The sequence below is a fragment of the Diceros bicornis genome, chromosome 35 (genome assembly GCF_020826845.1).
Source record: "Diceros bicornis minor isolate mBicDic1 chromosome 35, mDicBic1.mat.cur, whole genome shotgun sequence".
Taxonomy (NCBI): Eukaryota; Metazoa; Chordata; class Mammalia; order Perissodactyla; family Rhinocerotidae; genus Diceros; species Diceros bicornis.
In genome coordinates, this window is record NC_080774.1 from 18,370,435 (window position 1) to 18,441,387 (window position 70,953).

Here is a 70,953-nt window from a genome sequence, read left to right on the forward strand (position 1 = left end):
GGAAGCCTTGCTCACGCCCCTTTCAGGAACCTGTCCCAGGGCTTACCGAGGCATGAAGAAGAGGTAGGGGCAGGAAGAGGCAAGGGCTGCAGAGGCAGCCCTTCCTGCCCACAATGGTTGCCATGGTGACCAAGCTGTCCCCAGTCCAAGAGTCTGAAGACACCCTGGGGAACAGAGGGAGCTGACGAAGGGCACTGGCACAAAGTGAAACTTCAACAATCTTTTATTAGCAAACTCACACAGGGTTAACTATTAAACCCAGCTAATAGCAAAACAGCAACTCTAACAGCATCTAGGATGGAGGTGACGACCTAATAAAGATTGTCTGTTAAACAAAGGATTAAAAAAATATATGTACAAATTTGCCAAGTATTTTTACCAAAGCAAAATTCGCCAGTGTTGCAGAAAGAGATATCCCAAAGTGATTTCAGTCTATAAAAAACAGCTTTTGGCAGTCAGTGCTGCCTTAAAAACCCCAACTCAGGACACATCTAGGAGAAAAGCACTTCCTTTCCCTAAAAAAAAAAGCCCCCTTTCTCTTCCTTCCTGTTCAACGTCCACTGCTTACTCCTAGAAACACCCACGGGATAACAGGATAAACAAGACCCAGCTCACTTCTTTCGGCCTCTGCCTGTCTGTGAAGGCTCACACCAAGGATTACTCCTTAGGAATTTTCTCCTCTGCTACAACCAGGAAATTCATCCCTCATTTCTGCGAGGCCGGCTTTCTGGGAACTTGCAAAACGTCCTCGCGCTTCCTTCAAGGAGGGGCCTGAGGGCTCCGTGAGGATCAAGGGGCGGTGGACCTGGCCGAGGCTGGAAGGCCAGGCTGGGCAGAGGGGGGCCCTTCTAAATAAACACACCCAACACCTGATAACTTACAGTCTAACCTACCAGGTATAAACAAGTAGCAGCTGGCTGTACCAAACAGGTGCTTATCTCCCCCCTTAGCCCAAGGAAACAGAGGGGAAGAGTCTAGAGTGTGACCTCATCTCTCTTCCAAGAACTTGGGCTGATGGCGCGTGTTAGGCCAAAGCCATGCTGCAGAGGAGACGTGGTCACAGGGCACGTCCAGGCTGGATAAAGCGGCCTCTCCTGGGCAGCCTGGTTCATGGCTGCTTTCCCGAAACCTTCCCTTATGCAGAGTGCTTAAGAACCAGGGAAATGCTTTTTCAATCGGACTTTGCAACTTCAATAGCAGCTTCTAGAAAACCGCCTGGAGATGCCCCCAGTTCAGGGTCACAGCTCCTTCCAGTTGATGGGCTCCTTGCCGGACTTCTGCAGCAGCTCGTTGGTCTTAGAGAAATGTCTACACCCAAAGAACCCTCTGTACACGGACAACGGGGAGGGATGAGCAGTCTGCAGCACGTGGTGCCGCTTCTGAAAGATAACAAGAGAATGAATAAAAGCTAGGACATTAAAAAAGTGACCGTGGCTGTTGCACTTGACGACAGCTGTGCAATTCCCCTCTGCCCTCCCCAAATGCTCCCACGTTCCAAAGCGTGTGTATTTACCATCAGCATCCGTACTGGAACATCAGGCATTCACTCACCCATTTTGGAAGCAGCTGCCTTTGCTAGGCTCTGAGGCTGCAAAGCGGCCAGTTGCAGCCTTCAGCTGGGCACCTACGCAACTGTTAAGTGCCCGTATCTTATGATCCAGCAATTCCACTGCTAAGCCCGTATTTGCTACAGGACTCCACGATGCACACACCTCCACAAAGATGCAGTATGAGGAGGATCATGCAGCACTGCTGACATCTGTAAACCTAATATAAATCCAGTGTTGTGCAACAGACTAAAAATGTTTTCCTCAAGTTCCTACAGTGGAACACCACATGGCCGCTAGAATGAGGCAGAGCTCCATATGCTGATATGGGAAGACCTCCAAAACATCTCAAGTGAAAAAAGCAAGGAGAGTGATAATTAATTGCATTAAAAAATTTGGGGGGTCAATACCCAAGACTCTATTTATAGTAGTTCCTTTAGGGGAAAGAAACAGTGGAAGGTATTTACTTTCCATTTTGTACCTTTCTCTACTGTCTGAATTGTCTCACCACAAAAAGGGAACACTTTGATCTTTTAAATGTCAGCTGTAGTTAACTGAGCAGGAACATTATGGATCACTTCTGTTTCCTTCTTTATTCTTTTCCGTATTAAGTAAAAGCCACTTGACAAATCATTGTTTTCCAAACATCCCTGCCTTCAAGGAGCTTGGTCCAGGAGACAATGAACACCAGGCAGCCCAGCAGGGTTGAGAACTAGGAGTCCGGAACCCGAGGGCCTGGGTCCAGGCCTGGCTCTGCCGCTCAGCAGTGTGTGGCCACGGGGAAGTCACTGGACCTCCCTAAGCTGCACTTCATTCCTCACTGTAAGTTGAGAATAACAACAGCGTCCAGCCTATGAAGTTACTGAGCAAGAAAAATGAACCATCCTGTGGACAGAGTGTTATGAGAAGTAATGCAGGTCAAGTGTTAGCACGCCGACTAGCACGCACTCCAGGCGCCTGGAAACGTGAGCTGTGCTGAGCTTGGAAGGACGAGTTAGCCAGCTCTGGGGAAGGAAAAGACCTCCACCCTGTGGAGAGAGGAAGCAGGATGTTCAGAGGCAGGCAGGGACCTGGGGCCCAGGGAAGAAGTCCAGGTGCTTCTGTCAGCCTGGAGCGCAGAGTGGAAAGAGGGGCACTGTGGCTGACAGGCAGCCCAGGGCCATCCCAGTCCCCCAGGTTGTCAGCCCAACCAAGGGCTTCCAGGGCGCAAGCATCTGAACACTCCAGGCAAGATCAGACGAGGGCCTGAACCGAGGCAAAGGTGGTCGGGCGGGGGCGGGGCGGTTTGAGAGAGACAGTAAAGAGAGAAGAGAGGCTCCGAATGACTGATGGGAGGAGGGGAGGGCAAAGAGGAGACAAGGTGGGTGGGGGAGAGGGCGAGGGGGAGAGACAGAGAGGGAGGGAGGTGTCAAGGCTGGCACCTGATTTCTGGTTGGACAGCTGGGTGGATGGTGCTCCTTTTTAGCCGTGGGTAGTACAGTGAGGGATGCACGAGGAAAGCAGAATTTCTCTTGAACATGTTGAATTGCATGTGCTTATGGGTCACTAGTAAGGAGGCAGCTGAATATACAGATCCAGCGCCCAGAGACACACCTGGTTTTCATGATTAAGCTATCTTAACAACTGTTTACTTTCTAACCGAACCATGTTTAATAATAATAAAGATGACAAATACACCGAGTAGGAGCGAGACTAACCATAAACCTCCCTAAGGCAGAGATTGGAAATCACTCTATGTACACTTCTGACGACCTAGATAATCAGATCTTAGCATCAGTTCATTCACACCAAATTTTATTCCTACTATTCCCTTCCTTAAAAGAAAAACATCCGAGAACATCTTGTTCGTTCATCCAGAAGCTTTACAGAGAAAGAGGCTTTTTAATCTGATTTACACATTCTACTGCTAGTTGCTGGCATATGCATAAAAAGACACTGGAAGGAGCCATCAGAAACTAAAAACCAGTGCTTACCCAAGTCGGGAAGAAACTCAACAGAGGGGGACCATGATGGGAGACTTCTCGCCACATACCCTAATAGCCTTTATTTTTTAATCATGTGAATCAACTACCTTAAGAAAACTCTAAAGTACAAAATAAAGATGAAATCCCATTTAAGAGGAAATGGAGATGACAACTGACATGTGAGTCAAGTCTGTAGACTTGCACTCAATCACTGGCTTAGAATCCTAACACACTCACCTGGGGACCACATGGGGCACATGCCCACAGGCCCACCCAGGCGAGCAGGCTCTCAGAAAGAGGCAGAAGCTCCAGAGCAGGCACGAAGCTTGGCTACGTCATCCACTGAACTTTGGGCAAGTGACCTCATCTCCCTGAGCCCCAGGACAAAATGGGGTCAGTGTATTCCTCTCCGCATTGCCTTTGTGAGAGCACAAAGTGAGATTCTGCGAGAAAAGTGCTAGACTGGTGCCTGACACAGGAGAGGGCTTCAATATCTTTGCACATTTCTGATACACCAGAAACTACTGTCGGGTCACCTCAGTTAGCCCCTGACCTCACTTATTGAAGTGTTTACTCTATAATTTCTCCCCCACCCCCACTTCCCAATTCAATGTCTCTCCCAACCACCCAAGCTAAACATTCATTCTGACTCCTCTCTCCCCTCCACACCCCATCTCTCCTCCTCCACTCTGCTGTTCTCCGTCAAACCACCATCATCTACAGTCTGTCAGTTATCCTGGAGAGACATGACGGTGGCTCCCCCCAGAGTGGCAGCAGTGTCACTGTGAGATGCAGTAGGATTGGGATGTTTTTACGGGGCAGAGTTGACAGGACTCTGATGGACTGGATTTAAGGCAATGAGGGAAAAGGGAGGATTTGAGGATGATTCTGGTTTTTGATCTCAGCAACCAGGCATGAGGTGCTTCAGTAAGTAAATGGAGAAGATCAGAAGGAACGAGTTGGGGGAGGCTGCAGAGAGGGCAGCGATACAAGCACTGGTCAGGTGGTGTTGGGTATTGGCGATGAGAGCTCAGGTTTAATGATTATCACAGAAAGCATTTTCACGGGGGAAGTTACATTTGTGTTTAAGTGGGATTCTTTGTGTTTCCTATATACTCTCAAATTTCTCAGAAGAAACTCACCTTATTCAGTATTTATCACATTGTTAAATAAATAGTACCTGGGACCTGTGTATCTTTCTATGTATACAGCAAGTCTATGCCAATATTACTAACTGTATTAACTCAGAAGTTGGCCAGAGGCTTTCTTCATACACAGCTAGGCATCCCTATCATTTATCTGAGTTCTGCTCAATTTCCAACAGGAAACCTAACCCTAATTGCAATAGTCTTAAGGGAAAAGAAGCTTCTTTTTATGTCATGGATTTTCCAGGACCACATAGCAGGGATTCCTAGAATTCTGCTTACAAAACCACACACTCACCCACACCCACACCCACCCACCCACACACACACACCCACCCCACACACACACACACAGACAGACATACCCTGTCGATCGCACTGCCCTTCCTCTGAGCATAAGAGCCCCAGAGCAAGAAGACGAGGCCATTGGAGTTCTGATTTAGCCAGGACACGACCGCGTCGGTAAACTGCTCCCAACCTCTCTCCTTGTGAGAATTGGCCTGATGCGCGCGGACCGTGAGGACGGCGTTGAGTAGGAGAACACCTACGAACACACACCAAAGAAATACGTAAAAGGCGGGCTAAGACGATCAGCCCCAACACCCAACAACAGGGGCTCAACACGTGAGGAAACCATTTCCAGATCGAATCTTTTATAATGAACCACCAAAACTCAAAAAACCGGCGGAAATGAGGGCATACAGAAACCTCTGGGCGGGATCAGAGGGCATTTTATTTTCACCTCTGCACTTTCAACATGTTCTGAGTTTGCAACAGTGAACATGCATTGTATCTGTTACCAGAAAGAATTGTTTTAAAAATATACCCTAAGTGACATTAAATAACCTCAGAAAACAACAAAAGGAGGCCAAGATGTTTCATTGAAACAAAAATCTAACTGCAAGAAACCAGCGAGTAAATAGTCTCTCCTTACCCTGGTTACAGTTTATTTCTTAAAAAAGGAAAGAAAAAAAAAGTAGTTCCGTAGATAGGTATTAAACACACATAACTCAACCTGTGTGTCAAAATGAGAAGCAAGGCCGCCTTCTGAATGGTCAAAGTGCGGCTAAGTGATAAAATCAAAATACCAACAAGGAGGAACAAACTGTTCTCTTTCAAATCCTGATTAAAACACAAAAGAAAACACTGGCTGTGGGTAAAACTGAGATCCATTTTCTGACTTATAGGAATTGAGCCGTTTTACTGGAGCACTCTAGCTCCTTATGGCTAATCTTTCACAAACATAAGCAAGTCAGACAGAAAGGGGAAGACTGTTGAAATCCGTCCAGGACACATCCACAGTGGTTGCTTTACCTTGTTTGGCCCACCCAGACAAATCTCCGTGACCAGGATGAACAAAGCCATCTATGTCTGTGGACAGTTCCTTATAAATGTTTTCCAAGCTGAAAGCAAGCCGAAAGAAATAAAAAAAAACAGAATCTTAAGCACAGTTCTGAAAGTTGTCACCTCCAATATCATGTGAATCACAGCCTGTAACGCCAGCCCCTGGAGAGGGCAAGGGACCCACTGCACTAATGCAGGAGGTGAACACCGCCCTGCCTTCTGACAGCTAAATCTGCCTGACCTTTACCTTGGTCTGCGCTTGGATTAGGGAGCAGCACTTTGGAAGACCTGAGTAAATCAGCCCAGAAGTTACCACCCACCCTCCCAACTGATGCTTGGTTACTATATTATATCTTTATGTATTTATTATATTTATACATATGATGTGTAAAATCCTCCAAAGCAGTGGTTCTTTAGCAGGTGTGATTTTGAACCCCTAGGGGACTTCTGGCACTGTCTGAAGACATTTTTCATCCTCACCACCAGGCCGGCAGTGCTACTGGCATCTGGTGAGTAGAGGCCAGGGGTGCTGCTCAACAACCTGCAGTGGGCAGGACAAACATTCCCCCAGGACCCAGCGCCAAATGTCAATAGTGCTAAGCTTGAGAAATTTTGCTAGAAAGGCTAGTGCAAGCCCCTCAAATAGGCGTACCTGTAATTTGCAAAGTACACATCTGAAATTAACCACGATCTGTAAAGCAGTCGTACCTGGGTGGAGGTGGAACAGGTCTTTGAACACTGAAGCAGAGCCCGTGAGCTTGATTGGGTCCATGATACGGATCCTGTCCCAGGATGACAACCTTCACCTGTCAATACCAGGAGGCAAGAAATTAAATACCGTAACGTAGGCAGTTTAAACGAACACCTGGCTGATAACCTATACATACAAAGGGACATGAGGATGAGAAGGGCAGCCCCGTTCCTGACCCAATTAAGAACATCCAGAAGCGAGTAGGTGACCTAGCACCATCACTTTCCATTACCAAATCATCCTTCACTCAATCACCCTGCCGCACTGCCCCACTCCTTTCTCTGACACACGTGTTTGAGACAAGCTGGGGTCAACTTTGGTTTCATCCCTCTCATTTTTCAAATTACAAAAGCAAATACGGTGGCTGACCCGGTGGCATAGTGGTTAAGTTTGCGCACTCTCTTTCAGTAGCCTGGGGATCAGGGGTTCAGGTCTCAGGTGTGGACCTATGCACCACTCATCAAGCCATGCTGTGGCAGCATCCCACATACAAAACAGAGGAAGACTGGAACAAATGTTAGCTCAGGGCCAACCTTCCTCACCCAAAAAAAAAGTAAATACACTCTTGTCACAAGTACAACCATCCAGAAACATACAAAGTGGTTCATCACCTCCCCTCATCCCTATCCCACCCCGATTCAACCTATTTTAATTTCCTATAGAATTTGGGTTACTGCACTCACTTCCCTACAGTTTTGCGTTTCTCACATCGTACTTCTTGGGGCTCCTTCAAGTGAAGCGAGACCTCAATCACTGATGGGCTATCAGCTTGTTTCTCTACTTTTTCCTTTACAAAAAATAGTGCAGTAAACATCCTAGTACATATACCCTTACATACTGTTGCTCTTATTTTTTGGTTTGTTTTTTGTGAGGAAGATCGGCCCTGAGCTAACATCCGTGCCCATCTTCCTCTATTTTGTATGTGGGACGCCACCACAGCATGGCTTGATGAGCAGTGCGTAGGTCTGCACCCAGGATCTGAACCTGTGAACCCCGGGCCACCTAAGTAGAGCATGAGAACTTAGCCTCTATGACTCCAGGCCGGCCCCCGTTGCTCTTATTTCTACGGAACAGATTCATAATAGTGGCGCTGCTAGTCAAAGGAGAAGTGCATTTAAAATTTTCATAGACATACACCAAATGGCTTTTCAGTAAGCTGAAGCAATTCGAATTCCACATCAACAGCATATGAAGGTGCCTGTACCCTTACATCCTCTAAGGCATGAAACCAGAAAAGAATGAGGTCAGGTCAGAAGGCAATGGGAGTAGGTGGCAAGATGCACTGAACATTAGGTCACCGTCACGGGGGTATTAAAACACAGCTAATCCTTTCCATCTGGTGCCTGCCCGCCTCTTCTTCATTCTCATGCTTCTGCTCGTGGGGTTCCTTCTTACAGTCTTCTTCCACAGCCAACATACACTATATCCTTTAAAACCCAGCTTCAGGAATTCCCATGATCAGGAAGCTTTTGTGGACCCCTCAGCTCCTACTGTTGGTGCTCACACTATCCCCAGCATATTTTCCATTGTGAAGCAACCTGTGCAGGCAGGGAAGCTTTAGGGCTCAGGGTTCTGGTCCTGGATAAGGGACGACCTTGGCCGAACCATGTAACCTCCCTGACTCTCCATATGCTCGTCTGCAAAGAAGCCTCGCTGGGCCATTTGATCCTCTAAAGTTTCATGCTCTTTTCTTATTCTTCCCTATTTATAGTGATCACTGGTATTCAAGATAGGACATACTATTCAAACAAGAAGCAAACTAGTACTCAGTTTAATAGGACTCAGTTCATTTAACTTCAAAAACAAGGAGCTATATTCAAGGTTCTTGCTCTAAAATGAAAATTGTGAAGTTTGCTAAGTATTAGGTATGGCAGCCTTATCAAGATGGCTTATTCACCGCTTTCACTTCTATTTAACAGATATTTATTAAATCACAGGATTCCTGCTCTGAGCTTACAAAACAGGGGAGGAAAAGGAAAGAACAAAATGTAAAAACCTCCAGTGTAGGCAGATACCGAACATATGGAGAAGTTTAGAGGAAAACCAGGTCACAAAGGTAGTGGGTTACGGGCTTCAAGGAGGTGCCATTGATGGACCTAGCTGGTTTTCAAAAGACAGAAGTGAGGAGAGAGTTGCCACACTGCCCAACTCTGAAGTAGGAAAACGGGAGGTGGGGGTGAGGCTGGGAAGTGGGACATGGTCATATTCACGTTCAGCTTTCATAGTCCATACAGTGCAAAGCCACAAAACAAGCTTCTGAACAGGAGACTGACATGACCAGAGCTGCCAGCCAGCAGCCATGTGTACAACGAACCAAAGCAAAGGGACTTGTGAACAGGACAGCAAAACTGTTCAGGCCAGGAGTCAAGAGCTTGAGAGCATCAACTATAAGACAGACAAATACTGAGCTCCAAGACAAAGTAAGGTCGACCACAACCAGCTGAAAAAGACCTAGCTGCTTCATGCCTCAGTTTCCTCATCACCACAATGATACCCAACACTGGCACGGGGTTGGTTTCAGGATTAAATAAAACACAAGAAATGAGAACATATAGACACATGGTCCCTGTACATTTTTCTTTTTTGCTGCATAAACAGAACATAGTAAAAGTTAAAAAGAGGGCCGGCCCGGTAGCATAGCAGTTAAGTGCGTGCACTCCGCTGCAGCAGCCCGGGGGTTCACAGGTTCGGATCCCGGGCGCGCACAGACGCACCGCTTGTCAAGTCATACTGTGGTGGCGTCCCACATAAAGCAGAGGAAGATGGGCATGGATGTTAGCCCAGGGCCAGTCTTCCTCAGCAAAAAGAGGAGGATGTTAGCACAGGGCTAACCTTCATTACCCAAAAAAAAAAGTTAAAAGAGTAAATACAGGCCAAAATATACCCCGCCAAATCTCACAATTTCAGTATTTTATTTATTACTGAATTATGGACAATGACTTAACTCCAATGTCCCTAATTAAGAAATACTATTGGATTCTCTTCTTTTATCAAAACTCCTGCACAACTTGTACTTACATCTCTTATGTCACACATTTGGGTCCAGGTGAAGACTTGGTGTGGGGGTGGATAAACAGTGTGATGTCTTCTTTCTTCTGCAACAAACCCCATTAGCTGATTTAAAGATAAAATAAATTTAAAGTCAGATCTCACTGGAAAGGATAAAGATCCAATAAGAAAGCTTCTAATGCAAGCTATCTGAAGAAATATCTAGCTCTTTGCCATGTCTGATACCCAAATTCTTTGGAAAAACAACAAACAAAAACAGTACTGGCTCCCCACCGATGTGAATGTTGCTCAGTCATTCAATTCCCTGCCCCTTTCTTTGGGCTGGGTCAAAGATGATTGGCCTGGCTGCTCTGATTTCCTTTTGGTGCGAACCCCTCCCTCTGAGCCAGGTTTCATTCAGTTGGGTTTGTGGTTTCACTATGCCACTCTTACCTGGAGAGCAGAGTAACTAAATGAATTAAAATAAGCCATGACATCATCTTACAGTCTTTTGAAATTATTAACTAATGTAAACGCCTGGATTCAAAACACCACGGCTTTTAGTTTACGCACTTAGTGTGAAAAGCACATTGACGGAGGGAAAATAGGAGACCACGAAAGCAGTATCCTACAGACGCGGCCTTGGCCTGCTATATCAAGAAGACAAAGGGCCCACAGCGTCCACGTTTACCTTTATGAAATACGGTTTTCCGAACTCTCCGCTAAGATGCTTCTTCCAGCTCTCACCGAAACCCACCGGCACGTTGCGCGCCGCGAGTCTGAGCAGGGCGGCGGCCTTGTTCCTCTGGATGCGGTCCAGCTGCTCGGGGCTCAGCGGCGAGGAGGGCGGCGTGCTGGGGTCCTCCTGCCCGGCTCGGGCCTTCTTGGGGGGGCTGGCCTGCAAGTGGTCCCCGCAGAGGCGGGTCAGGAGCTGCAGCGGGCCTCTCCCAGGCGCCTGCAGCTTCCGCCCCCACCTCAACGGCCCTTGCCAGAGGACGCCCATTTGTAAGGTTTCAGGCCCACCGGGCAGGTCGGAGCAAAACCCGAGTCCAGGAACCCAGGGCTGAGCCCAGTTGGGACTAGCAGTCCGCTGCCCCAAACTTCGAGTTGGGTACTAAAATGCGGCGGAGAAGGGCTGCGAGCTTAGGCGTTCGCGGGAAGGGAGGCCCTGCACCACGGCGCCCCGCCCGCGGAGCCCGCCACTCGCGTCCCCATGTGGCCTTTTCGCGGCAAAAACCCTCCCCCGGGAGTCCCGCCCTCTCCCTCCTCTGATTGGTTGGAAGGCCGCGCGGGGCGGCCCCCTCGCCTCCGATTGGCGCCGCAGGCCCCGAGGCCCGCTCCCATTGGCTGGCCCCTCAGCATGGCGCCGACAGGCGCCGCGGCGGCTGTTTTGAACACGACAGAGTGTTCTGAACGCGGGGCCCCAGAGTCCCAGGTCCACGGCGCGTTCCTGCAACCCCTCGGTCGCGCGGGGCCCGCCGCCCTCTTCTCCCTCCCTTCCCCCGGCCCCACGCGAGGTCCCGCCCCGCCTCACCGCCGCATCCCCGCTCTCCTCAGCCACCGCCGCCACGCCGGTCCCCGGGTCGGCCGGCTCGGGGCCGCCGGCATGTCGCTTCCTGGGGGCGCTCGGGGTAAAGAAGGAGTAGAGGGTCTTCTGGCCGATCATCCTGGAGCCGAGGAGGGAGGGAACGCGCGCCGCCAGGGGACCCACGAGACTCGCGCCACTGAGAAGGTCTGCAGTTGGCGCCAAGCGGCCCGCGCATGCTCCGACCGGGGGTCTGGGCTGGGGGCGGTGGAGGGCCTAGTGCGCATGTGCGGGAGGGGCCGCCCGGCGAGGCCCTGGGGAGGAGGTGGAGCGTGGACGAGTCTTTGGGGACGGCCGGGTTCCTTTGTTCGGTTCCCTCATTTATTGACTTTTTCATTCATTACCGTATACTCATTCGTCACATTTCTGCCTTGGGGCAAATCCCTGCATCTCTCCGCTGTAAAAAGTACCTGCCAGGTAGAGTTTCTGTGGGAGTGACATTGGCATTGGAACGGTATTTGTTGAGCTCTTAGATACATCATCTCATCCAATTTCCACTACCTGTTTCACTGACCAGTAACGAAGGCCAAGAGCGGTCCAACATTTTGCCTAACCTGTAAGGTTTGGGGGAGACTTTAACTGAGGTCGTGGAGGTTAAACTCCAAACTAGTCATCCCCCAAAAGGCACCACTGCTCCCCCAATACACCTGGGATTCTTCTTTCCCTCCCTCCCAACCCACATCCAAACCATCAACAGGTCCTCTTGTTTCTATCTCCAAAATAATTCAGCTGCTGCTCTCCATCACCTGGTACAATCCCAGCTGGTCTCCTCTTTCCTAACAGTGATCTTTTTGAAATGTAAATTACATCTTGAGAATCCCCAGGTTAAAATGCTCCTATTGTTTCCAAATGTGCTTAGAATAAAACCCCAGCTTCTTACCCTGCTGGCGAGGCTGCTTTCCTTCCTGAGGGAGGCCCCTCCTCCTGTGAGGTGGTCAGGGAATCTGGCTCTCAGCACGTTCACTGGTCCTTGGCGTGGGCCTTACGCCCTTGCAACCGCTGTCCCCCTGCCTGGAAAGCTTCAGGTCTCAGCTTGGGACCCTTGCTCTGAAAGGCCTTCTCCTGCCCGCTTTCTAGCTGGTGACTCTATTTATCGCTCTGTATGGGACGTATTTACTGCTAGGTATTTACCCAAGTGAAATTAAAATCTATGTTCAGGGGCTGGCTGGTGGCATAGTGATTAAGTTCGCATGCTCTGCTTCGGTGGCCTGGGGTTCATGGGTTCCGATCCCGGGTGCGAGCCTACACCACTCATCAGCCATGCTGTGGCAGTGTCCTATAAACAAAAGAGAGGAAGACAGGCACAGATGTTGGCTCAGGGCCAATCTTCCTCACCCCTGCACCCCCCAAAAAAATCTATATTCACACGAAAGCTTGTACATCAATGGATATAGTGACTTTACTTGTAATTGTACCAAACTGAAAACAACCCAAATGCCCCTGAATGGGCGAGTGGGTAAACTGTGGGGTGTTTGTGTGTACAATGGAATACTACTCAGCAATAAACAGAACAAACAACTGATACAAACAACATGGATCCATCCTAAAAGCATTACGCTAAGTGAAAGAGGCCAGACACAAAAGGCTGTATATTGTATCATTTCATTTATAAGAAATCCTGGGAAAGACAAAACTATCAGGACAGAAAACACATCATTGGTTGCCAGGGGCTGGGTGAGGTGGGCGAGTTGATAACTAAGAGGCTTGGGGGAATTTTGTGGGGTGAGGGAGCTGTTCTGGATCTTGATTGTGGTGGTGGTCACACAACTGTGTACATTTGTCAAGATTTGCAGAACTGTACGCTAAGAAGATTCAAAACGAAGCCCCCAACCTGACGGAGGTTTCGTTCCATTGGGGGAGACAGTAAACACAAGTTAGGAGTAATAATAGAATCTAACATTTATTTGGAGCATGGAAGCACTTCTCACACGTCCTCTCCCTTAATCCTCATGGGGCTCTCATGGCATGGGTTTTATAGTCCCCACTGTACAGATGAGGCAGTTCAAGCCCAGAGAGGTTAAGTAGGAGCCACACAGCTCTAGTGGAGGAGACAGAAAGGGAAGCCGGGGTCGGACTGCCGCACTCGTGCTCCTACCCGCGACAATATGCTGGTGGCCCAACTCCCTGTCAGGACGCCAAATTAATCCTCAGGGACAGGTGACACCGAACAACAGCTCCCAAAGCACAGTTCTCCCTCAACAGTTGCAGAAGGAATAGTTCCATTGAAAACAGGTAGTGCTTGCAATGCGCCCGGAAGGCCAACAGGTGGCGCCAGGAGGCTGCCCACCACCTTGTTTTGCAAATTTGCCCGCCTCTCCTTGTTCGCATCCGAAATGTTCCCGGAAGCAGTGCTGCGGTGCCGTGTTTTCTCTTTCCCGCGAGACCTTCCTACGGTGGTTGCAGGATTCGGAGCTGCGAGGCGGTGGCTGGAATTTTGAAGGAACGCTTGCCACCCCCACTCCCCGCTCGTGATACAGTTCTTATATTGTATCAGAATTCGGCGTGCGTGCGTTTGACCACGATTAACTGTTTTACATTTAGATTCAGAGTCATATCCATTTGAAGATCACTGTACTTACCTATTTTAATGCTGGCGTGGGAGGGCCGATCAGTTATTGGTGAGAAGGAAATAGAGACACTGCTTTTCTGGGTGACTTTGGGCAAACCCCTTCCTCTCTCCAGGTGTCAGTTTCCCCATCTGTAAAGTGAGGGTTTGGACTTGGAGTCTGCAAATTTGCCTGTGGCATGCGAATTCCCAGAGGGGATTTCTTTAAAAATTGAGATGCTTGGGGTCATGGAGTGCAGGTATTTGGGTTTTTGCAAGCTAGCCAGCTGACTGGGATGCATAGCCAGGTGTGGGAGACCCGGGACCATTCTGAGGGACCCTTCCAGCATTAATGTCCTCTACTTCCTCTATAGGACAGGGTGTTAAACTTTAAAATGGAAACTTAGGAACAGGAGGAGCACTGCTGTGGGACCATTTTGCCACGGAGCAGATTTTTGCCTCTGGCTCAGAGTCTGGGCAGTCTCTTTCTTTGCCCGCCACCGGCTCTCTTTGCTTTGTGGAGAGAGGATGGACAGATTCCTGGTGAAAAGGGCTCCAGGAGGCCTTTTGGGAAAGAGACAGCAAGAGCAGATGGGAGAAGGCCCGGAAGAGTTGGGAGGAGACGAGGAAAGCAGCAGGAAAAGGCCCAGGAGAGAAACCTCAGGGAATGGAGTGGACTTGGCAGGCCTCAGCTGGCAGCACATTCGAGCCGAGGGCCTGGACTGCGATTACACAGTGCTGTTTGGCAAAGCCGAAGCGGACGGGATTTTCCAAGAGTTGGAGAAAGAAGTGGAATATTTTACAGGTAAGCAGAGGACTGCGGGGTGCGTGCTGAAGGCTTGTTTGATAGAACTAGTGGTCTATGGAGAAATCTGAACTCAGGAGCCATTAATTACTGATGGGTTGAACTGATTCAACACATTCTCTGGGCGCCTCTGGGCCGAGCACTTTGCTATGTGCTTGGGATATAAACTTGAAAAAACAGGATTGCCTGCCCACCAGGAGCTGACATGACCAGAGAGAGTCTCCACCTGGCTACTGATTAGAATCATCTGAGGAAGTTGGAAAAAGAAAAAGATGCTGGGTTTTACCCAAGACCAACTGAATCAGAATAGCTGGGGGTACAGCCCGGGCATCAGTGTTCTTAGAAAGCTTCCCGGTGATTCTAATGTGCAGCCAAGCTTGCGAACCAATGTCTAGTAGGAGAGATGACAAATAACCAGGTAATTCCTCTGCATGGGGTTCTCAGCATCACTTGGAGGACTCTGTTGCTTGTGGGAACTCAGATTGCTGGGCCCCACCCCCGCATCCTAGCATCTGAGTTTCCAAATGATGCTGATGCTGCAGGCCTGGGGACCACACTGAGAACCGCTGCAAGGTGGCAGGGCACTTGGAGGCGTAGAAAAGCCCACAGGAGACCCCAGCCTCCAGCCTGAGCTGCGTTAGCTCCATCTTTCATGGGCCCCACGCCCTTAGTCCCCACAGGTGGCAAAATCTGTAACCTGACTTCATCTTACTTGCATTTCAGCCTCTATTCTGCTCCTACTGTAGGTAAGGCAATTAAGTTAGTGTTTAAAAAAAATTGGACAAGACCATGTTTCTCTAAGTGTAGGACAAGAATCACTGTTCTTTTTTCAAAAAATTATTTTTTTGGTGAGGAAGATTGGCCCTGAGCTAACATTTGTTGCCAGTCTTCCTCGTTTTGCTTGAGAAAGGTTGGCCCTGAGCTAACATCTGTGCCAATCTTCTTCTATTTTGTATGTGAGACACCACCACAGCATGGCTTGATGAGCAGTGTGTAGGTCCACACCTGGGATCTGAAACCATGAACCCCGGGCCACCGAAGCAGAGCACATGAACTTAACCACTTTGCCACCGGGCCGGCCCGAGAATCACTGTTCTTACATGAACATTTTGGGCGAGCCACAATGACTTTTGAGAAGGGGGTCCTCGGTCAGAGCATTAAGTGTTATTCCTGTTTTACTTCCCTTTTGATCCTGAATACTCAGGGAGCGAGAGTATGGGGCACTCCCTGCCTGGTTTTCTGAGCTGCATGTTTCGTCTGCACAGGTGCGCTGACCAGGGTCCAGGTGTTCGGGAAATGGCACAGCGTGCCAAGGAAGCAGGCGACGTATGGCGACACTGGGCTGACCTACACCTTTTCAGGCCTCACCCTGTCTCCAAAGCCCTGGCTCCCGGTTCTAGAGCGCATCCGGGATCGCGTTTCTTTGGCGACTGGAAAGACCTTCAACTTTGTGCTCGTCAACAGGTGACACCCTACCTGTTTTGTACTTTTTTTTAGACCAGTGAACTGAATTTTATAAATCTTCTGTCTCTTCCCAAAGGAAGAGTTTAGGATTCCACCATATTTTGTTTATTTGTATAACAAATAATTCTTTAGTGTACAAGGGATGTGGTAGTGGAACAGCAGGGCAGTCTTCACGGGGCTCACACCACAGCGGGGAGTGCGAGATGACTGATGAACAGACAGTTCAACACGATAATTTCAGACGTTAAGTATCCTGAAGAGAATTAAACAGGCTGATTTGACTAAGAATGGCTGGGAGGAAGGGGTCTGGGTTTAGGGCAGGGTTTCTCAACAGCAGTGCTGTTGATGTTTTAGGCCAGGTAACCCTGTGGTGGGGGCTGTCCTGTGCGTTGTAGGATGTGGAGCAGCGTCCCTGGTCTCCACCCACTAGAGGCCTGGAGCACCCCCTTCCCCAGTCATAGCAACCAACACATCTCCACATTCCCCAGCCCTTCAGGGGGACAGAGTTGCTCTGGTTGACAACCCTGGGTTTAGAGGATGGTCACTTGAAACCCAGGGTCACAACCCCAGGACGGCATGCTTGGGGCCCCGTTTCACACTGTGAGAGGAGGAGGACTGTGTGGTGTTGGCGCGTTCCCAGGGAGAGCCGTTCTGTAAACTCTGCTTGTTCTCTCGGTGCAGGTATAAAGATGGCCGTGACCACATTGGTGAGCACCGAGATGACGAGAGAGAACTGGCTCCTGGGAGCCCCATCGCCTCCGTCTCCTTTGGGGCCTGCAGAGACTTCTTCTTCCGGCATAAGGATTCTCGAGGGAAGCACCCCTCCCGGCGGATGGAGGCGGTCAAGCTTCAGCTGGCCCATGGAAGTTTACTTATGATGAACCACCCGACCAACACTCACTGGTATCACAGCCTCCCTGTCCGGAAGAAGATTCTGAGTCCACGGGTCAATCTGACATTTCGTAAAATTGTGCCTATTAAAAAGTAAACACGTGTGTGTGTGTGTGTGTGTGTGTGTGTGAGAGGAAGATCAGCCCTGCGCTAGCATTAGATGCCAATCCTCCTCTTTTTGCTGAGGAAGATTGGCCCTGGGCTAACATCCGTGCCCATCTTCCTCCACTTTATATGGGACACTGCCACAGCATGGCTTGATAAGCAGTGCATCGGTCTGCGCCCGGGATCCAAACCCGTGAACCCTGGGCTGCCAAAGCACAGCGCGCGAACTTAACCACTACACCACTGGGCCGGCCCCTAAACACATTTTTAACAGTACTTTTGTTTTCTCCTTCTCTCTCTACTCAACGAGGGAGCTGGCATTTCCTTTACCAACAGGGAAAGAAAAGGTTTAACCAAAGTGTAGGACTTATTACCTAACAAGGCAGAATTCAGAAAGAGATGTTTGCATCAAATTGGCAAATTATGAAAGAATACCAGCGAGTATTCTTTTTTTTCCTAAAAAATGATTTTTATTGCTATAATACACAGCAGATACAAAAGGTACCTTTAGCAAATACATAAATCAGCAGTGGTTATGGCATAAACTACTAGTTTAACTTAAGGTTTTGCAAAAAGATGCTACTTTATAAATAACTTAAAACTAAAAATAAGATTATTTGGTTGCTACTAATGCCTAATAATTTACAAAATGAGTGAGTCAGCTTTAAGTCAGGTAAGAGACTTTGCACAGATATCATTCACATTTACAACCTGGGCTCAAACCCTGGCCTCTGACCAAAGATCTGATTACAACTAAATGTTCAAAGGATTAGCCCCTTTCGTGCCCAACATTGCTCTTTCATGGCAGATTTCAGAGTGAGCCGTGGCGCAACAGTACTTCCTCAAAGCTACAACTTTGCAATCAGTTTAAGGTCAGACGACTGGGCATTTGTTCCACCGGATGCAGGTAAGTCAGGTGCGCTCATGTCAACACCAGAGGCAGACAATCAGGAAGGGACGTCAGCAGTGGGCCCCTCAGACCTTCCAGCTGCTCCTTTCGCCCTCGTGTCCGTGGCCTGGAGAACCTTCACAGCATGTTCTATGGGTAGTGTGAGTTACGAGTCCTCAGGATGCAGGTCAGGCCCAGCGGCATGGTGACCACCTGGGCGTGCTGCACTTTTAGCTGACACCAAGGCATTGCCTAGAAGTGTCTGCCAGCTCACCTCCACCAGAGAAAGCACAGTTCTGAGCTTCATCTTTATCCATCTTTTGGGTAGGTCTGATTCCAAATCTTATCTCTAAAGAGTCAGTTTGAATTTGGTATCCTTTTATGTTTTTAAATTAAAAAATCGAGCTAAAACATAGATACTTCTGTGTCATCAAAATTCCTTCGGCCCTGGGCGGCATTCATGAGACTTAACTGAAGAGGGACGAGAATGCTCCGTGTAGTCTTTTTGTATTAGGCTACTGAAAACGAATACATTTAGAATATGGACCTACAACAAAATGGCAGTACTAGATGTCAGCTGTACTTCTATGTTTAAAAAAAAATGAAAAACTTCTCCTTGTGGAAAGGGCTGGACTTTGATGGTCACTGAATCTAACCCTTCACTTTCCAGATGAGGAAACTGAGGTCGAGAGAGACTGCAGCCCCATGGTCAGCGCCCTCACTTCCAACTCCAGCTCTCGGTTCAAGGCGGGGACTGTCTTGTTACACGGCCCCTGCTCCACCTGTACACCTTAGGAGCTCTGCATGGGCAATAAATAAATAGATGAGGCTAACTGTCCGCAGCGGGACTCCGTGTAAGAAAGGGTTTTCTACAGAGCGGAGGAGTCGTCGGTGTCGCACGGATGCTGCTCAATTCTGGCTATTCAGTTTCAGTGTACTGTAATCACAGCTCTGAGTCTAGCACTAAAAAGTGACGCGGTGCACGCGTAACTGACAAAGTGGGGAAGGAGCTTCCCCAAGGGGCAGATTTGGCAGATGAACTTTCACTACATAGAAAGAATTGAAAGATTAGAAAAAGACATACAAAAGGGAAGGCGGCTGTTCTTTAGACATCTGGAACTGTTCTGCTATCCACTGAGTAACTTGGAAAATATAGAGCTTTTCAAAAATTGTTTATATGACTCTTAAATAAGGTATATTTTCCAGAATGGACGTGCTACAAAAGCAATCAAAAGTGAAAGGCACTTTTCTTCTAAATTGTTGCCTTTAATAATTTCACTAATTCTTATCAACCATTTTTATGGGTCTGCTTATTAAAAATAAAAGATCTATGCTGAAACATCAGAGGATCAGACAAAGTTAACTCCCCTTTGAGAACACCTAACATGTTAGAATATAAAAAAGGTGGCTTCTGGAATCTGATTTCTTTTAATTACCGATACCAGGTGAGTAAAAAGACGCTCGAGACATGATGAACGCCTTCCCAACATGACACCATCCAGCAGACGTACTAGCAGAGCTGTTCGGGGAGCCTGATTTGGTTTGAATTGGGGCCACTGGCTCTCATGTGGAGCCTGCTCTTAGAACACACCAGAAGGCTACGGGACTCTAGTGGGGCTGCTTACACACATGCGCAGGCACGCGCACACACACATACAGTCTGCCTTTGCCTTTTTCCTGGCCAGTGTGGACAGTGCTATCAGCTCTAGCTCTGGGCTGGGTCATTCTTCAGACTTGTACTCCTGACTCTGCTGCTGCATCCTGGACAGAACACGCTCGTAGAACAGCAGGTACGCACTGGAGGACAGGACCTCCTGCAGGCTAGCCTTGCGGACCGTGTCATCAGAAATCCACAGCCACTGGTTGCTGGTGGAGAGAGGGTTCTTGGCTGAAGGTGGGGACCGGCGGTAAGTCACGAAGTGTCCAGAGTGCATGTCTCCATGGTGGACGACAACTGCCATCAGCCGGAAGAGGTACGTGGAGGAGCTGAACGGAGGAACAAGTGCCAGTGGTTCACAAATATGACGAAGGAGTTTTATAAGCCAAAACAAAAAGGAAAAGAATCCTAGGTGTTCAATGATGGGAACTGATACAATGGCACATTCATACAACTGAATACTATACAACCACTGAAATACAGACCTGTATTAACTGGCACGGTGAGATGTCCACTCTATGAGTATATGTAAATTGTGTGTCTATGATATTGTGTGTATGTACACATACAGTCACAACTTTACAGAGTGGAAGACCTTAAAGATTTTTTTTTTTTGTGAGGAGGACTAGCCCTGAGTTAACATCTGATGCTAATCCTCCTCTTTTTGCTGAGGAAGATTAGCCCTGGGCTAACATCCATGCCCATCGACCTCTACTTTATATGGGACGCTGCCACAGCGTGGCTTAACAAGTGGTGCATCAGTGCGTGCCCGGGATCCGAACCTGCGAACCCTGGGCTGCCGAAGCAGAGTGCGTGCACTTAACCGCTGCACCACCGGGCTGGCCCCAACCTTAAAGATTTAACTGGTGATCTCTTGGTGGTATCCCAAGAAACTTAAAATTTTCTTTGTTATACTTCATACATACATTCATACATATATTTAAATTTTATAATGCTTATTCTTAAAAAAGCAATTTCCATTCTGGATGAAAACGAATGGGGGAATGTGTAATAGTGAAATTCTACCTTAAAATGAAAGAAAAAAATTAATCTACATTTTTATTCATTTCTGTAGAAAGGTAATTTTGGAAACCAAGAGAAACAGCAGCCTACAATGAATGCAGAAGGTGCTTCTAAAGACAGCTCACCTGCAGTCAGGACCCACTGGGAGGGGGAAGGGCACCGGGGTTGGCAGTGTAGGCAGTAAAGATGGGGAGCAGGCGCCATTCATAAACATTTGTGTTTTGGGGCCCCCAGGCTGATTTAGAACTGCAAGAGAAAAAGGCCCGAGGCAATTAAAATTAGCAGTGGCTTTGGGTAAGTAAAACAGGTTTTGATTACCTTGAAATTTAACTCCCTAATAATGCTACAAAGAAAAAACAAATATTTCATTTTGTGTTTTTTTTTTCCCCCCAAAGCCCCAGTAGATAGTTGTATGTCATAGCTGCACATCCTTCTAGTTGCTGTATGTGGGACGCGGCCTCAGCATGGCCGGAGAAGCAGTGCGTCAGTGAGCGCCTGGGATCCGAACCTGGGCCGCCAGTAGCGGAGCGCGCGCACTTAACCGCTAAGCCACAGGGCCGGCCCAGGAAGACTGCAATTTTAAGCTTTCCTTCCTATATTTTTTCATCTGTCATATAGTTTCTAAAACTATACATTCATGACTATAAAATTTTAACCTCTTTTTTTTTTTTTTGTGAGGAAGATTAGCCCTGAGCTAACATCCGATGCCAATCCTTTTTTTTTTTTGGTGAGGAAGATTGGCCCTGGGCTAACATCCGTGCCCATCTTCCTCTACTTTATATGGGACGCTGCCACAGCATGTCTTGATAAGCAGTGCGCAGGTCCACACCCAGAATCTGAACCTGTGAACCCCGGGCCACTGAAGCAGAGCGCACACTTAACTGCCACGCCACCAGGCCGGCCCCTAGCCTCTTTTAAGAAATCTTCCTTCTCCCACCCCCAATCCTGCTGTTCTCAAGAATTTAAGCAAACATTGTACGCTCCGCCCTCACGGCATGCGGGCCCAGAAGGTGGGGATGCCAGTGTCATTTCTCTGTGCTGCGGGGTCTGCTGCCCCGGCTCCTTGGGCACATACCTGATCTGGGGGCTGCCGGCCCGTCCTGCAGTTCCAACGCAGGCCCCGGGTTCTCCTTCAGTTTAGGGCCGTGCTGACCAGGCTTGTGTCCAAGGAGGTGATACTTGTAGACGTCCATCATCAGGAATTCGTTAAACTGCACGTGCTCATGCCGCTTCAGGGGCGTGCCGTGGCTGGACCAGCTCAGCCTCTGGAGGTGGATGCACAAGCACTGGGGGAGCTGTGGGGGAGAGGAACCGGAAAGGGCCGAGTGTCGGGAGCCACACAGGGAGGCCTCGAAAGCAAAGCCAACGAGGTGGGTGGTGTGTGCTCACCTTCCCTAGTTTTAACTGTTTAACAAAAGTGGTCCTCTGGCGTTCCACCTTCTCCGCATTCAACGTCCCTTTGGCTTCAATCTGAAATAAAAGAAACATCTCTCTGCAGAAATTCTTGAAACAGGACATCTGTGGAGAGCTGCAGGTCAGGCTGGTGTTAGACCTGTGTTCAACTGGCACTTGACTTCCACCTGTGGAAGAACTCCACTGCCCGGTTATCTGTGAGTTGTTTTCACTGTTGTAGTCATTAAGTGACAGTGACAGTGAAGGCAAGAGAGATGGAGAAGCAACACTGCAACTCTGACACTGGCATGTCACCTACTGTGTTCTGTGTCTTCAAAAGCTCTGTTCCACACGGTTCCTCCTAATTCAGAGGACTCAATTAAATTGCTTAGGGGAGTCAGACAGGCAGTGTAGGTAAGGTGGGAATGGAGGGGACTAGCAAATTGGAGAGGGCATGTCCCATCTCAAGCATGACATTCAAATTTTTAAATATTTTGTGGATGAAACAAAACTCATTGGGAAAGAGATCTGGTCCCTGGGCTACCAATTTTCTAACAAAGTTAGGTAGAAATGGCTGTGGCTAAAAAGATCCTCTGGGCATAGTCAGAAGAGCTCGGGGCCAATGGTGTAAGAGGCACTGTATCAAGACACATGGGCCAGCTGGGGAGATGACACTTGGGGTTCAAGGCATACCTTCGTACAGTTGTCACATACAACATCCCGCACTGATTCTGATGAGATGAAGTGGTGAAGGCAGTGGTCCAGGGTCAATGGATGACCCTACAGCACGAGAAGAAGAAAATTCATTATTATAATTCAAAGGACAGATATACTGAAACTGTTAACAGATGGCAATGTGAATCCTAGAGCTTTAATTTTGCCTATGTAGGCAATAAAGCTTCACAGACACAACAGGATGTTTCCTGAACAAAGAGGGAGCTCAAAGCACCCTAAACTTGCTATTACAGACAGACTCAAGGGAATGAGGACATAACACTGCAGAAAATTATGGACTTTCACACTGTTTTAGATATCTTTGAATTTGAGATTAACGTGCGTTTGTGAATTCAAAAAAGCCAAAATTTCTGCAGCAAGAGAAAAACCGTCCACCCTTTTCTCCTCCCAAATTGGGCCATGGTACCACAGATTAAAACTAAGACAGGAGACAGGTTCAACCAACCACCTGCCTGAGTAATGCGTAGTAGCTACACAAAATGCCTCAAAGCCTTTCAGATTTAAATGTCACCAAAACAGAGCCAAGATAAACCACAGATCAGTACATACCCACGTGGCAGCTGGGATACTCAGTGAAAGGCTATCAAAGGTATCAAATCGAACAGGACTCTGAAACAAACAGTGCAGAAAATCCAGAAAGGACTTGAGTTCAATTCAAAGCTTTACAGACGGGAAGATACACACCTATGAACCAATTTAATATTTAGATGCCCAACATTAACATAATGAAACATAACGTACTTACCTAGAAGCAAATTCTATTAAAAACAACTTTGTAAACAGAAGAGGTACAATAACACTAAAGGACAGCTTGGAAAAACTATAAGATAACATACCTGACCCAGAAATTTGGGGATTTTATCCTAAGGAAATAACCATGGACATAACTCAAGGATGTCCACCAACATTATTTATAACAGTAAAATATGAATAGTTGAAATTTCTAGGGAATGACTAAATACATTATATCATGCCCACAGATTGGAATACTACATTAAAAGTAGTGTAGTAGAAGAACGCATGATCATGTGGAAAGATGAACATGTTACATTATTAATAGCAAAAAAACAGATGATAAAATAGGGCAAGAGTTGCCACCTTTGGTGATGGTAGAGCAGCTAACTCTCCTTGAGATCGCAATGATAAAATGTGGACTAAAACAAAACAAAACTATTTAAATGACTGGAGAGCTACCAAAAGCAGGCAGAAATGGAAAAGAAGTCGATTCTTGCAAAGCAGGAACTGCCTGGGCGAGGTCTGCATGTGTGGCTTTCTGCCTGAGGGTACTCCCCCATCTATGGAGTTCAGTGTTGGGTGGCAAAAAGCAACAGTCTTACAGGATTGAGGTATCAGAGGACAGAGTTCAGGGCGGGTACAGAGGCTGGGGAGATCCAAAAAGGGCATTTCCCTCTTTCCCATCAAGAGGATGCACCCCCAAATCAATGCATCAACCCTGCCCAATCCCAGCTGACCCCTGAGACACACAGACACAGGGACCTGGCGAAAAGCAGCAGCTGGAAGCTGGAAAACCTGAGCAGAGATCTTGCTGCCCAGTGGACGGAGGACAAAGTTTGGAGTTTGAGCCAAATTAACTGCCTGTCAGAACAGAAATCATTATTTTTCAGAGAAATGTAACAGAATTCAAAGTCTCTACTACAATGTTAAATATGCAATAAAAAATACTAGACATACAATACAAAGAAAGAAGAAAATGTGACCCATTTGTGAAGGGAAATGGAGATGCCCTGGATGGTGAAATTAGCATGAGGGCCTTTTATAGGTCTAACTATTATAAATATGCTCAGGACACAAAGGAAGATACAGCTATTTAGTTCTAGCGCAGGACAAATGGAGAATCTCAGCAGAGAAATGGAAACAATAAGGAACCAAATGGAAATAATACAACTAAGAAGAACAATAACTAAAATGAAAAATTCACTAGAGAAGCAAACAGAGATTGAAGATGGAGAAGAGAGACAGTGAACTTGAAGACAAGTCAACAGAAATTATCTAATTTGAAGGACATGAAGGAAAGAGGTTGAAGAAAAATGAACCAAGCCTCAATGACCTGTGGGACAATATCAAGTAGATTGACAAGTAGAGAACGGGGCATAAAATTTTTTGAAAAAATAATAGCCAAAAAAGTACAAATCTGGTGAAAAACATAAGTGCAGAGATTTAAGAAATTCAGCAAACTTCTAGCAAACACAAAGAAAACCATACCTATGCACAGCAAGGACAAAGTGCTGGAACCCAAAAATAAAGAGGAAAATCTTGTACTCAGCCAGAGAAACAAATGACACTCTACATACAGAAGAATGATATAAGTGATGCTAACTTTGCATTAGAAAAAATGGAGGCCAGAAGACAACAGAACAATGCCTTGAAGTGATGAATTTAAAATAAAGCAAACTAAAACAAAACAAGAGCAACACTGTCAACTCAAAATTCTATATCCAGCAAGACAATTCTTTAAAAAAAGGCAAAACAAAAACATTTTCATATAAATAAAACTGAAGTGAATTTGTTGCCAATAGATCTGCAAGATATGTTAAAGGAATCTTCTTAGGCTGAAGGGAAAAAAAATCCAATGGACTTGGGTCTACAGAAAGGAATGAAGAACACTGAAAATGGCAAATACAAAATTTTTTTATTTTAATTTCTTCTAAACACATATAACTGTTTAAAGGAAAAATTATGACAGTATTGTGGGGGTTATAATGTATGTAGATGTAATATATATGACAAACCTAGCACAAAGGATGGGGTAACAGAACTACACTTTTGTAAGGTTCTTATATTTTACACAAAGGAGTATGATATTAACTCTAAACAGACCATAAGTTAAAACTGCATGATGTACTCACACACACAAACAAGTGTAAAAAAGTATAGCTAAAAAGCCAACAGAGCAATTATAACAAATACTAAAAAGCATTCAATTAACCCAAAAAAGGGAAGAAAGAAGGAACAGAGGAACAACAAATCTATGAGACAAATAGAAAACAAATGGTAAAACAGCAGACCAAAATCCAACGATATAAAATACTTACATTAAACGTAAATGGACTAAACACGCCAATTAAAAGGCAGATTGTCATGCTGCATAAAAAAGCAAGACCCAATTATATGCTGTCTACAAAAGCCACACTTTAAATACAAAGATAAGTCAAAAATAAGAGAACAGAAAGAGATATACCATAGAAACACTAGTTAGATGGAAACTAATCAGACAAAATAGACTTCAAGACAAGAAGTCTTACCAGAGACAGAGTGACATTTTATTATGAGAATATAAGTCAACTCATCGTAATTAATATGCGTGTATGTGCTAATAGCAGTCTCAAAAGAAATTCAGCAAAAATAGAACTAAAGAAAGAAAAAGAAACAGGTAAGTTCTAGCAAATATTTAGGGAAAAAACAATACCAATATTAACCAAAGTCCTTCAGGAAACAGAGAAGGACGACACACTTCACAGCTTATCTTATGAGGCTAGTGTAATCCTTATCACAAAACCTGACAAAAACATTACAAGAAAACTATAAGACCAATATTCCTCATAAATACAGACACTAGTATCCTTTAGAAAATATTAGCAGATCAAATCCAGTAATAAATAAAAAGAATAATACATCACAATAAAGCAGAGTTTATCCCAGAAACACAAGGCTAGCTTAACATTAGGAAAAATTTAAAAAAAAAGAAAGAAAGAAAAGTCAATCACTGCAATTCACCATATTAACAAAATAAAAGAAAAAATATGATCATCTCATATATGCAAAAAAGCATGACAAAATTCAAGCATGATAAGAACTCTCAGCAAACTGGGAATAGAACTTTCTCAGTGTGACAGAAGGGGCATACTAAAACCCAAAGCTAATATCATAATTAGGAAACACCAAATACTTGCTTCTTAAGATTTGAAACAAGACAAAGATGTCTGCTATCACCACTCGTATTCATCTTTGTGCTGGCGGTCCTAGCCAGGGTAATAAGGTAAGAAAAATAAATAAAAGGCATAAAGATTGGAAATGAAGAAGCAAAACTTTTCTATTCACAGATAACATGATTGTTTACATACAGAAAAATTCTAAAGAATACACAACAAGACTTCTAGAACCAGTAAGTGAATTTTTGTAAGATCCAAGATATAAGGTCAATATACAAACAACAGTATTTCTATATACTAGTGGCAAACCATTGGAAAATAATTTTAGAATTCCATTTACAAAAGCATTTATAGATTAAAAGATATTTAAGATATATCAATGACTTGTAATATATGGACCTTATTTAAAAAAAAGATTCATCATCATTAGTCATCAGGGTAATGCCAATTAAAACCACAATGAGATACCACTTCACACACACTAGGATGGCTAAAACTAAAAAGTCAGATAACAAGTGTTGGTGAGGATGTAGAAAAATTGGAACCCTCATTCACTGCTGATAGAAATGAAAAATGTACAGCCCTTTGGAAAACAATCTGGCAGTTCCTCAAAAGGCTAAATACAGAGTTACCACATGAACTAGCAATTCTATTGCTAGGTACATACCCAAGAGAAATGAAAACATACATCCACACAAAAACTTGTACATAAATGTTCATAGCAGCATTATTCATAACAGCCAAAAAGTGGAAACAACCCAAATGTCCATCAACTGATGAATGGATAAACAAAATGTGGTATATCCATACAATGGAATATTATTTGGTAATAAGAAAGAAGAGGGATGGCGGGGGGGGGGGGTGGTGATGAAAATATTCTAAAATTGATTGCAGTTAACAGTTGCACAATTCTCTATTTTTGTATTGTTGTTGGAAATGTTGGAAATTTTCCATAATAAAAAATTATTTTAAAACCTCAAAAGCAAAAACAAAACAAAACAGAAAACCAGCCCTAGAATCTGCTGTGTATACCATGAGTAGAGACCCAACCTTAGGACTTGAAATCCTGCCAATTCACAATGGATCTGCTGCTCTTGGTGCAGAAGATGCCATCTGAGGATCAACTGACATGTCAGCACTGACCAAAGGGAGCAGTCAGTCCACTAAGTGTACAGAGCCCAGGCAATCACAAACGCCATACAGCAGTGTCCGTCCACACTCTCTAGATCCTTCATGAACCTTAACTTAAAAGAAACATCACCAGAAAATACCAAGTGCTGGTACTGTATTTACCTGGTGTTCACAGTGTTTGCAGACCATATTACTAGTAAGTCTTCCATGAAAAGGGTGCTGAGACTTCCAGTGATTGGACATAGGATAAGGTGACCCTGGAATATAAAACATCCTTTGATATGCCAACTTGAGCCTTTTGGCACCAACCTCAAAATTCACCCTCCTTTTTAGTATGTGATAGAAACTCCCTCTTCAGAAAAAAATGTTCCTGAAAAGTAAATTGAAATAGCTTTCCTTATTGACTTCCAAAAAAATGACAGCCCATTCCCTTCACAGAGGAATTTACACAGGTCCTTAAATATGGTTTTTGTACAATGGGCACAGCTACATTTAAGACAGGAATTCGTGTTTAGTAACATCGTTTTACAAACATATGCTTAAAACGTCTGAGATGTCAAAAGAAGGATACCATGGGTGAATATTCCACAAAGTGAGATAAACTTTTGAAATCATCAGAATAAGCAAGCTCCGAAAAACTGGGATTTTCTTTGGATAGGATGGGGGTTAGCGGAATAAACACAGTGTGGTATGCTGGTTAGAAACACAGGCTCTAGTGTCAGGCGTCCCTGGGCTCAGTCATGGCTTTGCTTCTTATTAGCCATGTGACCCAGGCAGTCACTTCATCTCTGCAAGCCTCAGTTTGCGGGAAATGGAGATAATTATTATCCCATTATCCCCACTGCCATCAACTTCATAGAGTTGTTGTGACGCTTAAATGAGATATTATAGTGCCTGGCAGACGGTATGGGCTCTAAAGATAACAGTGTTTTTTGGTTTTTGTTTTCCTGCAGGGGAAGATTTGTCCTACGCTAACATCTGTACCAATCTTCCTCCTTTTTCCTTCCCCCACAAAGCCCCAGTAGATAGTTGTATATAGTTGTAAGTTCTTCCAGTTCTTCTATGTGAGACAGCGCCACAGCATGGCTACTGACAGACGAGTGGTGTAGGCCCACGCTTGGGAACTGAACCCAGGCTGCCAAAGCGGAGCGCGCCAAACTTTAACTGCTAGGCCACCAGGGCTGGCTCAAGATAACAGTTCTTATTACTACTAATACACAAAGAAATTGATACGTTGTTTTTTTTTTCAGTTTAAGTCTTAAGAAAACAATGATTTCTTTCTAAACAGGACCGAGATAATTTGCAGTAAAAGTTGGCCAAAGTGGAAATGCTGAGGACATGACAGTTCCAGCTTATTAAGTTCCTCACAGGATCAATCCAAGAAGGTAGAAGGAATCCCTGTTTGAAGTAGAAATAAGTTTGTTTAGAGGAAACTGAGCAGGGCTAGAATGTGAGGGAACAATTCAACATGGTCACCCAGGCAACAATTTAAAGCTGTTTCCAAAACACAAGTTCCTTTGCAAGTACACATGGTTCAAGCAGGAATGGATGTCACCAGAAAAACAATTTCTTTTAAAGATAAACCAAGTTATTGTGATATCTCACAAGCGCCCATCTTCCGTGTTACGGCTCAGTGAAAACGAGTACCTCTTGTGCGGCAGGCAATGAGTTTGGGAGTGGTTTCTGACTGCTGCTGCAGGAAGGAGAAAGGAACAGACTGAAAACCCCACCGCCACCCCTTCATCCCCCTCATCCCACTCCTACATCTTACAGTTCCTGTGCTGATCGCACCATTCAAAATCAACTTAAACAAAGGTCTCTACAAGTAGACTTCATTACCCTCTCCCATGGGTGACTGTACCTATTCCTTCATCAAATGAACAGAAACACATTTCCTCTCTGGAATATTCCCCCCCCCCCTTATCAATTAACTTTTATCAACCCCCTGACATTTATACTGTTCCAGGAAAATGAGGATTCATTTAGCACTCCTATGGCTCCTTGTTCTCCTGTATGAAACAGAGGGAAAAAGTACATTCTTTCTTCCTCAGAGCCAACACAAATTACCGCAACGTATCATTTTAGAGACCTGACATCCCTAACTCGTCACCAACTGCAAAGTTTGCAGGGTAAGACTCTCCCCCAGCCCCACTCCCACTCCTGATTTTTACTGAATCTTACTTTTGAGTTTAAAGTTGTACAAAGATTTATACTTCTGTTCCTATACCTGTTAAATATGCACAAATCCCATTAAATATTGAAAATATTAATGGTTTACCTCCAGGGAATGCACATCAAACAAATGTGTGACCCGGGGCTGGCGGTCCCGCTCATCCTCCAACGATGAGGTAATGACATGGAATAATTCGTGAGCATCCTGCCAAAGGGCAAAGCATTCTTCAGAGAGGCCCGAGAAGGCAGGGCAGCATCAGAACCACCCCCGTGCAGACCACCAGACAGACCCCTGTGCCTAACGTGGGCAGAGTTTGCTTTCCATCTTCTCAAGGCCCAGTTCATTACACAGAAACAGTTACACCCTAGACATTTTCACAAGAAAGACCCTCAACTGAGAGGCCCAAGGGGAGAGAGGAGGAAAGAAAATTGGGTGGGCTGCCTCCACACCAGCTGTCCTGAGCCTGTCTTAGCTTTATGGAGATGGCCCTGACCTCCACTGCACCTGACTACTTTCCTTCTTTTCTAATTGCAGTAAAATACACATAAGATTAAATTGACCACTTTAACCAGTTTTAAGTGTCCAGTTCTCTAGCGTTAAGTACACTCACATTGTGTGCAGCCATCAGCACCATCCAGTTCCACAACTTTGCAACTTCCCAAACTGACACTCTGTCCCCATTAAACACTAACTCCCCCTTCCCCCTCCCCCAGCCCCTGGCAACCAGCATCTTACTTTCTGTCTTTATGAATTTGACTACTCTAGGAACCTCATATAAGTGGAATCGTACAGTATTTGTCCTTTCGTGACTGGCTCATTTCACTTAGCATAATGTCTTCAAGGTTCATCCATGATGTAGTGTGTGTCAGAATCTTCTTCCTTCTTAAGGCTGCACACACACACACAGACATATGACATTTTGTTGATCCACTCATCTGTTGTGGACTCGGGTTACTTCTACCTTCTGTCTGTTGCAAACAATGCTGCTGTGAACATCTGCTCGAGTTCCTGCTTTCAATTCTTTGGGGTATATATCCAGACGTGGAAGTGCTGCATCAGACGGCGGGGGTGCACTCGTTAAGGATCAGCTCAAATGCCCCTCTCCCAAACGCCGAAGCCACCGCTCCCTCTCTCTCTGATGGTGCTAGGCCTCACACACTCTTGGATTCCACTCTCAGCCTCCCTCCACACGGTCACCAGAGTGATCTTTTAAAAGGCAAATAAGATTACTCTTCCGCTTACTCAACTTCCAACGGCCTTCACTTCCTAGCTGGCCTACAAAGCCTGACATGACCTGGCCCCTGGAACTCTCTCCCTCACTTACGAGGCCCCAGCCCCCGCCTCTTTGTGCTCCTTGAATGCACCAAGCTGATTCCCATCTCCGGGCCTGGGACCTTCACGCACTCTTCACCTCAGGAGCTCTGCCCAGATCTCCACACGGCCGCTTCTTTCTCATCCTCCAGGTGTCTGGTGAAACGGCAGCTCCTCAGGGAGACCCGCACTCACCAACCCTTCCTGACCTAAGCCATTTCAGCAGCAGTCCTGCAGGCTCGACCTCCAAATTATACCCCAAATCCCTGAGGACCCTCCATCTCCCCTGCCTCAACCCCAGCCTGAGCCATGCCATCCCCAGCCTGGATATCTGCCAACAGCCTCCCAGCTTTCCTCTCTGCCTCCATCTCGCCCCTCTACGGTCCCTCCTATACACAGTGACCAGCACAGTCCTGTTCAAACCTCAATCAGATCAAACCAGCCCCCTGTTCAAAGCCTCTAGTGGCTCCCCATGGCACATGGAGCAGAAGCCCAGCTCCTGCCGTGGCCTCCCATGCCCTGCACAATCTGCTTCCTCCCAAGCTCTGCAACCCCCTCCCCCACTGCTCTCTCTGCCCCTGGCCCGAGCCATGCTGGCCTTTCTGCCATTCCCCAAACACCGCATCCTTATAGCCTCATGGCTTTGTTCCTGTCTGGAACACCCTACACCCAGAGCTTCACAGGCCTCACTTCGTTTAAACTTCAGGCCTCAGCTAAAACCTCAGGTCTCCAGAAGAGCCTGCCCCATTGAAAGGAGTCCCCTGTCACTTCTCTCATCCTGCAGCCCCCACCAGAACGTGAGCTCTAAGAGAGCAGGAACCCTGCTGTCATGTTTGCTGCTACAACCCTAGGCCCTCAACAGGGCGTGCCTGAGGCTGCAGTCAATAAATATTTGTTGCATGTATAAATGAATGCCCTCCTAGACTATGAACAGCGGCTAGCAAGAGAGTGATGGAGATTCAAAGGAAAATAAGGCAAGGCTCTTGCCCTCGAGGGACTCACAAGCTAGGGTAGATGTGGCAGCCTAGCTATTATCTGGCAGCACAATGCTACAGCCCTGTTATGACCAATGAGCCACGGGAGCCTGAGGGAGGATCAGCTCCTCCTGGGAGGCCTTCACAGACAACGCATCTGGGCCAACCCTTGAAGCACGAGCAGGGGTTCACCAGGCAGAAAAGTCCCAAGACAGGATGGAGTCAGATCCAAAGCCTATTCAGTCACAGTCAGCCTCACACTTATAACTTGTGTAACGTTACTTGTGTAACTACTTGGCCTTGGAAAAGGAACAGTATCGCAGAAGAGGGTGGAGCTGAAGAGCATGCTCTTTAGTGCCAGACTGGCTTGAATCCTGGCTCTGCCACATAAACAGCTGTGTGACTCTGGGCAAGTCACTTCACTTCTCTGAACCTCAGTGTCCTCATCTGTAAAGTGGGGATGATAACAGTAACTCCTCACAGGGTTGTTGTGAGGATTACATCAGATAATTCACAAGAAGCAAGCACTTAGCCCAATGCATCCCCCATCGCTCTAGCTTTAGACACTGAAAAGTGGTCAGCAGTGGAAGTCTGCTGGTGACCGACCAGATCACTAATAATGAAGCCATGGACGGGGCTGGCCCCGTGGCCTAGTGGTTAAGTTTGGCACGCTCCACTTCGGCTGCCTGGGTTCGCAGGTTTGGATCCGGGCGCAGACCTACACCACTCATCAGCCAGGCTGTGGTGGCAAACCACATACAAAAATAGATGGACTGGTGCAGATGTTAGCTCAGGGAGAATCCTCCTCACACACACACAAAATGAGGACGTGGACACTGCCTCATGCTAGAGGCTCCAGGTGCCTTCAAAGAGGGAGACCAACAGACAGACGTGCTCATCTCTTCTCCATGCACACTATAGCACTACATGACTGCTCGGGGATGAAGACGTTAGGAACACTTCCAGGGAGTAACTGGGACTTAAGTGGGTCCTTGACAGAAGGGAAGGACTTAAAAAAGGTATGTGATGTCCTTAAGGACTAAATCTCAGTCACTCTCTCAGTTCAGAGAAATGTCACATGCAGCTAAATAATTCCAGTCACCAGAGAAGGATTAAAAAAGTATTTTCTAAAAGGAAAACATTTAAACATAAATGGATTAATCGAGAGGCATTTTAAGAAAGTATAGATATCATCAACATCATGTTTAAAAAGTAATACAAACACGGCTCTAGATTAAAGTGGAAACGAGAGAATCTTTAAGATAAGAAGAGCTGGAAAGCCTTCCCACCTCACTTTCCAGAGCTTTTAAATGCGTCTCACTCAGCCGCACAGTTCTGGGAGCCCACAGGCTGTCTGCCATTTCTCTGACCCAGTGTCTGGATGGTGGAGGCAGAACCAACCAACACAAAGCCGGACAGGGCCCTCCTGGAAATGCGGCCGGGATGCACCAGGACACACTGGAAGCTAAGTTTTCTGTCCCTAGAACTTCACTCTCTCAGCCTCAGCCTCAGCCCTGACGGTAACAGCGGTCTGGGGAGGAGGAAGGTGCCAGCACCAAAGAAGACAGTGAGGCTGCAGTTGTGGGAAAGGGGGGTGGGAGGGGCTGGAATAAGTCCCTGGGGTTGCCTATGACAGACGCTAGAGGTTTGGGGCCACTTTAAGCCAGCCTCTGAAGACTGATTTTTTTTTTTAAATGAAGGTATAGTTCAAAAAAGGGTGTCACCTGAATCTCTGAGCCTCTAAGGTGAAGCCACCTGCCTCTCTCTAAAGGACCCAGATGTTCCTATCGTCCACTGAAATGCAAAGTCACTCAAGAACTAAAAAGATTTTCCCTCTTTGGCAACCGTGTGTTTATGCCCAACCTTCCATCTCCTCTGATCATGAGAGCAGGAATAATGTTCACGATCTCCTCCCAGAACACTGAGGCTGTCTGAAACGTCACGGAAATGTACACTCAGGCCAGGCAACTGCAAGGGCAACCCCGGCGTTTACTCTTCCCGCTGTGGCAATGCAGCCGTTCTTTAGCCATCACTGCCAGCTCAGGCCCCAACTCATCAGGGGGAAGGATTCTCCAAGCCAGCCTGCTTTGAATGCTGTGCTCACCTGTTCTTCAAATGAAGAGATCTGCCACCTGTACATTCTTAAGACATCCAACAAGCAGCTTGCATCCAAGACCTCATCGTCAGTAACTTCTTGGCAGGATAAAGCTGGAAACAAAAAAAAGCCAACACAATTATTAACACCAGTATAACAACTAACCAGCAAATCTGCACAGCACAACATATCAAAGCAAAGTAAAAAATTTAAGGACTGTAAAACCCACCTTGAATTACATCTCTTCCAACATTCTTCTTGGTAGCCTTACCCAATGCTGAGTACACTATTAGGCAATTCGTGTTTGTTAAATGAATGTAATTTTTCATGAGGCTACAGCAGTTAAAAAAAGTAATTGATTTTCAAATATTTGAATTACCATCATCAATATAAATTTATTGTTGCAAGATTCTTATTGAATAAAATGATTTTAACTCACAACTCTCGGGGGTGGGAGGGCCCTTAAACACTCATCTAGGCCAACCCCACACCCAGTGCTTAAGTCCTCTCCACAGGACTCTTTCCACGGCCATAAGGCCTTCGCTTGTATTTGTTTGCATCTGAGTTTCTAATTATCACAGCGAAGCATCAAGCTGGATGTGGCAGCCTGAATGGGTCTGCTGAGTGGTTTAGTTTTCAGTCATAAGTAGAATCGAGCCTAATAAACAAAAATAAAACTTTGATGGGCTTATGAATTTATATTATAATTACATCTAGATCAGAAGTTGGCAACCTTTTTCTGTAAAAGGTCAGACAGGAAAAATTTTAGGCTTTGTGGGTCTCGGAAGCAACTACTCAACTCTGCCAGTGTAGCACAAAAACACCCACAGACAATACATAAATAAGTGGGCATGGTCACGTTTCAATAAAACTTTATTTACAAAAACAGGTGGTGGGCCAGATTTGGCCCAGGGGCCATAGCTTGCTGAGTCCTGATCTTGACCATCCTGTTTCTATAGTACATTATTATGGACCAGTATACTACACTGGACCAGTACCACTAGAGTGTGGGAGATAAAAATAGAGGGCCTGCCATCTCAGTGCAGTTTCTGCAAGTTCAATAAACTAAGCCAGCCTGTTTCTTCACTTTGATTTACAGCCAGTGAACTTGAGAGATTCCTGAATACTTCAGGCTCTGACCCTGGAGGTTCTGAACACTGCCACCCCCACCCCTGTCTGAACGTGAGTGGTGACTCTGAGTGGTGACCCGTGGAGAAGCAGCAGCCCTGGCAGCCAGTGCTATGAAGTCCCAAGGCTCGTCCTACCAGTGCAAACATACCCTGAAGTCAGACATTTACCCTCCAGAACAAAGGGAGCCCATAGGAAAGGAACAGTACCTTCCTTCTTCCTCCTGTGCCCCTCAGGCAGCCCTTCTGTTCACTTTTTCCCTCTCAAGGGAAATGTCCCCTTTAGCCCAATTTGGCCTAAAATGCTGTGGGGCAACTTGGCAATGTCTAGTAATTTTCATATCCTACAACCCAGCAATGTGACTTTGTCAGGATCTACCCCTACGTGCCTGTTTATCACAACATGGCCCTGGAAGCAAACAGCTAGATAAACTGGGGTGTCTCGATACTATGGATACTGCACAACTGTAAAAGGGAAGGAGGTTTGCAAATCACATATCTGATAAGGGACTGATATCCAGAACATAGAAAGAACTCAACAACAACAAAAATACAGACAACCCAATTCAAAAATGGACAAAGGACTTGAACAGACATTTCTCAAAAAAGAGACATACAAATGGCCAATAAACACATGGAAAGATGATTAATATCACTAATCATTAGGGAAATGCTAAGTAAAACCACAATTAGATATCACTTCACACCTATTAGGATGGTTATCATCAAGAAGACAATAAGTGGGACTGGCCTGGTGGCTTAGCGGTTAAGTGCGCGCTCTCCGCTACTGGCGGCCCGGATTCGGATCCTGGGCACGCACAGATGCACCACTTCTCCAGCCATGCTGAGGCCACGTCCCACATACAGCAACTAGAAGGATGTGCAACTATGACATACAACTATCTACTGGGGCTTTGGGGAGAAAAAGGAGGAGGATTGGTAATACATGTTAGCTCAGAGCCGGTCTTCCTCAGAAAACAGAGGAGGATTAGCATGGATGTTGGCTCAGGGCTGATCTTCCTCACACACAAAAAAAAAGAGGACGACAATAAGTGTGGTGAGGACATGGAGAACTGGAACCCTTGTGCATTGCTGGTGGGAATGGAAAACGGTGCAGCCACTATGGAAAACAGTCTAGCAGTTCCTCAAAAAATTAAACAGAATTACCATTTGATCCAGCAATTCCATAGTATTTGGAATTGAAGTAAACAGTCAAATTCATAGAGACAAAGTAGAATAGTGGTTCCCAAGAGCTGGGGGCGGCAGAGAGTGAGGAGCTGTTGTTTATTGGGTACAGAGTTCTAATATGGGATGATGAAAACGTTCTGGAGATGAAGAGTGGTTATGGTTGCACAACAAAGTGAATGTACTTAAAGCTACAGAACTATATACTTAAAAATGGTTAAGATGGTAAATTTTATGTTGTGAATATTTTACCACAATTTTTAAAAATGGGCAAAGGATATGAGCAAGCAATTCTCAGAAGACAAAATCCATAAGACCAATACTCACAAAAAGAAAAAAGAAGGGAGGTAGAGCTACATGTACTGACATGGACATTTCTCCAATGCATTGTTTTTAATTTGGTTAGGAAAAAACATATGCAATATACCATTTCTATGGGTACTTAGAAACATATTTAAAGGCACAGACAATGGTCTGGAAGGATACAGTTATATTTTACTTTCAGGAAGGAAGGAAGGGAGCGGGCTTGGAGTGGTGATAAAGGAGACTTCGGCCTTATCTGTAATGCTTTAATTTTTTACAAGGAGAATTTATTCATGCATTACTTGTATAATTAAAAATTACTTCTGAAAACCAAAATAAAAGCCATTGAAAAGCAGAAGCAGAGAAGAGAGCAGAGAGACGAGGTGCAGCTGCCCAGGACAGTTCTGGTTCCCAGCACCGGGTCACACATGTGGAAAGAGAGGGGGGGTGCTGGGGTCACCGTTAGGACAACCCCGAAACCTGCATTACAGCACCCGTGGGTACATGTCAGCTTCTCACACTGTCTCTGGAATGACGTTTTTTTGAACAGGGTAGTAAAAGAAATTATTTTCAGGGGCTGGCCCGGTGGCGCAAGCGGTTAAGTGTGCGCACTCCACTGCAGCGGCCCAGGGTTTGCCGGTTCGGATCCCGGGCGCGCACCGATGCACCGTTTGTCAAGCCATGCTGTGGCGGCGTCCCATATAAAGTAGAGGAAGATGGGCGCGGATGTCAGCCCAGGGCCAGTCTCCCTCAGCAAAAAGAGGAGGATTGGCAGATGTTAGCTCAGGGCCGATCTTCCTCACACACACAAAAAAAGAAATTATTTTCAAATTGCCTCTTACACAGAAGAGCAGAACTTGCTTCATAAAGATTTCTGTCAAGCTGAGGTTGCATGGGAAAATATGTCAGTGAAGCAATAATTAGCTGAGTGCTTTTTAAATCCCATTTTTTTCTGACTGTGAGAGTGATATATGATTCTTGTTGAAAGTTTCAGAAGTACAGCTTTGTTTTTTAAGGTTTTTAAACCATCAACTGCACAACACCAAAATGGCCACTGCTAACATTTTGGTCTTTTTCTGTCCAGCCTTTATCTGTGGAAGTTTTTGCTTAGCTGAAGTCAAATTACATCATATTTCATATCCTGCTCTTTTAAACTTAATATTATAGCCTACACCCTCTCCCAAATTAAAAAAACAAAAAACACTTGATAAAGATGATTCTTAATGGCTGTGTAATACTCCATCGATTGCTTAACCATCCTACTGTTGAAAACCACATTCTTCCTTTTTTTCCCCATTATAACTAGGTGTTGGAGATCTTTGTGCAGAGAACAGCATTTCCCAAATCGTGTTCTGTGGAATGTCCCAGGGGTGTTAACAGATGTTGTGGGGGGAAAAATAGTTCTACACTCAAAAAAGGTAGTTTAAAAGTGAAGTTAGGTGGGTGACTTCTTAAAAGCTTTACCAAGCCCACGTATATTGTGACTCCCCAAGCTCGAGGGCTGGTGTTCAGCCCTTTTCAACCTTGTTTGCTCTCAGGACTCCCTTTCAGGCTAATGTAAATCATGGTCCACAGAATTACTATGTCGAATGGTACTGGGTATCTTGCAAGCTATTACTGTGTAGTTCCAAACTGCCTTCCAGAAAGCTGCCCTGAGTTACACCACCACCAGTGTGTATGAACACGCCGTCCAACAGCTGGTCAGGACTGTGGATTTGTATTTCAATCTTTGCCGACAGGCAAAAAAATGGCACCTTACAATTCTGTTATTTATATCTCTTTGACGATGGCCAAGGTAAATATCTGCGAGTTTCTTAGATACACTTTGTATCTAACTACAATTTGTATTATTTCTCTTTGCAAATTGTCTTATTTCCCTGGCTAAGATACTTTTTTTAAAAATTTCAATGTTTTTGAAGCCAGAGCACTTCCTACATTGAAAACTACCTGTATGTACCTACTGGGCGCTGAGTGTTTTCCCTGATGGTCTTTCTCTGCACAAAGGCTGGCAGCCCTCCGCCCGCCACCTGGCTGCTGCTTTGACAGCACACACTCCCCGGCCAGATACCTTTCAGGAGCCGCAGCAGCGTTAAGGACAAAGACTGGCGCGCGGGGGGCTCCGCCTGGTCCCTGGCGTGCTGCGCGGTGAACTCCTCCAGCCACGCGATGAAGGCGGGGCAGGCAGACAAACCCTGCAGCAAGGAGTTCATGAAGCAGGTGTTCCCCAGGTTGGCGAGGCCAGGCACCAGCCCTGCGGGGAGAAGGGGACAACACGCCACATCGGACCAACTCTTCTTTCTCTCCCACTCAGGACCAGAGCTGCCGCACTGTGGCCTTCACCTGGAAATTCCAATCTGAAAAAGTCCCTATCCACAGAGACCCAGGGGCCAGGCCTTCTGGCCGCGCCGAGGCCTGGTTCTAATACTGCCCTTCGGGAGACTGTAAGCGACAGAAGGACAGGTCCCTGTCGTGTGCTACTGTTGAAACCCACCATGGTGTCTGGCACCGCTTGGTTGATATCGAATATACAAAGACACTTAGTAACATCTCTCTCTTTCTCTCTCTCTCCTTTGATAAGAAAGCAACGTTTCTCAGAACAGAAGAAAACAATTGTTCTGTTGTTCCCCCCAGGACAATGATCTTGTTCTTATAATCAGTGAAGACACCACTACAGCAATTCTGACCAGTCTTTCTGTGAAGAGGTCAACAAAACCGGCCATACTTCTCTCTTTGGCTGAAATTTTTTTTTTTTTAAAAAGCTTTTTATTATTAAAGTTCTCAAACATGCACAAAAGAAGAGAGGATATATAATGAACCCCAACCATAACCAGCCCAAGATTTAACAAGGATAAACATTTTCCTATTATCTATCCCTTTTTTGTTTGTTTTTGCTGAATTTTAATCAGTATGAGTAACATTTACAAAAGAGGACATTTAAAAAAAGAAGGAAATAGATTTTTGTATTAAAGAAACTAACTTGAAACTTTTACTAGTGACTAGCAGCTAGTCAGTGAAACCACAGATCATCACACAGTTAGCCAGTCGTACTACTGAAAATCACAAGGGCCACATTAATGAGAACACTCAGACAATTAAGCCACTCCAAATTTTTCATTACAAAGCACGTCTCAAACTCAAGACTTTAGAGGGGTAAAATATAAGTCTTTTTTACTGCAGAGTATAAAATAATGAATCATTGAATTACCTTCTGTTTAAAAGAAAGTACTGTTCACAAATTGAAGATACAAAAGAACAAAAAAAAAGCCCTCCCCTTTTAGTATTGTTTTCGGATAATAAGGGTTTGGGTCAAGTCTCCAGACCATGAAACAATGGCCTCATTCTTACCTTTTCTACGCTTCTTTCTTTCTGTAATGGGACCCCAAATAACATATATTCCTGCTGCCACAGCAGCGGCAATGCCACCTATAACACCCCAGTTCTTCATGACTTTGTATCTAAAAAAGAAAATAAGTTTACTGTCTTCCCTCATCACAAACACACTATGTGTATATACAGATATAGGTAGAGAAACAACATTTTGTCAAAATAACCCACTGGCCCACCACAGACCTAACTTTCAAGTTAAAGTAATACACAGTATAGGCTATCTTGAAAATCAGCACATTTAGACACTAGGATTGAAAACCTAAGTCAGGGCACAACCTTCCAAAAGTCCTATCACACTCAGAGGGGAAGCCAAGGTCTTCCTCCTACTCTGCCTCTCACTCCGCTGCCACCCTGGTCGCCACCCCAGCCACGCTCCCACCTCAGGGCCTTTTCACTGCTGCTCCCTCTGCCTGGAATGCTCTTCCCCCAGATCACTGCTTGGCTTACCTCACCTCCAGTCTCAACAAGGCCTACCCTGAACAGACTATTAGAACCTGCACTTCTCGTCCCTTTGACCCCGTTCTGCTTTTTCTCTTTACCATAGCACCTACTACCTTTTAACATAACGTCCACTTATTCACTATATTTGTTGTCTGTCTCCCTCCACTGGAATGTAAAGTCCCCAAGGGCAGGGATCTTTGTCTGTTTCACTCAATGACATATGCAAGTGTTTAGGTCATGCCTGGTACACAGTACATTCTCAATAATATTTACTGGATGATTGGGTACTGGAGAAAACAGATAAAAATGGATTTCTCTTTTAGCTTATTAAATGGGGAGGGGGCATACAATAGTATAAAAGATCTAAATATTTATTAAAGATTTCTTAATTTTAGGCTTGACTTGAACACTGAAGTTATTGTTTTACTACAATGAAGAAATTTCACTAGCTATTTATTTATTTATTTATTTATTTTAATTTTATTTTTTTTGTGAGGAAGATCAGCCCTGAGCTAACATCCATGCTAATCCTCCTCTTTTTGCTGAGGAAGACCGGCTCTGAGCTAACATCTATTGTCAATCCTCCTCCTTTTTTTTTTTCCCCAAAGCCCCAGTAGATAGTTGTATGTCATAGTTGCACATCCTTCTAGTTGCTGTATGTGGGACGCGGCCTCAGCATGGCCGGAGAAGCGGTGAGTCGGTGCGCGCCTGGGATCCGAACCCGGGCCACCAGCAGCGGAGCGTGCACACTTAACCGCTAAGCCACAGGGCCGGCCCTCATTAGCTATTTAAAACACCATTTTTATACAAATTTCTGTATTTCCACCAATAAGGCAAACAATGTATGTGTGTGTATATATATATATGTGCAATATATACCTGTACATATGTGTTAGATATGTGTGTGTGTGTAATATACTGTTATCCCAATGTTTGGATCATGTGAATATTATTTTGATCTCAGCTCAGTCAACATTAACTCAGTGAAGAGTCACTGGTAATACTAGTACTAGTAACTCTGTCTACAACAACCAACATTCCCCTAAAGTCATAACTGATATGATTCATAATTGATAACTGAATTCCAAACAAATCTTTGTTCTCCCAAGACAGAGTCAATAGACTGTGTAACTGCATTAATCTGGTTCAGTTCTGGCTCTGGTATCCCCTAGGGCATCAGTTCACCTGCTAAGCCTCAGATTTCCAATCTGTGCAATGGGGATGATCACGGGACCTATGCCACAGAGTTGTGAGGATTAAATAAGTGCTGATGCATAGGGTGCATAGTAAGAGCTTAATAAGTGATAGCTTCTATGATTATTAAGTATTATCATCTCAGTTTCATTCATGAAAGTTATTCTGAAGTTTCTTAATGCATCATTGTGCTGACTTTTACACAACAGGTGTATTCACGAAGGTGCCTGGAAAGGTTAAAAAGGACCATAATTGAAATTATAAAGCACTTTACAAGTGTTTTAAAACCCCCTAACCAAACACTGACATTTAAGGGTGCATACTCTATGCCAGGCACTGTGATCATCTTTTCTCATCCTCAAAACAATCCCACAAAGAAAGGTTCTACTATCATCTCCATTTTTATAGATGAGGAAACTAAGAGACGCAGCCAACTTGGTCAGCGTGAGTGAGGCAACGTAGATCTGAATTCATCCTGGTGGGGCTACCAAGTCGGTGCTTAAAACCACAGAGCTCACGAGGGAAACTGAAGGACAGAGTGTGGAAGGGACGGGAGAGAGGACTGACCCAGGTCCTCGGCAGGGCACGCACAAAAAACCCAGGGGCAAGTGGTGACTCTGGAAACCCCATTCTTCTGCACAACGACAACACAGAGAGAGTAGTGGGGCCTGGGGGGAAAGATCCAGCTGCTCCCCCAGCTCTGCTAGCGGGTCAGCTGTAGGACCACCGACAGGCCGTCTCCAGGCCTGTTTCCTGTCTACAGAATGGGGCAGTGGACAGGATAGCACTGAGGGTGCCCAGCCCTGGGATCATAAGCTCTTCAGGCCTGCTCCAGTTCCAGAAGAAGGAGGCCGACCTGGGCAACAGGTCTCAGGCATTTAGGGTCAGTAATGGGGGCGCAGTGCTCAGCTCTGAAGCCTGGATGAGAGAAGGGAGATAGAGGCCCAGAAAGGATGGGGGACCCATACTATTGGGGGTCCTCGCAGGAATAAGTGACTTTAACAGGACTGGAGGCCTTAACAGATTAAGGAGTCCTGATTGGTCTGGGGACCCTCGCAAGATAAGGACTCACTAATAAGATGGGGGACCCATACAGGACAAAGCATCCCTGGAGGGGGGAGCCTGACAGGCACAGGGGTCCTCACAAAGGGGGGGGCAGCAGATCCGGGCACTTTACAGGATTGTGGGAACCACCGCAGGACTGGGGAGCTTGGCAAGGCTGGGGAACCCGGGCAGGCCAGGAGCAAACACGACTGGGAAGCCCAGAAGGACTGGGGTGTCCTGGAAAGATTACGGGATCCTGGGAGGCCTGCGAAGCACTGAGAGGTCCAAAGGGCACTGACAGAATTCGGGGCGTTGACAAGCCTCCCTGGAGGTTCTGGGGACAATGACAGGATTGGAGGAGGCACTGGCAGGCGGGGAGGGGGGCACTGATAGAATTTGGGGCGCTACAGAATCGGGGGGCGCACACACAACTGGCGTTGCCGAGGGCCCGGAGGCCCCAGGCGCCCGTCGCCCCTCCCGCCCCAGGGCCTGGGCCTCCATCCCTGCCGGACGCAGAAGGCTCCAGAACGCTCCCTCGGGCCCGGGGGTGAGAAGCTGCCACAGGCCCAGGCCGGGCTCCCGGCCTCCCCGCCGCCCCGCCCCCGGCTCACCTGACGGCCGCCCCGGTCCGCAGGAAGCGCTGGAGGGCCCTGTCGGCCGCGGTCATCGCCGCCTCGGCCCGGGAGCTCAGCATCGCGGCCCCGCGGGAAGCCGCCGCCGCCGCGCACAGACCGGGGGCTCCGCAGGCTCCGAGGACGCGGAACCCGCGGCCGAAGTCCCAGCTCCTCGAGGGAAAGTAGGCCAAAGGACGGGCTGCCGGGAGGACCGGAAGCTACCGCCGCCGGAGCGCAAGAGCCGCCGGACCACATCCGTGTTATCCTTTTTTCCCCTTAGCAACCGGCGCAGGCGTCGGTTGCTAAGGGAGGCCCTGTGGCCTGGGGCTGCTTCGTTTTCAGGTTTCGCCAGGGCTCCGTTCCTAAAACAGATATCCCACTTCCAGGAGGGACCCTGTGTCATTTTAATTTTTCACTGGGAAGAGGGCAGCCCCCGCCCGAAAGCGGTATCAGGCCTGGGCCATTATTAGTTATTATTGTCGTCAGAGTGGAAATAGGTTGCGGAGGAAGGGCCTTTAATGAGCGTGTGGTCCATCGCTGACGCCATCAATAGAGAAACGGAGGCCTTTAATAATAACAGCCATCAAACTTATTGTTTACTTAGGTGCATTGCTACCGTATGTCACATGCCTTTGTGGGAGATCAAGATTTGGCCACCCTGAAATCTATCTCTTTACCTTGGTTGTTTTCTCTGAAGGACATTTGACCTCCCCCGCTAACTGCCTAAAGAATTTGACATGGTGGCTCCTTCCTAGAACAGATTTATCATGACTGCTATAAAGATAATGTAGGATAGAGGTTACAATAGAAAAGGCACCAACAAGCCCCTCTTATCAGAAGTTCTGTCTCTCTGGCCACATTCTCTGGATGACCCTGCGAGGAGTTGCCAGACAATCATTTACATTTATAAGGGAAGTCTCCATTTGTAAAGGTATCTCCCTCTCTGTTTTGAGAAGAGAGGGGGATGAGCTCATTTCTAGAGACTTATCAATGTGGAAGGTGAGGCCTTGGGGCTGCATAATAACCTTACTCTTGTTTACTGTGCTTTAGTGGTAATCTCCTGTAACTGACTCCCCCCACCCCCAAAATCCTCCTTTGTCATTGGCTGACAATGGTATTTAAGACAAGAATTTCTGCTATTGTGTTGAGAAACGCAGTGTCCCTGCTTTCTTCCATGTATACATGTTATTAAACTTGGTATTATTTTCTCCTGCTAACCTGTCTTGTTAATTATTTGGCCAGCCATAAGAACCTTAAGGAAAAGGGCAGAGGGAGATTCTCCCTCTTCCCCCGACACCTTATTCACAATCTACATACCAACCCTAACATTACTCACGTTTTATATCCCAGGAAACCCAAGAAGTTTAAAGAAGTAATAAGTCTTTTGACACAGCTTGTAAGTGGTGGAAACAAGATTGGCAGTCAAGACTGTATGTCTCCAGAATAGTGCTGTCCAATAAAAATATAAGGAGAGGGGCCTGCCCATGGCTTAGCCGTTAAGTGTGCACACTCTGCTACTGGTGGCCCTGGTCTGATCTGGGCGCCCATTGCCACACCTCTTCTCCGGCCACGCTGAGGCTGCGTCCAACATACAGCAACTAGAAGGATGTGTAACTATGACATACAACCATCTACTGGGCTTTGGGGAGAAAAAGGGGAAAAAAAGGAGGAGGATTGGCAATAGATGTTAGCTCAGGGCTGGTCTTCCTCAGCAAAAAGAGGAGGATTGGCATGGATGTTAGCTCAGGGCTGATCTTCCTCACACACACAGAAAGAAAAAAAAAAATATATATATATATATATATACACATATATAAGGAGAGTCAATTTAAAATTCTCTAGCAGCCACATTAAAGTAAAAAACAACAGAGGAAGTCAATTTTAACAATATCTTTTGCTTGATCCAATATATCCAAACTGTTGTCATTTCTAGGTAAAAATTATTAATGAGATTTCTTTTTGTGTAACTACATCACAGTTTGAACCAGCCGCTACATGTGGCCTGTGGCTACTGTATTGGACGGCACAGCTTATAGAGCATTAGCGCCAGAGAGAATTTGCCCTCTGTTTTAATTACTTTCCCCAAATCCAGAGCAAGTAATTGCAACTGCTTTAGTAAAGAAATCAATGCTTTCACTCAGCAGTTCTCAAAGTTTTAGATTTTGGTTTATTGAGAGCTTTTATCTATGTGGGTTATATCAAACTATATTTATACTACTAGAAATTAAAATTGAGAAATAATTTTTGGGTTTTTTAAAGTTGAGGTGTAATTTATACAGTAAAATTCACCCATTTTTTGTGTACAGTTCTTTGAGTTTTGGCAAATGCATAGTCATGTAACCACTACTACAATCAAGACAGAATCATCACCCCCCCCAAAAAAAAGTATTACCTCCTGTCCCTTTGTAGTCAATTTCTCCACTCACTCCCAGGCCCTGGAAACCACTGATCAAAACCGAGAAAATTTTAAAACCCAAGAATACCAAAGCATACATTCCATCAGACCTCAGAGCCATTACTTCATGACATGTTGTATAGCCTCTGGAAATTCCAGGGTACATTCATGAGTGAATGAGAGTGGGAAAGGCAAATAATATCTTAGTGTTATTATGAAAATAGTTTTGACCTCAATCACCCCTGAAAGGGTCCTGAGGAGCCCAGGGGTCCCGCAACTACACTTTGAGAACCAATATTTTAGCCTGCCAGGTGAATATCCTGCCACCCAATAGGTAAATCTGCTCAGGACTCTGCATTCCAGACTATTTTAAATAATTCGCACTTACAGAGGGTCCACAGCCAATCAACTCACAAATATTTTTGAGTAGTTTACATACCTTATCTCGTTTAATCCTCGCAATGACCACGTGAGTAATAACAATACTCCACGTTTCAAGAGGTTAACAGTGTCTCCTGCAGCCTGGCTCTTGCGACTCCTCTACCCAGTAGGGGTGTGGCTGTTGTTGACGAATGTTCTTATAAATAAAGATATATTACTAATTTATGATGATAACGCTGCAGCCAGGAGCCAGCAGGGCCTGCTCTAACATCCATCAGGCAGATCAAGGATTTGTGGCACCTTGGGACATCACAGGGTCACTGGTCAGAGCCTTAGAGATCTTTCAGCTGCTGGGATTATTCCGCAGGTAAATGGTTTATTCGGGACCCTCAAATCCTTGGGATAAAGACCTGAAGTGGTGTTTTTCCAACTGCCCCCGCCTATACTAAGTCAGACCTCCCCTTTTCACACCATGGATAGGTCCCTTAGTAATACAACTTTGCAGCTGCTTTCAGAGATTCATCCCATTTCAATATTTAAATTACTGCCCTGTTTATTTTCTAATTCAAAACTCGAACGTGATTCAGAAGTCTTCTCCCTGACTCCAGAGGAAAGAGTGGTCTGGAGAGAGAGAAGTCCAGCTCTGGACACCTTCTCCACTCCCTCTGCTAGCTCTCCTGTGTCTCAGAAGAAAGCCCCCAGAAACTGTGATCATATTGTCAGACAAAGCCACAAGAAAGATCTAGAATCGAATTCTAGATCCAAAGCCAACACTGTTTTTTTTTTTAATATTAAAAAAGTTATTATTGTCCTACCAGATAGGTAGACTCCAAAAAGAACATTGAATTCCAGCATCTGGGACCGTCTTTAGAACTTGATGCAGAGTTTGAAGGAAGGGACTATTTTCTCCCTTTCCTTGGGACACTCTCATTAGTAGAGAGCTGGGTGCCCCTCTCCTCAAATGCCACATTTACCCAACACCTTCTTAGTAAGCCCTGAGAGGAGGGATGGCCTGCATAATGGGCTCTGGTTGGCAACTCTCTCAACTTAGAATATGTAGCACTTGGTGTCTTGTGACCTCAGCTTTGGGCCTAACTAACTCTTCTGGAAAAACAAGAAGATCCTTTCACATATGTGAAATACTTGCTTTTATTCCCAGGCAGAGAACATAGAAACAGGAGGATTTAAGCACTAGTGGAATTTTTATTGTTTTTGTTTTTCTTATGTGGTTGTTTTAGAGACCAAAACAATAATAACAATATAATGGCTCAAAAATGGTTAAAGTCCGCCTTGCACAGTGCTCCAGAACTCTCCTGGGCTCCTCTGTTGTTATTGTTGTTTTTAACCATCGGTCCTCTGACCACACAGTTGGCCCTAATTATGTCAGCAACACATTCTTGGGGCTGGCTCTCCCTCCTTCGTAAATGAGTTTGTGGGTTGACCCCAAGGGACAGAAGGGGATGGGGTGAAGGGTAAGCATCAGCTCGTAGATTTCCAAATGTTGGGTGTTGGAAAAAAGTGACCACCTTCGTTGACCGAATTCGACACTTTGGGAAGTAAAATGTGGTATTACTAATATTCTGCTGGGACTACAGGTATGAACTGAAACTATCCCCAAATATGTGCTCACCCTAGTCTCAGAGCTGAAATAAAGAAATCCTTTGTTCTGGATCTAGACCAAAATTTCCAGCTGGCTGACTGTGTGAACTTAGGCAATTCGTCTTTTTCCCTGGATATGATGGTTAATTTTATGGGTCAACTTGGCTAGGCCATGGTGCCCAGATATTTGGTCAAACATTATTCTCAATGTTTCTGTGAGAATCTCTTGGATGAGATTAATATTTAAATCAGTAGACTTTGAGTAAAGCAGATTGCCCTCCCTAATGTGGGTGGGCCTCATCCAATCAGTTGAAAGTCTGAATAGAACAAAGAGACTGACATCCCCCAAGCAAGAGGGAATTCTCCTAGCCAATGGCCTTCAGACTCCAACTGCAACATCGACTCTTCCCTGGGTCTTGGGCTTGCTGGCACAGCCTGCATATTTTGGATTTGCTAGCCTCCACAATCATGTGAGCCAATTCCTTAAAAATATCTCTCTCTCTGCCTCCCTCTTTCCTCCTCTCTCTCTCTCTCTCTCTGTATATATATGATTCTGTTTCTCTGGAGAACCTTGACTAGTACATTCTCACCTGTAAACATAATAATTGCAACCACTTGCCAAACACTTGCTAGCACAGTTATGCTAAGTACCTATGTATGCTGTCCTATATCTTTCTCTCAAAAACATCAGCAAGTAGGTTCTATTAAAATCTCTACTTTATAGAAGAGGAAACTAAAATCCAGAGAAGTGAAATGACTTGGCCAAAGTCACATAACAAGTTTGTGACTAGGCGGGATGTCAGGGAGGTCTGTGTGGTTCTAAGGCCTGTTTCTTAAGTTAGACACCTCCGCCTCAGACTTGAGCCCATCAGGATGGGACTAGCACCGCCCCTGACTGTGATCTACATTCCACATTTCTGTTGGTTCTAGTACCCACTATGTGGGGCAACCTGGCGCTGATTCCCGCTGAGGTTCCGTTTACACCAAGGAGCAGGCTAACAGGGCAATTGGAGAGGAAGCATAACTGGCTCTTACACCTTTGAAAAGACGCTCCACCTTACTTGGTAATGAAAGAAATGTAAAATAAAACTCCAGGGAGAAAACATTTTTTTCCCGCCATCGGATTGAAAAAGCATGAAAAATATGATAACACACAGTGATGGTGAGTATATGGGGAAACAGGCACTCTTGGGCATCCCTGTGGGAGAGTAAATGGGTACCATCTCCATGCTGGGCAATTTGGACTATTTACAAAAATTACAAATCTGCGTACTCTGGGATCTGAGAATTTATTGTACACACATAAGAATAAAGATATTTATTGCAGCATTGTTGCTAATACTAAAAGATTGGAAGCAATCTAAATGCCCAGCAAAATTATGGTAATCCCACAGCAGAGTGCTATGTGTCATAAAAATAATGAGTCAGCTCCTTGTGTACTGATAAGCAAGATTCTAAGACGTATTGTTAAGAGAAAACAGTAAAGTGCAGAACAATGGAATAAAATACTGTCCTTTGTGTGAGAGAATAAAAAATAAAGTGTCTATAAATATAGAGATAATCAAGAAGCTGGGAACACTGCTTACTGCTGGTGAGACAACTGTGTGACCGAGGACAGGGAAGGACATCCTTTTGTCCTTTGTGAATTTTGTTCCATGTGCGTGCATTATTTATTCAAAAAATAATTAAAAATTTAAAACTTGTAAAACAGGGGAAACACAGCATCAAAATTGACATTCCTTTTGGTCAAAAATGCTCATTAGAAGCTTATAACAAGTGGAAAAGCAGGCTACCTAATAGGACAAATATCTCAAATATGGAAGAAGATATTTATGTATAAGTCTCCCTGCATCGAAAAATGACTGGAAGGGAATATCCCCAAAGTGGTAATTCTGGTTATCTCTTTGTGGTACATTAGTAGTAATTTTATTTTCTTCTGAATGTTTTTCTGCATTTTCTGAATTTCTACAATGATCATTTATTTCTTTTGTAATTAGAAAAACAATTTTAAGAGAAGACTATATAAGTTTTTCTTCATGCAGCAGTTCTGAAGTGTTGTAACCTTTGTAACTCGAATCCTCTTTTTCTGGTTGATCTCTAATTGACACAGAGATCCTAAAACCCAGCTTTTAAGCTCATCTTATCTCAGATCCTCACAGCAATAAGCCCACATTTAAGTCTTCCTAGGTAGTTCTTCAATATACATCTTTTATAGAAATAATTAATTTGCAATAAGTCGTTGCAGTAATCATTACCTAATTTATATGATTGATCAGCACATACTTCGCATATATTCACTTTCTTAAATTGGCAAGCTTTCAAGAACTTGGATATGGTTAATTGTGCATGGTTCCTCTTTTTTGATGTTAATTTATGGGTTGTCAAACAGTGACTGAATTCCCTTTTTTTGCCCTGTAAGAATGGCATTAGCTTCAAAGTCACCTCCTCCTGTTCAAACAGAAGCCCTGTAAGAATTTAGCACATTCAGAAAACTGACAATTTTCCAAAGTGTTCGCATCTGCCCCCAGTTCCTGGCACAGAGCTTCTGAAACTCTTGTAATTGCCCAAGTGTAAGAGCACTAGGGAGCATCTCTTATTTAATATTTAGTCTTTGACCCCATCCCTGACACAAGGCTCCTAAAACCTTTGTAAATCCTTAAGTGATAAGAGCGCTAGGAGCATCTTTTGTTCTATTTTCGGTGACTCTAGGTGGGCTCCTGGATGGGGACTGGTCACCAGAAAGACCAAGCTATGATTAGAAGCTTGGATCTTCAGCTTTACCCCCATAATCCAGACAGGGGACAGGGGCTGGAAATGGAGCTAATAATTGATCATGCCTACATGAGGAAGCCTCCATAAAATCCCAATGTAGGGGGATTGGATTGCTCACAGGTGGATGAACACATCCACACTGGGAGGGTGACACACCCCAACTCCATAGAGACAGAAGCTCCTGTGCTCGGGACCCTCCCAGACCTCACCCTATGTATCTCTTCATCTGACTGTTCATCTGTACCCTTTATCATATCCTTTAATAAACTGGTAAATGTAAGTAAGTGTTTCCCCGAGTTCTGTTAGCCACTCTAGCAAATTAATCAAACCTGAGGAGGAGGTCATGGGAATCTCTGATTTGTAGCCAAATCGGACAGAAGTTGTGGGTAACCTGACAACCTACTACTTGCAATTGGTGTCTGAAGTGGGATAGAGTCTCTTGTGAGACTGAGCCCTTAACCTGTGTGACATGACACTATCTCCAAGTAGATAGTGTCAGAACTGAGTTCAATTGTAGAGCACCCAGCTGGTGTTGCAGAGAATTGCTGGGTGGGGGGAAACCCCCACACATCTGATGTCAGAAGTGTTGTGAGTGTGGTAGTAGCGTAAAAGTAAAAGAGAAACACAGGTGGAGAACTAGGGTTTTCCCTAATCAGGAAAACCAGGTAGGTTTTTCCTATACCCAGGTATAAAGAACTAAAGGAAAGAATGAGAACAATGTATTGCCAAATAGAGAATATTAATAAAGAGATAAGAATTATAAAAAGAAACCAATAGAAATTTAGGAGTTGAAAAGAATAACTGAAATGAAAAATTCACTAGAGGGCATCAACAGCAGATTTGAGCAGGCAGAAGAAAGAATCAATGAGCATGAAAATAGATCAATTGAGATTATCCATCTAAGGGACAGAAAGAAAAAGGAACAAAGGAAAATGAAGAGAGCCTCAGAGATCAGTGGGACACCAAACATACCAACATATGTACAATAGGAACCCCAGAAGAGAGGAGAAAGAAAAGGGCAGAAAGAATATTTGAAAAAACAATGGCTAAAAACTACCAAAATTTGATGGGAAACAATAATCTACCCATCCAAGAAGCTCATTGAACTCCAAGGAGGATAAATTCAAAGAGATCCACACCTAGATACATCATAAATAAACAGCGAAAAGCCAAAGACAATTTTGAAAGCAGAAAGAGAGAGGTGACTCTCACATGAAAGGAATCTCAATAAGATTAACAGCTGATTTATCATCAGAAACCATAGGGGTCAGAAGGGAGTAGGATGATATATTCAAAGTTTTAAATAAAAAAAACCTGTCAACTCAGAATTCCATATCTGGCAAAAGTATCCTTCAAGAATAAAGGAGAAATTAAGACATTCCCAGATAAGCAAAAACTGAGATTTGTCTCTAGGTGACTTTCCCTACAAGAAATACTAAAGGGAATCCTTCAGACTCTAATGAAAGGACACTAGACAGTAACTCAAACCCACATGAATAAATAAGAGTACAGGTAAAGGTGTCTATGTAGGTAAGTATAAAAGATGGAAAAATATATTTTTTGTTTGTAACTCCTTTTTTCCTCCTGCCTGATTTAAAAGATAACTGCCTAAAGCAATAACTACAGATCTCTGTTGGGATGGGCACACAATGCATAAGGATGTAATTTGTGACAATAACAGCTTAACGGGGGCAGAAACAGAGATATAGAGAAGGAATGTTTTTGTATACTACTGAAATTAAGTTGATATTAATCCAAACTAGATCATTATAAATTGAGATATTAATGGTAATCTCCAAGGCAACCACTAAGAAAATAACTGAAAAATATATAGTAAAAGCAATGACAAGGGAATTAAAATGATACACTAGAAAATATGTATTTAACACCAAACAAGGCAGTAATGGAGGGATTGAGGAACAAAATAGATATAAAATATATTTAAAACAAATATCAATTTGTTTTCTACATGATCCATGATTATACTAAATTTAAATGGATTAGACTCTGATTAAAAGCCAGAGATGGTCAGAATGGATAAAACGACATGATCCAACGATATGCTGGCTATAAGAGCCTCATTTTAGATTCAAAGACACAAATAGGTTGAAAGTAAAAGGATGGAAAAAGTTTTTCCAGGGAAATAGTAACCAAAAGAGAGCTAGAGTAAGTATGCTAACAACAGACAAAATAGACTTTAAGACAAAAATTGTTACAAGAGACAAAGAAGGGCATTTTATAATGATAAAAGGGTCAATCCATCAAGAAGATATAACAACTCTAAGTATACATGCACTTAACAACAGAGCCCCAAAATACATAAAGAAAAATAGGACAGAATTGAAGAGAGAAATAGACAGTTCAAGAATAATAGTTGGAGACTTCAATATCCCACTTTCCGTAGTGGATAGAACAACTAGACAGAAGATCAGCAAAGATAGAGAAGACCTGAGCAACACTATAAACCAACTAGATCTAACAGACATCCATAGAACACTCCACCCAACAATGTTAGGCCATAAAATAAATCTCAACAAATTTAAAAAGATCGAAATCATACCAAGTATGTCCTCCAACCACAATAGAATAAAATTAGAAATAAATAACAGAAGGAAATTTGAAAAATTCATAAATATGTGTGAATTAAACAACACATTCTTAAATAATCAATAGTAAAAGAAAAATTAACAAGTGAAATTAGGAAATATTCTGAATGAATGAACTTGAAAACATAAGTCATGTGTCACAATATTGTGGAGAGAAGACCACCATTTCTTTGATGACTACTGGGACACCTTGAACTGCTTCTGCTTGATAACCTCTTCGCTAGGTATGGACAGGTGTACTGGCTGCTGAGTCACCTCTCTTGCTTGCTTATTGTACATCCCTCTGGAAACACACAACCTGAGGAATAAGGGTTTTATTGGGAGAGTTTCACAGTTTGCATTTCGAGCCAGCTGCATAAATGTTCTCTCTGCCCTCTTCAGGCCTCTCTAGTTGTAGATTAAACATCATGTATTTCATGGCAGGAGGAGACATGTAACCAAGGGACTCTTTGAAGTTGCACACCTTTATATTTTTTAACAAGGGTTTAACTTCCTAGCCAAGCCTCCCCTTTCTGCTGACTCCTGTGACAAAGTCAGGAGGTACTTAGCGCCTCCCAACACCATGCCTGGGACCTGGGAGTGACTCCAGGTGGAGGTGCCATCCCATCAGCATGGCTAGCAGAGCAGGGATCTACCATCAAAGTTTTATTTTTCACTTTCAGTTTTTTTATCCAATTTCCATTCCCAAGAAAAAAAGATAAATCTCTTCATGAATTTAAATCCATGGACTTCCTTATTTTAATTAAGTGCCATTTTTATAACTAGTAGAATATTGTCTTGATAAAAATAGGGTTTAGAACACAGTTGATTGGGGAACCGCTTGTACATAGCACATGCTTTTTATGTTCAGTCTAGGGGCAGCTTGTCAGTCTCTATTTCAGCCTCTATTTTAAAATATTCACTTTTGTTTTAAGAATCTGAGGAAGGAAATCGTGATGCATTACTCTGATGTGAAATACAACCCATCTGGCTTTTGGCATGTCCCCATTTCCCAGACAGACGGACAATGCGGTTAGCTGGAGGCAAGTGCCTTTATAATATTCCTATCTGCCCAAGGATGTCTCAAAGACCAGAGATATAAACAAATATGGGCTATACTTGTCTTGGCTGATAATCTCATCCGGATATAACTTTAGGACAGAGATTCTCAGGATGGTCCCCATTCCAGCAGCATCAGCATCACCCAGGAACATGCTAGAAATGCAAACTTTCAAGCCTCACCCCAGATCTGCTGAATTAGAAACTCCGGGGGTGGGGCCCAGCCATCTGTGTGTTAACAAGCCTTCTGGAGGATGCTGACCCACACAAAGGTGAAAAACACTGCTTTGGAAAAATATAACCATATTTCTAAGAAAGAAGAGAAAGCATTATAGCAATTAATTAATTTTCTAAGATTTTTTTCAATGCCTGTTACGTACTAAGTACTGTTCTCCCAGTTTTCGGGGCGTGCACCTCAAAAGTCTCCAGAAAGCAGACAGGGAATATAAACGTGCGAAGCTTGCTATGGCCTGGCCGCATCCTGGACAGCGCAAGGCAGACCACTCTGTCGCCCCATTTGCTAGTGGCCAGAGAGAAAGGCAGACCCAGTGGAGGAAGGCTGCCTCCTCCTTTTCCCAAGAAGCTGATAATCCTATTATGTGAAATCTCTCTATTTACACGTTGGAAAAAATTGGAAACCAATTTTTAAAATAATTATTTTTTTAAAAAAGAACAACTTCACTGAGCTATAAGTCACATACCATACAATTTGCTCTTTTAAAGTGTACAATTCTACGTTTTTTAGCATATTCACAGGGTTGTGCAACTATCACCACATCTAATTTTAGGACAGTTTTGTATCCCCTAAAAGAATCTCACATGCAGTCAATCCCCGTTCCCTGCTCCCACTCTCACTCCTAGACAACCACTAACCTACTTTCTGTCTCTATAGATTTGCCTATTCTGGATATTTCGTATAAATGAAATTATACAATATGTGGCCTTCTGTGTCTGGATTGTTTCACTCAGTATGAGTTTCGAAGGTTCATTCATGTTACTCACGAATCAGCACTTCATTTCTTTTTATTGCTGAATAATATTCCATTGTATGGACAGACCACATTTTGTTTATGCATTCATCAGTTGATGGACATTTTTTGGCTATTATGAATAATGCTGCTATTAACACTTGTGCACATATTTTTGTGTGCACATATGTTTTCATTTCTCTTGGGTATATACCTAGGGGTAGTATTGCTGGGTCATGTGGTAATTCTGTTTAAATTTTTGAGGAACTGCCAAACTGTTTTCCACAGCGGCTGCGTCTTTTTACATTCCCACCAGCATTGTATGCGAGTTCCAGTTTCTCCGTATCCTCACCAACACTAGTTATTGTCTGTCTCTTTGATTCTAGCCATTCTAGCGGGTGTGAAATGATATCTCATTGTAATTTTGATTTGCATTTCCCTAATGACTGGTGATGTTAAGCATCTTTTCAAGTACTTATTGACCATTTATATTTCTTCTTTGAAGAAATGTCTATTCATATCCTTTGCCTATTTTTAAAATAAGTTGGGTTGTTTGTCTTTTTATTATTGAGTTGTAAGAGTTCTTTGTATTTTTCGAACATAAGTCTCTTATTAGATATATGGTTTGCAAATATTTTCTCCCATTCTGCAGGTTTTGTCTTTTCACTTTCTTGATGGCGTTATTTGCAACATAAAAGCTTTTAACTTTGATATAGTCCAATGTATCCATTTTTTTCTTTTGTCACATGTGCTTTTGATGTCCTGTCTAAGAAACCATTGCCTAACTCAAGGTCATGAAGATCTACCCCTATGCTTTCTTCTAAAAGTTTTATAATTTTAAATCTTACACTGAAAAGTATTCTTTTTAACCCTTCAGGCTACTCAAAACTCATCTCTATGTTGGATCTGGCTTATGGTTGTAAAGTAACCAATTGTCCAGGTTTGCTTGGACTCTGGGCTTCCCAGGACATGGAACTTTCAGCACTAAAACTCAAAGTCCTGGGCAAAGCAAGATGAGTTGGACATCCTGATATAAACCATTATCTCTGCTCTCCATGACTTACAATAGATACTGAATCTCTCCTCACCTGAATGAAAGATCAGCTTGTTTTCATTTTAACAAGCATTTATTGAGTGCCCACAATGCAAAGCCGTGGGGTTGAGTATAGTGAGGGATATTAGATTCCAATTTCAGTGTCCATAAATAAAGTTTTATTGTTCTAGGCCCTCAGGGTACATCAGGAAACCTTTATGGTGCTTCAGTTCTAAAGGGGGGCAGACATTCTAGTGGGAGGAGGGTGGGCGAACCGTTGAACTAGATGATGAGGATTTTGAAGGCAGGGGTATGATTTTATTAATCTTTGACTCCCCAGCATCAGGGCTGTAGAAATCACTCAATGCTTGTTGAACGAATGAACGACTGATCCTTGGCCTTCCCACACTTATATTTTTTCTTGATTCATTTCACTAGACCTTCAGCTCTGTGATGACAACGACATATATAATTTGTTCTCTGTCATATGCCCAGCGCCTATGACAGTGCCTGGCACACAGTAGGTGCTCAATAAACAGTACTTTAATGCATGAATACATTTTAAAATTTTTCATTCCCTGCATCTGTTATAGCAGCGGGTTTCAAGAATATTATACCCATAACAACATCAATGAATCCCTGCAGATAAACATTTAGAGAGGCATCGTCAACCCGAGAGTGCTCATTGGTGCCTCGACAGCCATTTCACAGCCTGGTGTGCCCTATAGGCACCCCAGTAAAACACCACCAGCCACAGAGAGCCTGTAAATTCCTCTAACCAGAAGGGCTCTCCCCGCCCCCTCTCCCGCGCAGCTTGCTCTGCCCTCCGCCTCCTCCTCTCCGCCCACTCTCGCCGCGGTCTCCTGGCGGCGGCGGCTTTGTCTCGTGGGCTGGTCCCCGGCGGCTCCCTCCCCCGAACAGCTGCCGCGGGAGGGAGGAAGCGGCGCGGGAGCTGTCCAGCACCCCGGTGCTGAAACCCCGAGCGCTCGTCCTCCACCACCACCATGTAAGGGCCATGAACAGGGCTCGTCCTGGCGCAGCGCGGACATGGAGGAGGACTTATTCCAGCTAAGGCAGCTGCCGTGAGTATGATGGGGGCGAGTGAAAGGCAGACAGGCTTCCCTTTCAAAAATGAAAACCCGCAGGGGGGCATCTCTGCATGGCTTCTTGAATTTAAAGGAAACTGTTTCAGAGGAGAGAATTAGGCCCGGAGGAAACAAGCCATTTTCCTACCCAAGCAGCCCAGCCCCTGTATCTCTGACTCAGTTCGATTTTTCAGATCTGTCAGAATCTTATGGGGACCGACTGGTGTTATGTTTTCCCTTTTAATTGCTCTCAATCCTAAAGAGATTTTGAGGTTTGTGTTTTAAGAAAGCATTAGCTGCTGTTTTGAAATGTGGACTGAATTGATGAGTGCATGCAATGACATTGGTCCTTTCTAGCCCTGCTCCTATGCTGTAAAATTCCTAATTTTTCTGCAAGGTCTTTTGCAAGGGAATGATACTGATGTTGCAAATTGATTTCTAAAAAGTGGGGATTCCTTCCTAGAGGAGAGGCTTGGGCAAAGTCTTGTTGTTTATGAAGTGTGTGAATGAGAGGGCTGTGCATCCTCGCTGAAACCTCTTGCCTTCTTCTGAATGAAAGATTTTTGTAACAGCTAGCTAGAGTGAGACTTACTGTCAAGAGCTATCCTTGGGACTATCAGGAATATACTGCTTCGAGGATGGGAATTTTTAAGGGATACTAAATAGGCTCTGAGAATCTTGGAGAACCAAGCAATGGAAAGGACAGAGGCCCTGTAGAGGGACTTACAGATTTCTCCTACCACAAGCTGATGGTGATTTGTCAAGCAAATTCCAAGAGTATGAGATGGGGCATTAAAAAGAACATTAATGGGGATTTTTGTTTTAATTTTTAGAAGCACTAGCCATTTGGACCATAAAAGTAGACAGCATTTGAATTTGTTGGAAAGGGTACATTTATTGTCAGTATGTGTGTATTTTCTCGACTTAAATTTTTTTTTCTCTCTAAGCCACTGAGGAATTCTCCCAAGTGACTTTTAGTGTGACTGATATGGCTCTCTGAGGCTCTGAGTACTAAAGGGTATTGTAATGTTCACTTCTCAATTGGTGCAACAATAATTTTGATTAAAAAATTTTAATTAATTCAAAATTTACTTTTAAGCTTTTATTAATTTATCCACAAATAGAATATCTTATGTAAGACAGCATTATTTCACAAATGCAACAGGATGCTTGGTTATAATATCCAGAGGTTGATGCGTGAGTACATAAAAATGTAAATATCTGAGTGTAAATCTCTCAAAGAAAACATATCACTTTCATTGAAAACAAATATGTTCAAAAACCAACCTATTATTTAAAAATAAAAAATAATTCAAAAACTGAAATACAAAATTTGGTACTCAGAATAAGAATACAATACATGTTGGAACTGCAGTTTTACTGGGATAAATTTTCAAATAATGTCAGAGCATGTGAACTTTGCAAATTACTTAAAGATTCACGTATATTTAATCTACTAATATATAGACATGACGCTATTGTGACAATTCCTTCTTTAATAAAAAAGTAATAATAAGAGGCTTTTACTTAAATTTAAAAATTAGTTTCCATACTAATATATAATATAGCATATTAATACAATACAGTCATGGAGTAAAGTTCAGAAAGAAGAACAAGAAAGGAAATTAAATCTCTCTCTTTCCAAACCCCAGTGTTAAGTTTCTTGATTATTCTCTCTCACGTTTTAATCACATAAATACGTAGAATATCTATTAGAGAGACAAAATTGTGTACTGGTTAGCATTGAATAAGACAGACTTGGGTTCACATCTTGACTCTGCCATTTCCTGGCTGTGTGACTTTGAGCAAGTAACATAACCTTTCTGAAACTCAGTTTCTCTAGCCATAAAATGGGGATTGTAATAGTACTTAATTCATAGGCTTATTGTGAAGATCAAATGAAATATGGGTGCTAAAAGCCTGGCAGATCCAAAGCACTCAACACGTATAAACTACTATTATTATTACATCTGAAAAATCATTTATAAAAACAAAATATGTAGGCTCCCTATGCTGGGCTCCCCAAAATTGTAATCTGCAAACCCCAAATTACATTTGAATGAAGTCAAATTAGCCCTGAAACGTGATGACCTCAATTTATAAAAAAGAGTAAAGTAGAAGAAACAGCCACGTGAATCTGAGTGGGTTACAAATCACGACTTAGATGTGTTTTAAATCACGCCCTGTATATATATGCACAGATTGCAGGCAGCAGATTTCCTGAGAGCAATATGGTTTAAAAAAAAAATCAGAGTGCCTTGTAGAGAGTTGGCAAGGGTGGACTGTGGAACAGCCTCAGTCCCGTGGGAGGTCAAGTGTTAATAGACGGCAAGCCACTAAGTCATTTGCAGGGTCAGGGGAGGGGAAAAGGGGATGAGGGTGCCTAAGAAAACAGTCCTTCCTTGCACTTGGGGGGACCTTCACACAGCTCTAGGATGGTTCATTTGAGACCACAAACAACCTCTGCTTTTCACCTGCTGTACACTCAGGCACAGCACCATATACAGGAGATTCAGGAGGCTGAGATTTTGTATCTAGTTCTGTCTTGTTCTATGACTTTGTGCAGGTCAGACTTTTCTGAGTCTCTCCTTTCTAGGATGATTTCTTGAAAGTAAGTTTTGTAGACTACATTGATTCGTTGACGGATTCAGTGATTTACTTGGGCACCCTTCTAGGTACAAGAGATTCTCAACTGAATAAGGTAGACATGGTCCTTGCTCTCAAGGAGCTCACAGTCTGGAGCTGCCAAGCCCAATGCAGTAGCCACTAGCCACAGGTGGCTATTTAAATTGAAACTTAAATTATGTAATTTGCATATGAAATAATTTATATAGTATAAGATACAATAAAAATATAATTTATAAATAAAATATGTCATATTTGAAAAATCAGTTGCACTAACCACATTTCAAGTGCTCACTAGCTACGTGTGGCTAGTGGCTACCATATTGGACAGCCTAGAGCTAAAACATTTCCATAACTGCAGAAAGTTCTATTGGACAGCCCTGGTCTGGTGAGAGAGCTGGACACTGAGTACACAATTGCACATTAATTATGAGAATTGTCTTAAGGGCTACAAAGGACACATGCAGGGTGCAATGTGACTGGTTCTAGATGAGGGAGGGAGAGGATCAGAGAAGCTTCCTTGAGGAAGTGACACTGGAACTGAGCCCCCAGAGATGTGTAGGAGTCATCCAGGAAAAGAGATGGGATGAGAGCATTCCAGGCAGAGGGGACTGTGTGGTTAAAAGCCCTGAAGTGGAAAAAAGTTTGGTGTGTCTTAAAATCAGGCCAGTGGAGCATTATGAACAAGAGGCTCAAGGGAAGGATGCAGAGGATGGCAGGGACCAGGCCATACAGGGCCCTGTAGTACGTGACAAGGAGTTGGAACTTCATCTTGTGTTTGCTCAACCCACTCTCTCTCTCCTCTCTTACAAACCCTGTCTTTCAAATTGAGCTTAAGTCCATCATCTTGGTGAATCTTCCCCTGTTGTTTGTCTTTCTCCACTCTGGATTGGTTTCTCTTATCCTCCAACTTGTTCAGACCGCAAAGCACTTGGAAGCCATGGTCTCCTTTGCAGAACACTAAAAAAATGTCCATAATGAAAGCACGTGTCCAAACTTGAACTCCTGGTCTTTCCCCCACCCTACTCCCCTTTCAGCCTCGCCTGTCTCAGTTGATGGTAACTCCATCCATCCTATTTGGGCCCAACTTTGAGTCCTCTTTCTCTCCTCTTTCACTTCAATCCATCAGGAAACCCTAGTGGTCCTGCCTTTAAGCCACATCCAGACTCCAACCATTTCTCTTCACCACTACTGCTACACTCTGGTTCAAGTCCCCGTCATCTGTCACCTGGTTTGAGTGCAGTGTCTACCTTACTGGTCTCCCTGCTTCCTCCCTTGCCTCCCTACAGCCTATTCTCAACACAGAGAATGCTGAGCAGCCCAAGGGGTTGTTTAAAAGTCAGATCACATCCCTCCTCCACTCAGAACCTTCCCATGGCTCCCCACCTCACCTCATCCCTTGCACTTTCCCACCTACTCATGCTGCTTCAGCCATTCTGCTCTCCTTGCTGTTCCTCAAACATGCCAGGTAGCCCCCTGCCTCAGGACCCTCTCTGCCTAGAAGGCTCCTCTCCAAGATCTCTGTTTCACCTTTGTCAAGTTTCAAACGCCATGATTACCAAAACCTACCCTGATCACCCTCTTTTTTTCTTTTTTTATTGTGAAATTTTTGTTGTACATTATTATTTATCAGTCACCATATAAGTGCTTCCCTCCACCCCTGTGCCCACCCCCACCGCCTAGCCCCTGGTAACCACCAAACAGTTCTATCTGTGCATGTGTTGGTTTATCTTCCACAGATGAGTGAAATCATGCACTGTTTGTCTTTCTCTTTTTGGCTTATTTCACTTAACATGATACCCTCCAGGTCCATCCATGTTGTTGCAAATGAGACGATTTTGTCTTTATTTATGGCTGAGTAGTATTCCATGGTATGTATATACCACATCTTCTTTATCCAATCATCAGGCGAGGGACAATTGGGTTGCTTCCATGTCTTGGCTATAGTGACTAATGCTGCGATGAACATAGGGGTGCATAAGCCTCTTTGGATTGTTGATTTCAGCTTCGTTGGGTAGATACCCAGTAGTGGGATAGCTGGATCATAAGGTATTTCTATTTTTACTTTTTTGAGGAATCTCCATACTGTTTTCCATAGAGGCTGCACCAGTTTGCATTCCCACCAGCAGTGGATTAGGCTGATCACCCTCTTTAAAACTGCAGCTCTCTCTCACACCCATTAGGATGGCTACTATCAAAAATAAATAAACAAATAAAAATAACAGGTGTTGGCGAGGATGTGGAGAAATTGGAATTCTTGTGCATTGCTGGTGGGAATGGAAAATGGTGCAGCTTCTTTGGAAAACAGCATGGTGGTTCCTCAGAAAGTTAAAAATAGAATTACCAGATGATCCAGCAAAAGAATTGAAAGCAGGATCTTGAGAAATACTGTACACCCATGTTCATAGCAGCGTTATTTGCAACAGCCAAAAGGTAGAAGTAACCCACATGTCTAACGACAGATGAGTGGATAAACAAAATGTGGTCTATCCATACAATGCAACATTATTCAGCCTTAAAAAGGAAGGAAATTCTGAGACCTGCTACAACATGGATAAACGTTGAGGACATTATGCTGAGTGCAATAAGCCAGTCACAGAAGGGCAAATACTGTATGATTCCGCTTATATGAGGTCCCTAGAGTAGTCAAATCCGTAGAGACAGAAAGTAGATGGTGGTGGCCAGGGGTTGGAAGAGTGGGGAACAGGGAGTTGTTGTTTCGTGGGTACCAAGTTTCAGTTTTGCAAGTGACAAGAGTTCTGGAGATAGATGGTGGTGATGGTTGCACAACAATGTGAATGTACTTAATGCCACTGAACTGTACGCTTAAAAATGGTTATTTTAATCTATTTAATTTATTTATTTAAGCCAATTTTATCTTATGTGTATTTTACCACAATTGAAAGCAATTGCAGCCCCCTTCCTCCATCCTCCAGCAACATGTTCTACTTTTTCTTTTTTTAATAGCACTTATTACCTTTTGATGTACCACGTGATTTACTTATTTCTTGTTTAGTGTCTGTCTCCCCCTACTAGAGTGAAAGGTTCACATGGCAGGAGTCTGATATATCCCAAGTATGTGGAGCATTGCCGTTAGGTAGCATCCAATACTGCATTCCAGTGTAGACCAGTATACCAGGCCAAAGGATTAAAAAAATCCTTATGAATGAAAAACCAGGAAAGTCTATCCATCAGCTTAATCATTCTCCTTGACTGTAGGAGCCACCATCATCAAGTTTTAGCAGCTAAACAGCTGAGTCCTCCTGGAAGGTCAGACATAGCCTTGTTTCATCACATTTCCCTTCTGCTTCCCCATCTCCTTCCATTAAATCAGGGAGGTTGGGAGAATGCCGTTTGACATACAGATTACATGACTATGCTCTTGAAATGGTCCTGGGCAAACTCTTTGGGCCCGTGGTAACCTTGGTAACCTTAACCTTGGTAAGGATTTGTTTTCAAGTTCCTCTAAATGAGGAGACCTCTGCACAGAGTCTTAGGACCAAAGTAGGTGGCTAAGGCACACCTGAGACTTCACGCTAGCTCCCATCCTCCTGGGACTCAATGGGGTAAAAGAGGAAGATTCCTGGTCAAGGAGGAGAGATGGGGGTTCATCGTCACCCATTTCAGACAAAAAGTAGAGAGTTATTATAATAGCCTAGAGATCCTCAAGGTTAACCCGCCAAAGCCTTTTGAAACCTCAAGCTCAAAGCCACTCACACCCCATCATTTCAAACACATGCCAGCCACCTTTACTCTATGTGTTTCAGTGACTTCAGGAGAATAGTCTGGAGGCCAAGGAAAGAAGGTCTCCTTGCAAAGAGGTCATTGCTTAGGTGGTCTTAGGACTTAGGGAGGATTGTCCCAGGGCCTGCTGGCCCAGACAGTGGCTTTACAGCCCAGCCAAACTCTTCCCTGGGCTAAAAGAATTACACAGATCTGCATGTGAATCATTGTGTGATCTTGGGCAATTCATTTAACTTCCCTGAGATATAAGAAGGCACCTGAGTCACCTTTAAGGGCATTTTCAGCTTCAGAAGACTGTGATTCCAGCCTCTCTAGATGGGTGTGCCTGGTACCATCCTGGCTGATGGCGATTGTTCTGTTGTAATCATTAACAGCATCTCTTTCACTCTTTAATACAGGGTTTCTCAACCCTGACACTATTCACATTTTAGACCAGATAATACTTTGCCGTGACGAGCTGTTCTATGCATTGTAGGATGTTTAGCAGCATCCCTGGCCTCTACCCACAAGATGTCACAGCCACTGCTCCCCAAGTTGTGACAATCAAAACTGTCTCCAGACATTGTCAAGTCCCCTGGGGGACTAAATCGCCCCCCATTGAGAATACTGCTCTAAAGTGTTCTAGTTTAGACAATAAATTATTCAGTCTTTTTTTTAACCCAAAGCATCTTCAGATCTCTCTTTAAACCTTACTTCTCTGACCTTAGTCGTGTAGGGGCCCTAGTATGGGCTCTACCAGCAACTTGTACTTCTTCCTCAATGCTCAGTATACCTTTGGTAAAAGACTATGAACTCCATGGGGGCAAGAATTCAGTCTGACACATAGAAGGTCCTCACTGCATGCTCGTTGAATGAGTGAGTGAATAAATAAGTTACAAAAACAAACTACCCGGAAAGTTGTAGCACAGGCGTTCTGTTCCCACAGTCAGAAGTTACGACCCCTTCCACTGAGGCCGTGTCACAGAAGGATTAAGTACCTGGGCTCTCTACTCAAGCAGACCCAATTCGAATCCTGCCCTTCCCGCTAACTTGCAAAGTAACCTTGAGCAAGTTGCTTTTCTTCTCCAGGCCTTCGTTTCATCATCTGTAAAGTGGGGATAGCAAAAGCGCCCATCTCATAGGGCATAAGGTTCATAAAGTGCTGAGCAGAGCTACCAGCACATGGTAAGGGCTTAATGAATGCTAACTATTATTTATTTGTGATCATTACCTTTTGTCCAGAATGTAAGCTAGTGGTCCACTATCCAGGGAACAAGCTCAATGCTATCTGGGTTGATGGGGGTGGTAGGAAAATACAAATAAATGAAATCCACAGAGAACTAAAATTTCCATTAGTTAGACATTCAGAAACATAGGGGCCTTGGAGGCCATCACATCCAACCCTTCAGACCTCCTCTTAATTCTGAGCAGCAGGGCATCAGATGGTGGCTTCTAGGCGTCTGTGGCCAAAATCAACATCTTATTAAAATTCAGATTCCTGGGCCCTACTCTGCTGAGATACAAAAGCATTTGGTCTGGAGAAAGGCCCGGGAATCGGCATTTTAATCAGTTCCCTGGGGGTGTTCTTGGCCTCAGTTAGGGAAATATCAGCTGATTGGTTAAGATTATGGGTTCCGGAGCCACTCAGGCCAAGGACCTGGTACACTACATGTTATCTAGGGGACCTGGACCAATAGATGTAACCTCTCTGAGCCTCAGTTTACTTGTCTGTAAACTGGGGACATTAATCACACCTCCCTCCTAGTGTTGTCGAAGAGATTATATAAGATAGTAAGTATATATAGGACTTAGGTTTGCCCCTGGCGTGCTAAAGTGCTGCATGCTAAATATTATTACACCTGAGTCCACTCATGTGGATACCTGCCTCTCCTGGACCACCCCACTGCCCCCTAAAGCAGCCTCTTTCCTCTCTGGACTTCTCTGCCTGAGAATGTTCCTTATACTGAGTTGAAATCTGCTTCCTTCTTCTTTATACCCAGAAGTGCGAGCTCTGTTCTCTGGGTCCACGTTGAACAAGGGCCGTCTTTCACATGCTAGAACATCAAATATTTGAAGACAGAGGTCCAGCCACTGAGAAGACTCTTCCCAAATCATAGAGATCAGGGAGTACCCAGGTCGTGTCTTGAAGGAGGCAAAGCGAGTCCATTTTTCAGTGACCCTGGCAGTTTCTGCTGCTCCGGGGCCACAGCCTTTAACCCCATTTGCCAATAGGTTCCAGATTCCAAAGAAGCCCCAGTGTGACCTAGCTGAGTCCCTGGGACGAGGCTGAGAGGTGCTGGTGGTCCGTGTTGATGACTAAGTTCCCCCCAAATGTTGACACTTGTTAAAACTCAGCCCTTTGCTGATTAGCCTTGCAGAGGGGCCTCCCTGTGAAGACGTCTTCCTGTCTTCCTCTGCTGATCGGAAGAGTGTGTGTGTGGGGGGATGAATAATAAAAGCTTCAGCCCCTACCCCCTTTCCACAGCTTCACTAGTCCTAGCCACCTCACCTCTGACCCAGCAGCCCACACAGCCTCCTCTTGGCCTCCCTGCTTCCTCTCTTGGCATCTTTCTGGATCAACCATGCCTTTTGTCTTTTGTCTTCTGATATTTTGACATCTTGGGGCCTTGCTGACCTTGAGGGACTGCCCCTCCCAGGATTAGGTAGTAAATGACCTGTCTGTCAGTGTGCCTTTTGTATGCAAACTAACCAATCCAGAGCCACTATCCAGCTGCCCTCATCACCCAGGGCCAGGTACTGGACAACAAGGGACAGCCCGTATGCCCCAGAGTAGACTCAAATTATTCAAACTAGCCCATCCTCAGCTTGCTTACCATGCTTCGCCTGCCTGTTCCTTCCCGGAGAAACCATAATAAGGACTCTCGTCCACATTTCCCCCCACTCCCTCTGCCTCCTGACTCCCTGGTGCTCCCCCATGTGGCCCCTCCAGGTGTTACATGCCCCCTCCTCTTCGGATCTGTGAGTATAACAGAGTGTCTTTCAATGGCAGTCATCTCCTGGTCTGTCGGCCTTGCCATACCTAAACAATAATAAAATCTATATTTTTTTTTTTTTTTTTTTTTTTTTGGTGAGGAGATCAGCCCTGAGCTAACATCTGCCAATCCTCCTCTTTTTTTGCTGAGGAAGACGGCCCTGGGCTAACATCCGTGCCCATCTTCCTCCACTTTATATGGGACGCCGCCACAGCATGGCTTACCAAGCAGTGCGTCGGTGCACGCCCGGGATCCGAACCAGCGAACCCCGGGCCGCCGCAGCGGAGCGCGCGCACCTAACCGCTTGCGCCACCGGGCCGGCCCCAATAAAATCTATATTTTGAAAAACCTTCCACAATCTATTCCTCCTCTTGTGGAAAAATGTGCCTAAGTGGTATTTTCAAAGCTCAACCCTGATCCTCTTCCACCCCCTCACCCCTACTGGAAACCTTTCAATGGCATCCCTTTGGTCTCAGGATAACATCAAAAATCCTCACAGTGGTGTCCAGAGCTCTGCGTGACCCAGCCTCTCTCTCTGACCTCTACTCCTTGGTCCTACCACTGGGCCTTTGCACCAGCTGTTCTCTCCACTCCTCCTCCCATCTGTGTGTGACTCTACTTGTCCTCTTGACCTCAGCCTCCTGGGGAGGTCTATCCTGACCACTCTCCCCTCCAATTGTTCCTTATCTTGGCACCCTGTTTGCTTCCTTCTCAAGATCCATTCACTTGCCAATGTAGGATGATTTCTTTGTTGACTTGTATATTAACCATCTCCCCAACTGCAGCATCCACTTCATGAGGGCAGGGACCACATCTATTTTGTCCCCCTTTGTGTACCAGCACTCAGCACATAGTCAGCACTCAATAAACCCTTGTTGAAATACTGAATGATTGTGCCAGGCTCTGTGAAGATGCTCTCTCTTTAGTGATTCCTTGACTCTCCATGATTAAAGGTAGGAATTATCATCTCCATTCTACGGGGAGGAAACTGAGATTCAGGGAGGTGAAATAACCTACCCAGGGTCACATAGCTACAGAATCAAGTGGGCAGGGGACTCAAACCCACGTCGGTCTGTTTGCCAGAGTTCGGCTCTCCTCTTCCCTGTGGCAGGCCACCTCTCTTCACACAGGACACTAAATGCCAACTTGCACTAATCACAATCAGGTTTAAGCTTCCATTTCAGTCTAATAGATTCATGAACTCAAAGGATAAAAATCCAGAAGCTCATATGAAGAGAGAAAAAGCTTCCTTCTCTAAAATACCCTAATCAAGTCTCAGACCCCAATTTGAGATACGAAGGGGACTTCACGATGGTACAAACAAGATCTTTAAGACGACAGCTATTTCCTCAAGCTCTTTTCTTCTTTAAATAGCAAAATTATGTAAAATAAATGTTCCCTGCTATTTTGGTAAATGATATGCTATATATACACAACAAATGCCAGGAAATTGTGAGCCAACCCGTTTCAAAGCCCTCATATAGTTAACATACGCCACCGCTATTTTCCTCTTCTTTTATATTACATTTTTTTCCTTGGGAAATCTTGGCTCATGTAGGTGAAAAATACTTTTAGGAACCCGACTGATTCAAAATGTAGTCTGGCTTTCTGGGCATAATTTAACTCAGAAAGACCTCTCTTTATGTCTGTCTTAAAACAAGTTTTCGTAAACAAGGGCGCCCCAGCCTCCTGTGGATTGCCAGAGAAGGACTGTGAGCAGGTCCTCGTTTAAAATTGCAGAGAGTTGAGCCACTTTCTCAAAGTCGCATTTCACAAAGGTCAGTGACCTCGGTGCTCAAAGCAGAAAGGTGACTGGAACGAGGCTTGGGTGGGAGGGAGGCTCATATTTACTCAATGCCCGCAGGTTTCTGGTTCATCAAGCTCGGTTAATCTTCACGGCAGTCCTGCAACCTGTTGTCCCCATTTGGCAGATGAAAGCATCTGTGACACGCGCAGCACATGCTACGTGATCAACAAGAGCTCTGTAAATAGTCGTTATTGTTATTTATACTTATTATTAAAGTAATAAATGCGCAGGTTAAAAATTGCAAACGTTACAGAAGGGTCCAAAATGAAAAGTAAAAAAAATTCCCTTCCCTCAAAACTCCCCGTTCTCACCCAGTCCTCCTCCCCAGAAGCAACCAGTCTCGGGCTTCTTATGTATTCTTCCAGAATGTCTATGACGTAGAAGCATAAATACTCTAAAGCAGACTTTAAAATGCACACAGATTGCCTGAGGACCTGGTTAAACTGCAGATGCTGATTCAGTAGGTCTGGGTCAGGGCCCGAGACTCTGCATTTCTTCTTCTTCTTCTTTTTTTTTTTTGCTGAGGAAAATTGGCCCTGAGCTAACATCTATGCCCCTCTTCCTCTATTTTCCATGTGGGATGCCTGCCACAGCATGGCTTGATAAGTGGTGTGTAGGTCCAAGGCTGGGATCTGACCCCACGAACCCCGGGGCCACTGAAGTGGAGCACGCGAACTTAACCACTACGCCACCGAGACCGCCCTGTGGCTCTGCATTTCTAACAAGCTCCTAGGGCGTGCTGAAGCTCCTAGTTCGGGACCACACTTAAGTCTTAGTAGCAAGGACCTATATCATGGGACCATATTCTAGCACATTTAATAATGATTCCCAACAATCTTTTCCTGTTGGATCAACTTGTGTGTGTGTGTGTGTGTGTGTTTATTGTGGTAAAATATACATAACATAAAATTTACCATTTCAACAATCTTAAGTGCACAGTTAGTGGCTTTAAGTACACTCACATGGTTATGCAACCATCACCACCATCCAACTCCATGACTTTTTCATCTTCTCCAACTGAAATTCTGCCCCCATTAAACACTAACTCCCCATTCCCCACTCCCCTCGGCCCCTGGTAATCACCACTTACTTTCTCTCTGTGAATTTGACTACTCTAGTTCTCCTCATACAGGTGGAATCATACAGTATTTATCCTTTCGTGTTGGGCTTATTTCACTTAGCGTGATGTCTTCAAAGTTCATCCACGTTGTAGCAGGTGTCAGAATCTCCCTGCTTTTTAAAGCTAAGTAGTGTTCCATTGTGTGTACAGACCACACTTTGTTTACCCGTTCATCCACTGATGGACACTTGTGTTGTTGTAATATTGTGATACACATCAACTTAAAATTTTGTTTTCATGTTTTCATAAGTGGATGTGCCATAATCTGTTTCATTAGTCCTCTCCTGGCGATTGTTTCTAGTTTTGTAATCTCACAGCCTAGCGTGCCAGCACCAGAAGAGAACATAGCAGAGTGGCTGTGTGTGGGGACTCTGAAGTCAGGTGGCTTTGCCAAAGGCTGGCTTAGACACCTACTGTGTGACCTCGGTAAGCGCCCAGCCCCTCTGTGCTTGAGCGTCCTATTCTGTAGAGTGGGGATGGTGAAAGGAAAGATTAAATAAGATGATAGACACAAAGCGCAGACACTGGACTAACACATGGCAAGCTGACCGTCCACATCAGCCGTTAGCTGCATGGAGAATCGTTGTCCACTTGTGTCTGTCCCCACAGTGAATACCAGCAGGACAATTCTGGGTGGAAGCACAGACTATTTAAAATTTTGCAAGATATCACAGATTACCTTCCAAAAGGGTTGCAGTGGTCGCTATTAGTCACGGAAAGAAGCATGGAGCCCTGGACGGTCCTTGAGGAGAGGAGACGGTAAAAGCAGAATTCAAGGAAGATTATCAGGCCGCATAGTCGTTTCCCTCTGCGATGTTACCCTCGGAGTCAAGGGCGATCCGTTGACGCTCCCTTCGTCCCTGAAATGAATTCACAATGCACATAAATGTTCATTTCCTTCCTGCACCTGGTAATTCTCTACATTTCCATCTTCTACGAATACTTTGGGGGACTGTTTATAGTTTTGATTTTGAGGTCGCTTCTTGGGGACGGGGAGTCCTACTCATTTGCTGTTCCCTCCCTGGAACCCATTTCACACACACCCTACTCAGTGGGTAGCAGCCTTGACATGTCACCCCCCTGGCTAGACTTTCACTGCACCCAGTTTA

At 44.7% G+C, this 70,953-nt stretch overlaps 3 protein-coding genes across 7 annotated transcripts; 1 reads left to right on the forward strand and 2 right to left on the reverse strand.

Moving 5' to 3' along the window:
- Positions 1-205: 205 nt before the first annotated feature.
- On the reverse strand, positions 206-11,481 carry UNG (uracil DNA glycosylase). Its single transcript, XM_058531636.1, has 7 exons — positions 11,274-11,481; positions 10,431-10,637; positions 9,770-9,865; positions 6,709-6,806; positions 5,971-6,059; positions 5,022-5,200; positions 206-1,379 (listed from the first exon to the last, which is right to left on the reverse strand). Exons 1-7 carry the CDS (start codon positions 11,403-11,405, stop codon positions 1,239-1,241), a joined length of 942 nt encoding a protein of 313 aa, XP_058387619.1. The 5' UTR covers positions 11,406-11,481; the 3' UTR covers positions 206-1,238.
- A 2,222-nt stretch (positions 11,482-13,703) lies between these two features.
- On the forward strand, positions 13,704-17,133 carry ALKBH2 (alkB homolog 2, alpha-ketoglutarate dependent dioxygenase). Of its 5 annotated transcripts, none has more exons than XM_058531637.1 (4): positions 13,704-13,834; positions 14,244-14,674; positions 15,940-16,138; positions 16,820-17,133. In XM_058531637.1, exons 2-4 carry the CDS (start codon positions 14,398-14,400, stop codon positions 17,124-17,126), a joined length of 783 nt encoding a protein of 260 aa, XP_058387620.1. In that variant the 5' UTR covers positions 13,704-13,834; positions 14,244-14,397; the 3' UTR covers positions 17,127-17,133. The 5 variants fall into 5 exon arrangements, with proteins under 5 accessions (XP_058387620.1, XP_058387625.1, XP_058387622.1 ...); XM_058531642.1 differs by having other exon boundaries at positions 13,704-13,830; XM_058531639.1 differs by lacking the exon at positions 13,704-13,834 and adding an exon at positions 13,843-14,006.
- A 430-nt stretch (positions 17,134-17,563) lies between these two features.
- On the reverse strand, positions 17,564-43,824 carry USP30 (ubiquitin specific peptidase 30). Its single transcript, XM_058531643.1, has 13 exons — positions 43,697-43,824; positions 40,365-40,474; positions 39,088-39,270; positions 34,414-34,517; positions 30,130-30,228; positions 29,499-29,544; positions 28,014-28,108; positions 23,380-23,439; positions 22,789-22,875; positions 22,093-22,173; positions 21,779-21,998; positions 20,829-20,949; positions 17,564-20,009 (listed from the first exon to the last, which is right to left on the reverse strand). The coding sequence occupies exons 1-13, from the start codon at positions 43,777-43,779 to the stop codon at positions 19,745-19,747; spliced, it is 1,554 nt and encodes a 517-aa protein (XP_058387626.1). The 5' UTR covers positions 43,780-43,824; the 3' UTR covers positions 17,564-19,744.
- Between the last annotated feature and the right edge of the window lie 27,129 nt (positions 43,825-70,953).

What these genes read in the sequence shown, in the direction of transcription:
- UNG (XM_058531636.1), bottom strand. Translation starts at nt 11,405, where the DNA reads ATGATCGGCCAGAAGACCCTCTACTCCTTCTTTACCCCGAGCGCCCCC. An exon ending in GTCTGGGTGGGCCAAACAAG is followed by an intron (nt 5,201 to 5,970) that starts GTAAAGCAACCA and finishes GTGTGTTCGTAG; the next exon opens with GTGTTCTCCTACTCAACGCC. An exon ending in AGGGCAGTGCGATCGACAGG is followed by an intron (nt 1,380 to 5,021) that starts GTATGTCTGTCT and finishes GTTATCTTTCAG; the next exon opens with AAGCGGCACCACGTGCTGCA.
- ALKBH2 (XM_058531637.1), top strand. Translation starts at nt 14,398, where the DNA reads ATGGACAGATTCCTGGTGAAAAGGGCTCCAGGAGGCCTTTTGGGAAAG. An exon ending in AGAAGTGGAATATTTTACAG is followed by an intron (nt 14,675 to 15,939) that starts GTAAGCAGAGGA and finishes TCGTCTGCACAG; the next exon opens with GTGCGCTGACCAGGGTCCAG. An exon ending in AACTTTGTGCTCGTCAACAG is followed by an intron (nt 16,139 to 16,819) that starts GTGACACCCTAC and finishes CTCTCGGTGCAG; the next exon opens with GTATAAAGATGGCCGTGACC.
- USP30 (XM_058531643.1), bottom strand. Translation starts at nt 43,779, where the DNA reads ATGCTGAGCTCCCGGGCCGAGGCGGCGATGACCGCGGCCGACAGGGCC. An exon ending in TATGTGACAACTGTACGAAG is followed by an intron (nt 22,174 to 22,788) that starts GTATGCCTTGAA and finishes CTTTTATTTCAG; the next exon opens with ATTGAAGCCAAAGGGACGTT. An exon ending in GCCGGCAGCCCCCAGATCAG is followed by an intron (nt 20,950 to 21,778) that starts GTATGTGCCCAA and finishes TTTCTCTTGCAG; the next exon opens with TTCTAAATCAGCCTGGGGGC.